Source organism: Phocoena sinus, chromosome 1 (assembly GCF_008692025.1).
Source record: "Phocoena sinus isolate mPhoSin1 chromosome 1, mPhoSin1.pri, whole genome shotgun sequence".
NCBI classification, from domain to species: Eukaryota; Metazoa; Chordata; class Mammalia; order Artiodactyla; family Phocoenidae; genus Phocoena; species Phocoena sinus.
The window spans coordinates 64,168,993-64,241,081 of record NC_045763.1 but is presented as its reverse complement, the minus strand read 5'-3'; positions in this window follow the sequence as shown (position 1 = coordinate 64,241,081).

The window sequence follows — 72,089 nt, the reverse complement described above, 5'->3', positions numbered from 1 at the left end:
TAGTGGGATTGCTGGGTCGTATGGTAATTCTATTTGTAGTTTTTTAAGGAACCTCCACACTGTTCTCCATAGTGGCTGAACCAATTCACATTCCCACCAGCAGTGCAAGAGTGTCCCCTTTTCTCCACACCCTCTCCAGCATTTATTGTTTCTAGATTTTTTGATGATGGCCATTCTGACTGGTGTGAGATGATATCTCATTGTAGTTTTGATTTACATTTCTCTAATGATTAATGATGTTGAGCATTCTTTCATGTGTTTGTTGGCATTCTGTATGTCTTCTTTGGAGAAATGTCTATTTAGGTCTTCTGCCCATTTTTGGATGGGGTTGTTTGTTTTTTTGTTATTGAGCTGCATGAGCTGCTTGTAAATTTTGGAGATTAATCCTTTGTCAGTTGCTTCATTTGCAAATGTTTTCTCCCATTCTGAGGGTTGTCTTTTGGTCTTGATTATGGTTTCCTTTGCTCTGCAAAAGCTTTGAAGTTTCATTAGGTCCCATTTGTTTATTTTGTTTTTATTTCCATTACTCTAGGAGGTGGGTTAGAAAGGATCTTGCTGTGGTTTATGTCATAGAGTGTTCTTCCTATGTTTTCCTCTAAGAGTTTGATAGTTTCTGGCCTTACGTTTAGGTCTTTAATCCATTTTGAGCTTATTTTTGTGTATGGTGTTAGGGAGTGATCTAATCTCATACTTTTACATGTACCTGTCCAGTTTTCCCAGCACCATTTATTGAAGAGGCTGTCCTTTCTCCACTGTACATTCCTGCCTCCTTTATCAAAGATAAGGTGTCCATATGTGCGTGGGTTTATCTCTGGGCTTTCTGTCCTGTTCCACTGATCTATCTTTCTGTTTTTGTGCCAGTACCATGCTGTCTTGATTACTGTTGCTTTGTAGTATAGTCTGAAGTCAGGGAGCCTGATTCCTCCAGCTCCTTTTTTTCGTTCTCAAGATTGCTTTGGCTATTCGGGGTCTTTTGTGTTTCCATACAAATTGCGAAATTTTTTGTTCTAGTTCTGTGAAAAATGCCAGTGGTAGTTTGATAGGGATTGCATTGAATCTGTAGATTGCTTTGGGTAGTAGAGTCATTTTCACAATGTTGATTCTTCCCATTCAAGAACATGGTATATCTCTCCATCTATTTGTATCATCTTTAATTTCTTTCATCAGTGTCTTATAATTTTCTGCATACAGGTCTTTCGTCTCCTTAGGTAGGTTTATTCCTAGATATTTTATTCTTTTTGTTGCAATGGTAAATGGGAGTGTTTTCTTGATTTCACTTTCAGATTTTTCATCATTAGTATATAGGAATGCCAGAGATTTCTGTGCATTAATTTTGTATCCTGCTACTTTACCAAATTCATTGATTAGCTCTAGTAGTTTTCTGGTAGCAACTTAAGGATTCTCTATGTATAGTATCATGTCATCTGCAAACAGTGACAGCTTTACTTCTTCTTTTCCGATTTGGATTCCTTTTATTTCCTTTTCTTCTCTGATTGCTGTGGCTAAAACTTCCAAAACTATGTTGAATAAAAGTGGTGAGAGTGGGCAACCTTGTCTTGTTCCTGATCTTAGTGGAAATGGTTTCAGTTTTTCATCATTGAGGATGATGTTTGCTGTGGGCTTGTCATATATGGCCTTTATTATTTTGAGGAAAGTTCCCTCTATGCCTACTTTCTGGAGGGCTTTTATCATAAATGGGCGTTGAATTTTGTCGAAAGCTTTCTCTGCATCTATTGAGATGATCATATGGTTTTTCTCCTTCAATTTGTTAATATGGTTTATCACATTGATAGATTTGCGTATATTGAAGAATCCTTGGATTCCTGGAATAAACCCCACTTGATCATGGTGTATAATCCTTTTAATGTGCTGTTGGATTCTGTTTGCTAGTATTTTGTTGAGGATTTTTGCATCTATGTTCATCAGTGATATTGGCCTGTAGTTTTCTTTCTTTGTGACATCCTTGTCTGGTTTTGGTATCAAGGTGATGGTGGCCTCGTAGAAGGAATTTGGGAGTGTTCCTCCCTCTGCTATATTTTGGAAGAGTTTGAGAAGGATAGGTGTTAGCTCTTCTCTAAACGTTTGATAGAATTCACCTGTGAAGCCATCTGGTCCTGGGCTTTTGTTTGTTGGAAGATTTTTAATCACAGTTTCAATTTCAGTGCTTGTGATTGGTCTGTTCATATTTTCTATTTCTTCCTGATTCAGTCTTGGCAGGTTGTGCATTTCTAAGAATTTGTCCATTTCTTCCAGATTGTCCATTTTATTGGCGTAGAGTTGCTTGTAGTAATCTCTCATGATTTTTTTTATTTCTGCAGTGTCAGTTGTTACTTCTCCTGTTTCATTTCTAATTCTATTGATTTGAGTCTTCTCCCTTTTTTTCTTGATGAGTCTGGCTAGTGGTTTATCTATTTTGTTTATCTTCTCAAAGAACCAGCTTTTAGTTTTATTGTTCTTTGCTATCATTTCCTTCATTTCTTTTTCATTTATTTCTGATCTGATTTTTATGATTTCTTTCCTTCTGCTAGCTTTGGGGTTTTTTTGTTCTTCTTTCTCTAATTGCTTGAGGTGCAAGATTAGGTTGTTTATTCGAGATGTTTCCTGCTTCTTAAGGTGGGCTTGTATTGCTATAAACTTCTCCCTTAGAACTGCTTTTGCTGCATCCCATAGGTTTTGGGTCGTTGTGTCTCCATTGTCATTTGTTTCTAGGTATTTTTTTATTTCCTCTTTGATTTCTTCAGTCATCACTTAATTATTAAGTAGTGTATTGTTTAGCCTCCATGTGTTTGTATTTTTTACAGATCTTTTCCTGTAATTGATATCTAGTCTCATGGCGTTGTGGTCAGAAAAGATACTTGATACAATTTCAGTTTTCTTAAATTTACCAAGGCTTGATTTGTGACCCAAGATATGATCTATCCTGGAGAATGTTCCATGAGCACTTGAAAAAAATGTGTATTTTGTTGTTTTTGGATGGAGTGTCCTATAAATATCAATTAAGTCCATCTTGTTTAATGTATCAATTAAAGCTTGTGTTTCCTTATTTATTTTCATTTTGGATGATCTGTCCATGGGTGAAAGTGGGGTGTTAAAGTCCCCTACTATGAATGTGTTACTGTCGATCTCCCCTTTTATGGCTGTTAGTATTTGCCTTATGTATTGAGGTGCTCCTATGTTGGGTGCATAAATATTTACAATTGTTATATCTTCTGCTTGGATCGATCCCTTGATCATTATGTAGTGTCCTTCTTTGTCCCTTTTAATAGTCCTTATTTTAAAGTCTATTTTGTCTGATATGAGAATTGCTACTCCGGCTTTCTTTTGGTTTCCATTTGCATGGAATATCTTTTTCCATCCCCTTACTTTCAGTCTCTATGTGTCTCTAGGTCTGAAGTGGGTCTCTTATAGACAGCATATACAAGGGTCTTGTTTTTGTATCCATTCAGCCAATCTGTGTCTTTTGGTGGGAGCATTTAGTCCATTTACATTTAAGGTAATTATCGATATGTATGTTCCTATTCCCATTTTCTATATTGATTTGGGTTCCTTATTATAGGTCGTTTCCTTCTCTTGTGTTTCTTGTCTAGAGACGTTCCTATAGCATTTGTTGTAAAGCTGGTTTGGTGGTGCTGAACTCTCTCAGCTTTTGCTTGTCTGTAAAGGTTTTAATTTCTCCATCAAATCTGAATGAGATCCTTGCTGGGTAGAGTAATCTTGGTTGCAGGTTTTTCTCCTTCATCACTTTCAGTATGTCCTGCCACTCCCTTCTGGCTTGTAGGGTTTCTGCTGAGAGATCAGCTGTTAACCTTATGGGGATTCCCTGTGTGTTATTTTTCCCTTGCTGCTTTTAATATGTTTTCTTTGTATTTAATTTTTGACAGTTTGATTAATATGTGTCTTGGCGTATTTCTCCTTGTATTTATCCTATATGGGACTCTCTTTGCTTCCTGGACTTGATTAACTATTTCCTTTCCCATATTAGGGAAGTTTTCAACTATAATCTCTTCAAATATTTTCTCAGTCCCTTTCTTTTTTTCTTCTTCTTCTGGAACCCCTATAATTCGAATGTTGGTGCATTTAATGTTGTCCCAGAGGTCTCTGAGACTGTCCTCAGTTCTTTTCATTCTTTTTTCTTTATTCTGCTCTGCAGTAGTTCTTTCCACTACTTAATCTTCCAGGTCACTTATCCGTTCTTCTGCCTCAGTTATTCTGCTATTGATCCTATCTAGAGTATTTTTAATTTCATTTATTGCGTTGTTCATCATTGCTTGTTTCATCTTTATTTCTTCTAGGTCCTTTTTAACTGTTTCTTGCATTTTGTCCATTCTACTTCCACGATTTCGGATCATCCTTACTATCATTATTCTGAATTCTTTTTCAGGTAGATTGCCTATTTCCTCTTCATTTGTTAGGTCTGGTGGGTTTTTATCTTGCTCCTTCATCTGCTGTGTGTTTTTCTGTCTTCTCATTTTGCTTATCTTACTGTGTTTGGGGTCTCCTTTTTGCAGGCTGCACGTTCGTAGTTCCCGTTGTTTTTGATGTCTGTCTCCAGTGGCTAAGGTTGTTTCAGTGGGTTGTGTAGGCTTCCTGGTGGAGGGGACTAGTGCCTGTGTTGTGCTGGATGCGGCTGGATCTTGTCTCTCTAGTGGGCAGGTTCATGTCTGGTGGTGTGTTTTGGGGTGTCTGTGGCCTTATTATGAATTTAGGCAGCCTCTCTGCTAATGGGTGGGGTTGTGTTCCTGTTTTGCTAGTTGTTTGGCATAGGGTGTCCAGCACTGTGGCTTGCTGGTCGTTGAGTGAAGCTGGGTGCTGGTGTTAAGATGGAGGTCTCTGGGAGATTTCCACCGTTTAATATTATGTGGAGCTGGGAGGTCTCTTGTTGACCAGTGTCCTGAAGTTGGCTCTCCTACCTCAGAGGCAGAGTCCTGACTCCTGGGCTGGAGCACCAAGAGCCTTTCGTCCACATGGCTCAGAATAAAAGGGAGAAAAAGAAGAGAGAATTAGTAGAAGTATGAGTAAAGAAAGAAGGAAAGGAGGAAAGGAAGGAAGGAAGAAAGAAGCAAAGAAGGAAAGAAAGGAGGGAGGGAGGGAGGGAGGAAGGAAGGAAGGAAGGAGGGAAAGAAGGAAGGAAGACAGAAAGAAAGAAGATACAGTAAAAATAAAATAAAGTATAATATAGTTATTGAATTAAAAATATTTAGAAAAAAAAAAGGGACGGATAGAACCTTAGGACAAATGTTGGAAGCAAAGCTATACAGAGAAAATCTTACACAGAAGCATACACATACACGTTCACAAAAAGAGGTAAAGGGGGAAAAATCATAAATCTTGCTCTCAGAGACCACCTCCCCAATTTGGGGTGATTTGTTGTCTAAAGGAGGGAAGGAAGGAAGGAAAGAAAGAAAGAAAGAAAGAAGGTAAAGTATAATAAAGTTATTACAATTAAAATTAATTATTAAGAAAAAAATTTTTAAAAAAAACCATGGACGGATAGAGCCCTGGGACAAATGGTGGAAGCAAGAGTATACAGACAAGATCTCACACAGAAGCATACACATACACATTCACAAAAAGAGGAAAAGGGAAAAAAATCACAGACCTCGCTCCTAAATTCCACCTCTTCAATTTGGGATCATTCCTTGTCTATTCAGGTATTCCACAGATGCAGGGTATATCATGTTGATTGTGGAGCTTTAATCCGCTGCTTCTGTGGCTGCTGGGAGAGATTTCCCTTTCTCTTCTTTGTTCTCACAGCTCACAGGAGCTCAGCTTTGGATTTGGCCCTGCCTCTGCGTGTAGGTCGCTGGAGGGTGTCTGTTTTTTGCTCAGACAGGACGGGGTTAAAGGAGCCGCTGATTCGGGGGCTCCGGCTCACTGAGGCCGGGGGTTGGGGGATGGGGGAAGGAGGGGCACTGCGTGCGGGGCGGGCCTGCGGCGGCAGAGGCAGCGTGACGTTGCGGCAGAGGCCGGTGTGACGTTGCGCCAGCCTGAGGCCCGCCGTGCGTACTCCCGGGGAAGTTGTCCCTGGATCCCGGGAACCTGGCAGTGGCGGGCTGCACAGGCTCCGCGGAAGAGGGGTGTGGAGAGTGACCTGTGCTCGCACACAGGCCCCTTGGTGGCGGCAGCAGCAGCCTTAGCGTCTCCCGCCCGTCTCTGGGGTCCGCGGTTTTAGCCGCGGCTCGCGCCCGTCTCTGGGGTTCGCGCTTTTAGCCGCGGCTCGCGCCCATCTCTGGAGCTCCTTTAAGCAGCGCTCTTAAACCCCTTTCCTCGCGCACCAGGAAACAAAGAGGGAAGAAAAAGTCTCTTGCCTCTTCGGCAGGTGCAGGCTTTTCCCCGAACTCCCTCCCGGATAGTCGTGGTGCACTAACCCCTTCAGGCTATTTTCAAGCCGCCAATCCCAGTCCTCTCCCTGCGCTCCGTCCAAAACCGAAACCCGAGCCTCAGCTCGCAGCCCCGCCCGCCCCGGCGGGTGAGCAGACAAGCCTCTCGGGTTGGTGAGTGCCGGTTGGCACCGATCGTCTGTGCAGGAATCTCCCCGCTTTGCCCTCCGCACCCGTCGCTGTGCACTACTCCGTGGTCCCGAAGCTCCCCCCTCCGCCTCCCACAGTCTCCGCCCGCGGAGGGGCTTCCTAGTGTGTGGAAACTTTTCCTCCTTCACAGCTCCCTCCCACTGGTGCAGGTGCCGTCCTTATTCTTTTGTCTCTGTTTTTCCTTTTGCCCTACCCAGGTACGTGGGGAGTTTCTTGCCTTTTGGGAGGTCTGAGGTCTTCTGCCAGCCTTCAGTAGGTGTTCTGTAGGAGTTGTTCCACGTGTAGATGTATTTCTGGTGTATCCGTGGGGAGGAAGGCGATCTCCGCGTCTTACTCTTCCGCCATCTTCAAGGTCCCCCTACCTGATTCTTGAAAACCTGAAATTTCTTATCTTCCCTAGCTGTGCACAGGGCCACAGGTCAGGGTAAACACCATATTAAAGTTAGATGCACACACTGATTTTATTTCCAGATGAAAAAGTATGACACAGTTTGAAGCACTTTGAAGTAAATAATGGTTTACTAGAGCACTTAGTAAAGAGACTAAGATCCCTGAGTTAGTTCTCTAACACTTTCGAAAAGTCTATTAAAGATCAAGAAATAAAAAAATGTCTTGGCTTACATTTAGCCCCAAGTGAGTCATACTACCTACTTCTTTTAAAATCAGAAAATTGATTTTATCGTGGCTGAACAGTCCTTTATTGTAGTCTTTCAAATCATCTATTTTAAAGATCATCTATTGGCATGATTCTTTGCTTATTCTGGAAACTTGGATATAAAAAAATTGTTTCTGACCATACTTTTCCACTTTTTCTGAACTTATGCCAAAGTTATATGAGTTCAAAAAATTTTAGTATATAAAGTGAGTTTGTATATATTTTCTTTTAAATAAAAATTGTATGTGTTTCAGATGTACAGCATGACCATTTAATATACATACACATAGTGAAATGATTATGTAGTCAAGCTAATTAACATATTATCTTCTTAAATAGTTACCATTTTTTGTGTGTGATAAGAGCACCTGAAGTCTACTCTCTAGCATATTTCCAATATTCTATATAATATTATTAACCATAGTCATCATGCTGTACATTAGATTTCTAGCCTTATTTTCTCTACAGAACTGCAACTTTATACCTATTAACTAATATCTCCCCGCTTCCCCCACCATCTCAGACTCTGGTAACTATTATTCTAATCTGTTTCTATAAGCTCAAGATTTTTAGATTCGACATATCAGTAGGATAATGCAGTATTTGTATTTCTGTGCCTTTTTTTTCACTTAGCATAATGTTTTCATATTGTTGGTTAGCATCCTTTCATTCCAACTTGAAGAACTCCTTTTAGTATTTCTTCTAAGGCAGGTATAGTGGTGATGAACTACGACAGCTTGCTTTTCTGGGAAATTTTAAAAATCTCCTTCCTTTCTAAATAACAGCCTTGCCAAGTGTACTTTTCTTGAAGATCAGGATTTTTTTCTCTCAGAACTGTAAATATATTATCCTAATCTCTCCTGACTATGAGGTTTCTGCTGACAAGTCCAATATGTGCTTATGGGGATCCCTTTATATCTGAAGAGTTGTTTTTCTTTTTCTGCTTTCAGAATTCTCTGTTTTTGAATTTTGAAAATTTATTAAAATGTGTCCCATTTAAGATCTCTTTATATTTCTTGTATTTGAAATTCTTTAGGCTACTTGGATCTGGATGTTTAGTTCTTTCTCCAGATTAGGGAAGTTTTCTCTAATTATTTCTTTAAGTATGGTTTCTGCTCCTTTTTCTTTCTCTGCTTCTTCTAGGACTATATAATGCATATATTGTTTTGTTTAGTGGTATCCCATAAGTCCTGTAGACTTTCTTCACTCTAGTTCACTCTTATTTCTTTGTGTCTTCTGACTGGGTAATATCAAATGCCCTATTCAAGCTCACTGATCCTTTCTTCTGCTTTACTGAGTATGCTGTTGAAGTTCTCAATGGAAGTTTCTAGTTCAGTCATTGTGTTCTTCAGCTCTTTAGAATTCTAGAATTCTATAGAATCAGTTCTGTTTGATTCTTTTTATGCTGTTTATATCTCTGTTGAAATTCTCATGATGTTCATGTATTGTTTTACTGATTTTGTTTAGTTGTCTGTCTTCTCTTGCAGTTCGCTATTCTTCAAGATAATTATTTTGAATTTTTTATCAGGCAATTAATAAATCTCTGTTGTTTTATGATTGGTTTTTGGTGCTTAATTCTGTATCCATGATGGTATTATGTTTCCCTGATTATTCATAATTCTTAGGGCCTTGTATTTGTGTCTACAAATTTGAAGAAGTAGGCACCTCTTTAAGTCTTTACTAACTGGGTTTAGCAGCTAAAACCTTTCACCAATCATTTTGAGCAGAGATTCTGGAAGGGTCATTTTGTTGGGTCTGTGGGCAGACTCATCTGGTGCCTGGGTCAGCAGGTGGGCAGGCCTGGTGTCTGAGTTCATGGGAATGGGCCTGAAGCGTGGGTCCACATGGACAGATATGATACTTGGGTCCAAAATACAGGCTTGTAAGCTGAGTCCACAGTGACAGTCCTGGGACATATGTTCATGTGATAGGCCCTGGATCCTGGGTCTGTGGGTGCCTACCTGGCACCAAGGACCACCAGTGTAAATTATGACTGGCTCCACTCTATCAAGCCTGGAGACTGGATCTGCAGGGGCCAACCTGGTTCTGGGAAGGGCCTTGAGTCTGAGTCTATGTAAATTGCCCTGGCACTTGGGTGGGCCTTTTGCCTTGGTCCATCGTGATGAGCTGCGTTCTGAGTGCACAGGTGCTGACCTGCTACTGAGGTTCACTGAGGCAGGTTTAGTGCTGGAGTTCATAGTGAAGTCTGGTGCTCACTTCATTCTCCTTCCCCATGGAGAGGGTATCTTTCTTGGAATTGGACTACCCAGATTTGAGGAAGGGGTGAGATTGTCCATCATACCCTCTTCCATGCATCTTTTCTTATTTCTGTGCTCTACTCAGTTGCTATAATCTCTCACCTGGAATCCTTAGCTCTTGTAAAGGTATTTTTTTGGTGTGGATAATTGTTCAAATTGATGTTTCTTTGAAACCTCTTATTCCACCACTTTACTGATATTCTCCTCTGATATGAGGCTTTAATGGAGCTAATATACCATGTTTAGGATAGAAAGAAATTACTTAGGGCTTTCCTGGTGGCGCAGTGGTTGAGAGTCCGCCTGCCGATGCAGGGGACACGGGTTCGTGCCCCAATCCGGGAATATCCCACGTGCTGCGGAGTGGCTGAACCCGTGAGCCATGGCCGCTGAGCCTGCGCATCTGGAGCCTGTGCTCTGCAACAGGAGAGGCCACAGCAGTGAGAGGCCCGCATACCGCAAAAAAAAAAAAAAAAAAAAGAAATTACTTAAATATATGCCTAGCTTCTAAGTATGGTCAGACTTTATATGTTCTTTCTGATTTAGGAGTGATGTCAAAATCAAGTTCAGCTTAAATGAGATAGAAATGTGAAGGTATAGGTTTCTGAAGATTAAAAAAAAAATGCAGTTCTCTTAGCCTTTGTTAACAGCTATATTTTCCAGTTGTCTAGGTTACCCTTCCAGACATCTCATCTACATGTCCTATATAAAACCTCAAAATTCATATGTTCACAAGTGAAATCATCATTGTCTCCCCAGATTCACATGGAAATTTATTATTTTATCATATCTCAATCTCTTTTTTTTTCTAAAATTTTTATTGGAGTACAGTTGATTTAAAATATTGTGGTAGTTTCAGGTGTACAGCAAAGTGAATCAGTTATACCTATACACATATCCACTCTTTTTTAGATTTTTTTTCCCTTACAGGTCATTACAGAGTATTGAGAAACATTCCCTGTGCTATACAATAAGTCCTTATTAATTATCTATTTTATATATAGTAGTGTGTATATGTCAAGCCCAATCTCCCAATTTATCCCTTTCCCCCCTACCAAATTTCTCAAGCTATAAATTCACATATCTCTTTCTTTTCTCAAACCTGATAGCTTTCAAATCATGTTAATTCTAATTTTAAAAATGTTTTCCCAAACTAGTCACTGTTGTACACCTTTATTGCAGCTGCCTTAATAGATGATAGTAAATAGGTGCAAAAAATATCTGGTACAATGGCTAGTGGAAACTTGCCATCCACATCATGAAAATTTATTAATCTATCCTATATTCTTTCTCATTAAGAAAATTGTTCCCCAGATATCTACTTCTAATTACTGAGATTCTGAACAGGATGACGGAGGAGCAGTAATTAACTCTATTTACCCTGCTCAAATTCTGGATGAATTGAGAAATGGGCAGACTCAGAAAATGGAAATCAATTTATAACTTTATTAATAATGTAGGTAGGAGAAACTGGCTTAGATGTGTGGGAACAATGAATTTCCTAGTACTAAATCTCAGAAGCAGACACATTACCACATTAGAAATCTGTTAAGTTATCCTCCCCATTGCAGCCAGCCCAATACAATTTAAGTGGAGAGCACTAAACTAGCATGCTTATTTCCTGCAAGAAGCTGCCTCTGAAGAAAAAGAAGGAAGAGAAAGTAGGTTGAGTTACAGGCCCTGTTTCTCTCCCAAGGTATTTAGATTACCTTATTCCACTCCCTGGGCAGTAATAAGGCATAATATAAAGAAGTCAATATTATTTAGAAGAGTAGGGAGGAAGTGTTCCACTAACATCCCTAGAGATAACTCAAAAGATCAAATTTATTTCCCATCCCTAATCCAGACTACCTGGAGTTAGCCAAGCTATGAAGTTAAGTTCACAATCCTCCATACTGTCACATTTACCCAAGACTTCTAACCCCAAATGCAAACAGTTAGAGTCCAATTACAAAGTTAGAAAGAAGCATCCACACAAGACGATCCTAATTTCTGACATCAACTGCAAGTTTGAGGATTTCTCAAAACCATCCTCAGGTTTAATAATTCAATAAAAAGGCTCACAGATCTTACTGAAACCTATTATACTCGTGGTTATAATTTTTACTGAAGAGGATACAGAAAACTAGTCAGAGGAAGAGACATACTGGGTGGAATCTGGGAACATTCCATGAAAGACTTCTGTTGTCCTCAGGATGGGTTGCCCTACCAACATCAATGTATGATAATATACACAGAGTGTTGCCAATTCTGGGAGTTTACCCAAGCTTTAGTGATCACAGTTTTCATTGAAACTTTATTGTGTAGACATGATTGATGGATCCATTGCCCATGTTGAACTTAAAAATATGCTTGTTTTATTAAATATTTTTTTATTGTGGTAAAATCATATAATATAAAAGGTACTATTTTAACCATACTTAACTGTACAGTTCAGTGTCACTAAGTACATTGACATTGTTATGCAACTCTCACCATCATCCATCTCCTGAATTTTTCACCTTCCTAAACTGAAACTCTGTCTCCTTTAAACGGTAACTCCCCATTCCCCCTTCCCAGCCTCCCACCCCTGGCCCCTGGCATCTACCAATGTACTTTCTGACTCTATGAATTTGACTATTCTAGGTAACACATATAAGTGGAATTTAAATTGGACTCAGTCTCTACATTGACTGATGTTGCATCATCCAAAGCCCCTACCCTATATTATATGGTTGGGGTTTACGATATAGCCAGCCCCTACCTAAGACTATAAGGTGTGTGGCTGCTCTCACCCTGAATCATTTCTTTAGAGTAAACTAACAAAAGATGTCCGAGGGGTCTACAACGAAAAACAAATATACTCATATCACACAGAAAATTTCAAGGATTTAGAGATTACCATCCAGGAGCTGGGGTCAAAGTCCAGACTTCTCTTTGGACAAGGCCCTAATCATATACACAAGCCCTATCATATCACTTCTGAACTGCATTGGTGGTGTTCTAATTGACTTCACAGACACCCACCCAGTGTTTCTCACTTTAAGACCATTAAACTATCAGGAGTAATCTCCCTTCAAAAAAGGAAAAAGAAAAAGAGAAAGAAAAGGATGGTGGAAGGAAACTAGACCTACTCATGTCATTTATGTTTTTTTCTCTTTAAAAAAACTTTTTTTTTTTTTTTTTTTGCTGATTTTCATTTCCTTTGTGCTATATAAAGCCCTCTAAAATCTAAGTTACTGTTCCATTTTCTGACATTCACCTAAGGCCTCACAGTGCACTCCTGCGGGATGACATAAAATTCTTCACTGATGGCCACTGTTCTCTGAATATTCTACTATTTTTTATGAATTAATCTGTTGGTGTTGCTTATTTCTATAATTTCCTTCAACCCTTCTTTGTCTTAACTGTTGAATCTCCAATATATGGACTGTATATAGTAATGGTAGTGTATGAGGGTAGACCAATTGTTATAATAAATAGCCCCAAAACTCAGTGGTTAAACATAATACAAAAGATATATTTCACACCAGTGGGTATTTGGCCAGCTGCCTTCCACACAGTAATTCAGGGACCCAGGCTCCTTTTAGTTCAACAATGTGATTTTCTAAGGTATACTTTCAGAGTCTTCCACTGGATCCGCTATATTCAATTAAGTGTTGAAAGAATAAAGATCTTTAGAGAGGTTTCTAAAGGCTACTAGTGGTAATGGTATATGTCATTTCTGTTTCCACTAGTGAGAAGTAATCACATGGTCTCATCTAGATGCAAAGGCCCAGGAAATGCAGCCTAGCAGGAAAATTCAATGGAGAAACTACAGAAAAATTGGTAAACACCTAGAGAATTTCTGCCAAAACAGTTTAAATGTTGCCACCTCAATGTTTCCTTCAAAATGTCTGTCAGACAGAAATATTTATTCTGTTCTTGATAATGGCACAGTTTTTGTTCCTGTAGTGCCATATTGATTGCAATTTATTTATTTGCATATCTACTTCCTTCAGGGAACTATGAGCTCTTAGAGAGAAGTGGCTATGTTTCATTTATCTTTTTATCTCCAGAAATTATTATAAATATCTGACATATAGTAGGTATATGATAAATACTTGTGAGTGGTATAATTAATGAATGTCATTCAAATATATTGCATTTAATTATAGGAAATTTATCTGGCTACTATAAGAATCATTAAGTAGAATTTGAAACAAGTTTTGTGACTTAGAACTTTAGAAATGGGGGGGGGGCTGCACTATCAAAGGAGGAGAAAGAAAGGGAGAAAAAGAAATGGTAATGAAATATTAAAGGAAGTAAAATTGAATTTTAAAAAATCATTTTATTTCTCTTACAATGTATATAAGTACTACTGCACCACAGGGGTTGACTTTGGTTAATAGAAGGAAGGAAGATCACCTGTGATTATAGAAAGCTGAAAAATTTGTACTCTGATGAAGACAGGGAAGAATCTAAATTTTAAAACCAACCAACAATAATCTTGAATGTAGTGTTTAGCCAGAAGTCCTTTATTGGTGGTCACTGGGCAGAAATACACTTTTTTATCCAAGAGTTACTACTAACAAACATTTAAAATACTGAAATATGGCCAAATAGTGTTTCTATGTATAATCTAGAGATCTACTCATTGCCATATTATTTTTATCACAGCATGTAACTATTAATGTAAATGTGCATCCATGTAAGGAATGTACTTGTAAAGTAGTTCAATTAAAAAAAAAAAACTTGGATACACAAGGTTAGGGCAATTAACTGAAAAATAAAGAAAGAAAGAAAGAAACCAAAATGGTGACCTGGGTTTTTGGGTAACCTGATTATCCCTGTAGATAATTGGAATGAAGATTATGAGTGTAATTTTAGATGGATATATACATAGCATTCTAAGTAAAAATAATCTTGTATTAATTTCCTAGGGCTGCCATAACAAAGTACTACAAGCTGAGTGGCTTAAAACAAACAAACAAACAAACTGAAATTTATTCTGTCACAATTCTGAAGGCTAGAAGACTGAAATCATGGTGTTGGAGCTGCTATCCTCTTTCCAAAGGCCTCTAGGGGAGGACCCATCCTTGCCTCTTCTAGTTTCTAAACTGTTCCCATCTATTCTTGGTGTTCCTTAGCTTGTAGAAGTATCACTCCAATCTCTGCCTCTGTTGTAACATGGCATCTATATGGATGTCTGTGTGTTTGTCCTAGTTCCCCTCTTCTTCACAAGTCATATGGGATTAAGGTTCATCCTAATGTCCTCATCTTAACTTGATTAAATCTGTGGAGACCCTGTTTACAAATAAGATTATATTTACGGTACTTCGTGTTAAGACTTCAATATATCTTTTGGGGGAAGACACAATTTAACCCATAACTAATCTATAGGGGAAACCAAATCCAGGTGCTTAGTTTATCTCTTTTTTGCTTTCTATGCTTTCCAGTTCTAGATTTTATAGTTGTTTACTGTGATTTATACGGATAAGAAAATAACATTTTACATTTCTTCAACTTCTTGAAAGGCACTAGCAACCCATCCTGGAAGATGTCAGCAGTTTTACTTCTTCTCTTTGTGCCTAATGAGACCAGCTGGTGTTCACACACTAAGTTCCCAAACAAAGCTATGATTCCAAAAAGTGCTAGTAATTTCCATAGTCCCATTGGCTACTGAGCTTCTTGAAGTTAGTCTCTCAGGCTCAATTTTAGCAGAGTCATTGGCAAGTTGAGATTTCTCTTCTATCTCTAGCCTACTAGGCATATTTAGTAGACAAAATTTTGACCTGAAATGTAAAAACTGCCAGATATTCCTCCAGCAAAGATGGGTTTATTTAGGATCAGCAGAGAATTGCTATTCCACCTCTACAGCAATGGCAAGCCACATGCAAGTCCCCACACAAGGGAAAGAGAATGCTTTTGTAGAGAGGAAAAGGGAGTTGGGAGGACTAGAGTAAAAAACGAGTCCATGGTTTCTGAAATAAAAATAGGGTTGCGGTTGTTACGGTTGACTAAAATATAAAGTGATTTGTCCATAAGAAATTTGGAATCCAATTTCGGCAATAACCATCTAGCCCAAGAAAACCTCACAGTTGACACTTAGTGTGGGGTTTTGGGAAACTTAGGATAACAAAGTTTATCTGGATCTAGGTGTAGTGCTTATTCCAATATCAGATGCCCTAAATATTGAATTTAGGTTTGGCAAACTGCAATTTTTCTTGAGTGACCTTATGGCCCTTTAAGGCTAAAAGCTTTAGCAAATTGATGTGGTCTTCCTGTGAGGAGGTTTGAGAAGAGCAAAGAAGAAAATCACCCATATATTGCAACAAAGTAGAACCTCTAGGGAAATTTATATCATCCAGATCAGCCTTCAGTATTTGCAAGAAATAAGGACTCTCAGTAAAACCCTGAAGCATTACTGTCAAGGTAAATTGCTTTTCTTCCCAAGTGAAGGTAAAAAGGTATTGGCTAGATTCATCAGCTGAATACTAAAGAATGCACTGCATAAGTCTACTACAGTAAAGAATTTGTCAATACTTCCAATGGGAGTGAATTTCATGATGTATTAGGGTTAGGAAAAACAGGGTGTTGAGGGATAGCAATGTTGTTTATTGCTCAGAAATCCTGGAAAAACCTCTACCCTTAGCCCTTAGATTTTCTTACCAGTAACATGGGTGTGTTGCAGAGGCCAGTACAAGGGATAATAAGGCACTGAGCCTGTAATCTTCTATTATTGGCTCTATGCTTTGAAGGTCTTCTCTACTTACAAGGTACTGATTAATTCTGGGAAGAGGTTTTGAGAGGTCTGTTTGAATTTTGATTCAACGGATCTCTAACATCCATTGAAGATTTTGCCCATAAGGAAAGTGGTAGCTGATTCAACAGGGACAAATTGATCTGTGTTTCTAGAATCTACTCAAGTACTGTCAGAGATGGCTCAAATAAAAGATGTCAAAGACTCATTTAATTTACCTGGTAGTTTACTTTGATGACTGCTGTCAATGTCTATAATTATGTCCCCATATTAGGAGAAAGAAATACCAGCATGATACTTCTCTAAGAAGTCTTGGCCCAATAAATGGATGGGAGGAGAAGTTAAGGAGAAAAGTGTGTGTATCTCACATAGGGCCTAAACAAAGGAGAAAAGGTTCAGAGAAAGAAACATCTTGTGGTTCATTAGAGATCCCCACTATTTGAACTGTTTTAATACTCCGTCCTAGGGAGGAATTGTTTTATAATAGTGGGTTGAGAACCGAGAGTGTGGCTCTGGTATCAGTTAGGACTGGAAAAGATTAATCCTCAATCTGGAGAAATATTTCCTCAAGCTGATTAAGAGGGAGGATTGGGAAGACCCCCCCCCCTCCGAAAGATCCTCAGAACTCTGTCTTTGAGAATTGGGAGGATGCTGGAAAGGCTGCTTAGAGGTCTGAAGGTAACCAGAGTGCTTAAATTTGTAATAGTCTCTTCTCCTGTGCCCCAAATCTTTGTAACAACAGCAGAAACTAGGAGGGTTTTGGTTTCATTTAGGAGCCTTCATTTAATGGAGTTATCAAGAATTTTGGCAGTATTCCTTTAAGTTAACTCATCTAGAGTGTGTGAGAGCTGGTTTGCCAATGTAACTAAATCTGGAGTGGGCATAGTTTCCCATTCCATCCTGGTCCTTTTTACTAGAAGGGAAAGGTTCTGGTTCAACCCATTAGTAAACAGAATTAAAAGTTACCTGAGTGGAATCAACATCTGAAGGAAGACCAAAATTTCCTTTAAAAACATTCTGAAGTGGATTGTAAAAATCATGAAGAGGTTCAGCAGACTTTTGTGTGCAAGCCTGAATTTTGTTCCAATCAACAGTCTTTGGAAAACCAAGAAGATTTGCTCAATGAAATTGCCTAGTGATTGCTGGAGCCTGACCATATAACAAGTTAGCAGGCTAGTCTCCCAGTTGTAATTTTGGAGATTTTTTAGGATTTTCCCATTTAGTGCTTTTTGTTCATTGCTGGACCTGGCCTTCACTGACAAGCATATGAATTTAGCTGATAAAAGTCAGAGAAACCAAGTTGATAAGTTTGAGTGACTAAATTCCTCAGCAAAATTCTGAGGATGATTGGTTACTTTGGGGAAATATTTAGCTGAAAAAATAAAAACAAAAAACTACCTGGCCCCCTGGCCCCCACTTCACCTTTAATCCAGGGAATATAAGAATTAAAAGTTTAGCCTCTGGATCCTCAGAAGCCTTAATTTTAAAGAGACAGGTTCTGACAAGAATAGAGAGTGGGGAGAGTTTCAGAGGAAAGGAGAAGTTTGGCAAGAGAATTAGCATGGGAGAAATCAAGATATAGAGGTAGATGGTATAGAAAGGAAGGAGAAAGATTACACCAGAGGTGGAGTCTGATATTGAGGATCCAAGGGAGAGACAAGATGGCATCAGGGGTGGAGTCTGAGACAAAGAAGTCAGGAAGACTAGATTGAGGCTTCAGGAGCCATTTTATCTCTCTTTCTTTCTTTGCCTCAGTTAACCTTAAAATCTTATTTGGCAGAGAGGCAATTTTAGACTCCTAATAATGTTGGGAAGCCTCAAAATACCAATCAAAATAAGCATTCCATTCAGTTCTAGAACTTTTTGAGCTATTATAGTCCAATTCAGTTTTATGGAAAGTAAGCCTGGAGATTTCAAAAGTTACTTGTAATGGTCATGGGTATTCTAAATTACTTTTGGTCAAGATGGTCTATTTAAGTTAGAAATGCACATGCAGAAGGACTGAAGTTCTTAAACATAAAATAGGTGAGTGTCCCTGTTAGGTATGGGTTCCCTCAAGACACTTAGATAACAGATCTCATTTCTCAGAGGTTTTTCCTCTAGAGTAAAGAAACAACTTTCAAACAGCTCAAAGAGCTTATAGAACAAACAGTTCAACACTAATTATTAGAGAAATGTAAATCAAAACTACAATGAGGTATCACCTCACACTGGTAAGAATGGCCATCATCAAAAAATCTATAAACAGTAAATGCTGGAGAGGGTGTGGAGAAAAGGGAACCCTCTTACACTGTTGGTGGGAATGTAAATTGATACTGCCACTATGGAGAACAGTATGGAGGTTCCTTCAGAAGCTAAAAATAGAACTAGCATATGACCCAGCAATCTTACTGCTGGGCATATACCCAGAGAAAACCATAATTCAAAAAGAGTCATGTACAAAATGTTCATTGCAGCACTATTTACAATAGCCAGGTCATGGGAGCAACCTAAATGCCCATCGACAGACGAATGGATAAAGAAGATGTGGTACATATATACAATGGAATATTACTCAGCCATAAAAAGAAATGAAATTGGGTCATTTGTAGCGACGTGGATGGATCTAGAGACTGTCACACAAAGTAAGTCAGAAAGAGAAAAACAAATATTGTTTATTAATGCATATATGTGGAACCTAAAAAATGGTACAGATGAACAGGTTTGCAAGGTAGAAACAGAGACACAGATACAGAGAACAAATGTCTGGACACCAAGGGTAGAAAGTGGCAGGAGGTGGTCATGGTGGGTTGAATCGGGAGATTGGGATTGACATATATACATTAATATGTATAAAATAGATAACTAATAAGAACCTGCTGTATAAAAATAAAAAATTCAGACTGAAGAGCCAAAAGAGTACTGACATACAGAACAAGGTCTTAACCAGAGAGATAAAATCTTTGAATAGATCTTGAATAAAGTCTGGGGAGCTTCAAATACAAGGAGGATTTGAGCTCAGATCCAGGAGAAAGTTGTACCTTCCAACTTCAGTCTTGGTGAATGACAATGGAGTCAATTGCGGGTATGGGACTCATTTGCTCATCAGCCCTGGAGCCATCTTAGGTTTTCTGTGGTCCCTGTATGTGCCACCAAAGTGGTAGTCTGAAATAAATAGACTACCAGATATTTCTCTAGCAAAGATGGGTTTATTCAGGTTCAGCAGGGAACTGCAATTCATGGCCTGAAACCAAAGGGAGCCATGTGTAAGTCCCTGCACAGCAATGAAAGGAAAACATTTTTTTTTTTTTTTTTTTTTTTTTTTGCAGTACGCGGGCCTCTCACTGTTGTGGCCTCTCCCGTTGCGGAGCACAGGCTCCGGACGCGCAGGCTCAGTGGCCATGGCTCACGGGCCCAGCCGCTCCGCGGCATGTGGGATCTACCCAGACCCGGGCACCAACCCGGCAGGCGCACTCTCAACCACTGCACCACTGGGGAAGCCCAGGATAACACTTTTTCAAAAGAGTAAAAGGAAGTTGGGAGGGCTATCTTAAGCAAAGAGTATACGGCTTTTCATTGGCTGAGTCCGCACGGGAAAGAAAAGGAGTCTTATTTCTTGTTGGGCTCTGCTGTTATCACAGGGCATGAGAGCTTCCCCTGCTGGTCTCCCAACTCTATTTAATTTGTTTCTATTACTTTTTTTACAGAATCCACTGGACATAGAGTTGAAGAAGGTAAACCATAGCTCATAAACCTAACTATACCCAAATACAGCAGATATAACACAATCAAAGTCACCTCCCAAATACATTGGTATTAAAATCAAACATCAGAGTGGAATTTTCCCTGCAAACTTTCTGTTTCAAAGACAAGTTAAATGTGAATTTTGTCTTTTTTCTGCTGAAATGTTGAGGAAGACATTTAAAGCTTTCTCTTGACCCTTTGTTTCCTGCAGTAAAAAGAATCAAATAGTTCAGTAAAAAATTTTAACAACAAAAAGAGGAAAGAAGAAAGCTGTATATTGCCAGGAAATTAAACAATACTATACCTGGAAGGGATTACACTAGGATAGCTAATTAAACATTTGAAAACTTGGATGTATGAACCTACAATATTTGCTTCAAGCTTGGTTGCTTTTCTGGCTGTCTTTAATGTAATTCACCAGAATTAAGGTAATATGAAGTTAATACATTAAACACACATGCATGAACACACACCATGGTTCCACAAAGATAACAACATAGGCTGTATTGAATTTGGAGAACAAGTGTTGAAGAGGTGTAGATTTTAAACTCTTGCAGACAAGAGGTGTTTTTTTTTTTTTTTTTTAAATACACAGACTCCGAGAAAATATAATTTCTATGTAAGATATGTTCCCCGATGACAATCTATTCAACAAAATTTTTTAGCACTTACTACATGCAAAACTCCATGTTAAGTGCTCTCAGGGACAGAAGTGTGGCATTAGAGGGGAAAAATTATAATGTTTGAAAATGTGATGAAGACATTAAAGGTAAATAAAATTAGCTATGTAAATTGTGAAACATTAGTTTCATCACTCCATAGCTTCAGTGAAAGTATAAAAATTCTACCATTTCACAAGATAGAAAATAAACAAAAAGAAATACACTTATCTTGTCCAAATAATCTATCCTACTAAGTCTACTATCTGTTCTATTGTCAATATATACAGTATTATCATCATACTATACTGTTATGAAGAATCTAAAGGCAAATTAGACATAGACTGATCTTTAGCTCCCACGCAAGTTTGGGAGTTCACAGAAACCTTTAGTTTCAACCTTATGTTTTTGTTTGTTCTTGTTTTGATTTGTTTGTTTTTGTAAATTTCAACAAAGGAGTTTCCACCTTCTAAAAGCATTAGTGTTAAATCTGGAATAATATTCCATCTGAACATTTATGTTAAGAAGTTAATTATTGAAAATGAAGACTGAAAGGTATATATGTTAGTTATAAATACTTTTCTGGAACATCAAACTAAAATTCTGTAAATGTTTCAAAATCCCACTGAACTACAATACATTTGCTTCTGTAGCCCTTTTCCTCATCTTCCTATCCTAAATAATCAAGAAATTCTTGATCTTGATAACCCCTTGATCTTCTATAGAATTCAGGACTTAGCTACTCCTTTTAGTAATATGCTCTATTGCCTTTCTCCTCTGCCCCTCCATTTGAGGTGCCAAAGATGGGGAAAATATCCCTCCATTTTGTTATGCAAAGATTGCATGAAAATAAGAATGTTTATTTGCTTTGGTGTTAACAGTTAAAAGTTTTTTTTTTTTTTTTTTTTTTTTTTAGATACTGGCATTGCTTTCTTATATATCTATTTTGGATATAGTTTTAACAGCTTGATCAAATATGGCTCATTGCAACTTTGATCTGTGTTCTTTCATCTTAGATTTATATATGCTTTAATAGGGTGATGGTGCCAGTTGCTTCATGCCTCACTACTTCTATGCAGGAAAAATGAAAGCAGTAGTTGTTATAGAGTAACAAAGATCAGGAAAAATGTTTGTCATATTTCCAAGAAGGAATAGAATAGCTCTGTTCTTGAGTCCCCACACCAGTTTTAGAAAATTCAGTATATTTAACAATACATGGCATAAAAAGATGAAAAAAGATAAAGCAGGACCAGCAATAGTCAGTAACAAAATATTCAGGATCATAGGACATGAGGAAAGGGCAGTATGAAGAAGACCTATATGCTCAACTAAGAGAGATAACAGTGAGAAAATATGTTTGAGGAAGTTCACACAGTATCTCATGGACGATAAACCAGGTTGGAGATGGGGGGAGAAGAGAATTGAAATTCACACAAATTCTTCACAACTGAAATATATGGATAAGGTTGGAATTAAACATCTGAAAATGAACATTAAAATTTATTTTTGTTTGAAATTAAAGAGAATTGCTCAGGAGTAATGTGATAAACACGTACACTGGAAGCTTTTGTTTGTTTAGTGGCAATACTCAAAAGTTTTCCCATAGGCTACAAGATAGAAGGAGGGCATGCTTAATGTCATTATGTTTATTCTAAATACAATCTTACTAAAGCTACTTAGAAAAACATCATGCATTTGCACGGATTGAATTAATGGCTCACTTTCTTGTTCATCATTCTTGTGGAAGAAAAGAACTGAAGATTACATTATGGCAGAAAAACATGAGCTCAGGATACACTTCCCAGGAGAGCTGTGTACAAGACCAAATAGAAGAGGGGGTTTGAACAGGAGTGCAGGTTTTAATTACAAGATCACAAGTGGCTATAAATTGCTTTCTTCAGAATGAGACATTTAGTGTATACATTTGAAGGGTAACATATCAAGTAAAAGAATATTAGAAAAATGTAAATTAATCTTAATGCTCTCTAGTGGGAGAGAACATTTTAAACAGGACAGGAAACCCGAAAACCACAAAAAGACTGACAGATTTGACTAAACACATGTTAAAATGCCTGAATGACAAATACACCCAAACAAAATAAAAAGACAAACAATTGATTGAGAAAATATAGTTGATTGATATGATAAATGAACACTTTGTGGTTTTTGTTTTTTTTTAACATCTTTTTTTTTTTTTTTTGCGGTATATGGGCCTCTCACTGTTGTGGCCTCTCCCGTTGTGGAGCACAGGCTCCGGACGCGCAGGCTCAGTGGCCATGGCTCACGGGCCCAGCCGCTCCGCGGCACGTGGGATCTTCCCGGATCGGGATACGAACCCGTGTCCCCTGCATCGGCAGGCGGACTCCCAACCACTGCGCCACCAGGGAAGCCCATTTTTTAACATCTTTATTGGGGTATAATTGCTTTACAATGGTGTGTTAGTTTCTGCTTTATAACAAAGTGAATCAGTTATACGTATACATATGTTCGCATATCTCTTCCCTCTTGCATCTCCCTCCCTCCCACCCTCCCTATCCCATCCCTCCAGGCGGTCACAAAGCAACGAGCTGATCTCCCTGTGCTATGCGGCTGCTTCCCACTAGCTATCTACCTTATGTTTGTTAGTGTATATATGTACATGCCTCGCTCTTGCTTTGTCACAGCTCACCCTTCCCCCTCCCCATATCCTCAAGTCCGTTCTCTAGTGGGTTTGTGTCTTTATAGGTGTCTTACCCCTAGGTTCTTCATGACATTTTTTTTTCTTAAATTCCATATATATGTGTTAGCATACGGTATTTGTCTTTCTCTTTCTGACTTAATTCACTTTGTATGACAGACTCTAGGTCTATCCACCTCATTACAAATAGCTCAATGGCATTTCTTTTTATGGCTGAGTAATATTCCACTGTATATATGTGCCACATCTTCTTTATCCATTCATCCAATGATGAGCACTTAGGTTGTTTCCATCTCCAGGCTATTGTAAATAGAGCTGCAATGAACATTATGGTACATGACTCTTTTTTTTTTTTTTTTTTTTTTTTTTTTTAATTTATTTATTCATTTATTTATTTTTGGCTGTGTTGGGTCTTCGTTTCTGTGCAAGGGCTTTCTCTAGTTGTGGCAAGCGGGAGCCACTCTTCATCGCGGTGCGCGGGCCTCTCACTGTCGCGGCCTCTCTTGCTGCGGAGCACAGGCTCCAGACGCGCAGAGCTCAGTATTTGTAGCTCACGGGCCCAGCTGCTCCGTGGCACGTGGGATCTTCCCAGACCAGGGCTTGAACCCGTGTCCCCTGCATTGGTAGGCAGACTCTCAACCACTGCGCCACCAGGGAAGCCCCATGACTCTTTTTGAATTATGGTTTTCTCAGGGTATATGCCAAGTAGTGGGATTGATGGGTCATATGGTAGTTCTATTTGTAGTTTTTTAAGGAACCTCCATACTGTTCTCCATAGTGGCTGTACCAATTCACATTGACACCAGAAGTTCAAGAGTGTTCCCTTTTCTCCACACCCTCTCCAGCATTTATTGTTTCTAGACTTTTTGATGATGGCCATTCTGACTGGTGTGAGATGATATCTCATTGTAGTTTTGATTTGCATTTCTCTAATGATTAATGATGTTGAACATTCTTTCATGTGTTTGTTGGCAGTCTGTATATCTTCTTTGGAGAAATATCTATTTAGATCTTCTCCCCATTTTTGGATTGGGTTGTTTGTTTTTTTCTTATTGAGCTGCTTGTAAATTTTGGAAATTAATCCTTTGTCAGTTGCTTCATTTGCAAATATTTTCTCCCATTCTGAGGGATGTCTTTTGGTCTTGTTTATGGTTTCCTATGCTGTGCAAAAGCTTTGAAGTTTCATTAGGTCCCGTTTGTTTATTTTTGTTTTTATTTCCATTTCTCTAGGAGGTGGGTCAAAAAGGATCTTGCTGTGATTTATGTCATAGAGTGTTCTGCCTATGTTTTCCTCTAAGAGTTTTATAGTATCTGGCCTTACATGTAGGTCTTTAATCAATTTTGAGCCTATTTTTGTGTATGGTGTTAGGGAGTGATCTAATCTCATACTTTTACATGTACCTGTCCAGTTTTCCCAGCACCACTTATTGAAGAGGCTATCCTTTCTCCACTGTATATTCCTGCCTCCTTTATCAAAGACAAGGTGACCATATGTGCATGGGTTTATCTCTGGGCTTTCTATCCTGTTCCATTTATCTATCTTTCTGTTTTGGTGCCAGTACCATACTGTCTTGATTACTATACCTTTGTAGTATAGTCTGAAGTCAGGCAGCCTGATTCCTCCAGCTCCATGTTTTGTTCTCAAGATTGCTTTTGTTATTCAGGATCTTTTTTGTTTCCATACAAATTGTGAAAAATTTTTTTCTAGTTCTGAGAAAAATGCCAGTGGTAGTTTGATAGGGATTGCATTGAATCTGTAGGTTGCTTTGGGTAGTGGAGTCATTTTCACAATGTTGATTCTTCCAATCCAAGAACACGGTATATCTCTCCATCTATTTGTATCATCTTTAATTACTTTCATCAGTGGCTTATAATTTTCTGCATACAGGTCTTTTGTTTCCTTAGGTAGGTTTATTCCTATATATTGTATTCTTTTTGTTGCAATGGTAAATGGGAGTGTTTTCTTGATTTCACTTTCAGATTTTTCATCATTAGTGTATAGGAATGCCAGAGATTTCTGTGCATTACTTTTGTATCCTGCAACTTTACTAAATTCATTGATTAGCTCTAGTCGTTTTCTGGTAGCATCTTTAAGATTCTCTATGTATAGTATCATGTCATCTGCAAACAGTGACAGCTTTGCTTCTTCTTTTCCAATTTTGATTCCTTTTATTTCCTTTTCTTCTCTGATTGCTGTGGCTAAAACTTCCAAAACTATGCTGAATAAGTATGTTGAGAGTGGGCAACCTTGTCTTGTTCCTGATCTTAGTGGAAATGGTTTCAGTTTTTCACCATTGAGGATGATGTTGGTTGTGGCTTTTTCATATATGGCCTTTATTATGTTGAGGAAAGTTCTCTCTATGCCTACTTTCTTCAGGGTTTTTATCATAAATTGGTGTTGAATTTTGTCAAAAGCTTTCTCTGCATCTATTGAGATGATCATATGGATTTTCTCCTTCAATTTTTTAATATGGTTCATCACATTGATTGATTTGTGTATATTGAAGAATCATTGCATTCCTGGAATAAACCCTACTTGATCATGGTGTATGATCCCTTTAATGTGCTGTTGGATTCTGCTTCCTAGTATTTTGTTGAGGATCTTTGCATGTATGTTCATCAGTGATATTGCCCTGAGTTTTCTTTTTTTGTAACATTCTTCTCTGGTTTTGATATCAGGGTGATGGTGGCCTTGTAGAATGGGTTTGGGAGTGTTTCTCCCTCTGCTATATTTTGGAAGAGTTTGAGAAGGATAGGTGTTAATTCTTCTCTAAATGCTTGATAGAATTCACCTGTGAAGCCATCTAGTCCTGAGCTTTTATTTGTTGGAAGATTTTTAATCAGAGTTTCAATTTCAGTGCTTGTGATCGGTCTGTTCATAGTTTCTGTTTCTTCCTGATTCAGTCTTGGCAGGTTGTGCATTTCTAAGAATTTGTGCATTTCTTCCAGGCTGTCCAGTTTATTGGCATAGTGTTGCTTGTAGTAATCTCTCATGATCTTTTGTATTTCTGCACTGTCAGTTGTTACTTCTCCTTTTTCATTTCTAATTCTATTGATTTGAATCTTCTCTCTTTTTTACTTGATGAGGCTGGCTAATGGTTTATCTATTTTGTTTATCTTCTCAAAGAATCAGCTTTTAGTTTTATTGATCTTTGCTATAGTTTCCTTCATTTCTTTTTTATTTATTTCTGAACTGATTTTTATGATTTCTTTCCTTCTGCTAACTTTGGGGCTTTTTTGTTCTTCTTTCTCTAATTGCTTTAGGTGCAAGGTTAGGTTATTTATTCAAGATGTTTCCTGTTTCTTAAGGTAGGATTGTATTGCTATAAACTTCCCTCTTAGAACTGCTTTTGTTGCATCCCATAGGTTTTGGGTCATCATGCCTCCATTGTCATTTGTTTCTAGGTATTTTTAAATTTCCTATTTGATTTCTTCAGTGATCACTTCGTTATTAAGTAGTGTATTGTTTAGCCTCCATGTGTTTGTATTTTTTACAGATCTTTCCCTGTAACTGATATCTAGTCTCATGTAATTGATATCTAGTCTCATAGTGTTATGGTCGGAAAAGCTACTTGATACAATTTCAATTCTCTTAAATTTACCAAGGCTTGATTTGTAACCCAAGATATGATCTATCCTGGAGAATGTTTCATGAGCACTTGAGAAACATGTGTATTCTGTTGTTTTAGAATGGAGTGTCCTATAAATATCAATTAAGTCCATCTTGTTTAATGTATCATTTAAAGCTTGTGTTTCCTTATTTATTTTCATTTTGGATGATCTGTCCATTGGTGAAAGTGGGCTGTTAAAGTCCCCTACTATGAATGTGTTACTGTTGATTTCCCCTTTTATGGCTGTTAGTATTTGCCTTATGTATTGAGGTGCTCCTATGTTGGGTGCATAAATATTTACAATTGTTATATCTTCTTCTTGGATCGATCCCTTGATCATTATGTAGTGTCCTTCCTTGTCTCTTCTAATAGTCTTTATTTTAAATTCTATTTTCTCTGGTATGAGAATTGCTACTCCATCTTTCTTTCGGTTTCTATTTGCATGGAATATCTTTTTCCAACCCCTTACTTTCAGTCTCTATGTGTCTCTAGGTCTGAAGTGGGTCTCACGTAGACAGCATATATATGGGTCTTGTTTTTGTATCCATTCAGCCAATCTGTGTCTTTTGGTGGGTGCATTTAGTCCATTTACATTTAAGGTAATTATCGATATCTATGTTCCTATTCCCATTTTCTTAATTGTTTTGGGTTCGTTATTGTAGGTGTTTTCCTTCTCTTGTGTTTATTGCCTAGAGTAGTTCCTTTAGCAGTTGTTGTAAAGCTGGTTTTGTGGTGCTGAACTCTCTCAGCTTTTGCTTGTCTGTAAAGGTTTTAATTTCTCCATCAAATCTGAATGAGATCCTTGCTGGGTAGAGTAATCTTGGTTGCAGGTTTTTCTCCTTCATCACTTTAAATATGTCCTGCCAGTCTCTTCTGGCTTGCAGAGTTTCTGCTGAAAGATCAGCTGTTAACCTTATGGGGATTCCCTTGTGTGTTATTTGTTGTTTTTCCCTTGCTGCTTTTAATATGCTTTTTTTGTATTTAATTTTTGACAGTTTGATTAATATGTATCTTAGTGTATTTCTCCTTGGGTTTATCCTATATGGGGCTCTCTGTGCTTCTTGGACTTGATTAACTATTTCCTTTCCCATATTAGGGAAGTTTTCCACTACAATCTCTTCAAATATTTTCTCAGTCCCTTTCTTTTTCTCTTATTCTTCTGGAACTCCTATAATTTGAATGTTGGTGCATTTAATGTTGTCCCAGAGGTCTCTGAGACTGTCCTCAGTTCTTTTCATTCTTTTTTCTTTATTCTGCTCTGCAGTAGTTATTTCCATTATTTTATCTTCCAGGTCACTTATCCGTTCTTCTGCTTGAGTTATTCTGCTCTTGATCCCATCTAGAGTATTTTTCATTTCATTTATTGTGTTGTTCATCATTGTTTTTTTCATCTTTAGTTCTTCTATGTCTTTGTTACATGTTTCTTGCATTTTTGCCTATTCTATTTCCATGATTTTGGATCATCATTACTATCATTATTCTGAATTCCTTTTCAGGTAGACTGCCTATTTCCTCTTCATTTGTTAGGTCTGGTGGGTTTTTATCTTGCTCCTTCATCTGCTGTGTGTTTTTCTGTCTTCTCATTTTGCTTATCTTACTGTGTTTGGGGTCTCCTTTTTGCAGGCTGCAGGTTCATATTTCCCGTTGTTTTTGGTGTCTGTCCCCAGTGGCTAAGGTTGGTCCAGTGGGTTGTGTAGTCTTCCTGGTGGAGGGGACTAGTGCCTGTGTTCTGGTGGACGAGGCTGGATCTTGTCTCTCTGGTGGGCAAGTCCACGTCTGGTGGTGCGTTTTGGGGTCTCTGTGGACTTATTATGAATTTAGGCATCCTCTCTGCTAATGGGTGGGGTTGTGTTTCTGTTTTGCTAGTTGTTTGGCATAGGGTGTCCAGCACTGTAGCTTGCTGGTTGTTGAGTGAAGCTGGGTGCTGGCATTGAGATGGAGATCTCTGGGAGATTTTCGCTGTTTGATATTATGTGGAGCTGGGAGGTCTCTTGTGGACCAGTGTCCTGAAGTTGGCTCTCCCACCTCAGAGGCACAGCACTAACTCCTGGCTGCAGAACCAAGAGCCCTTTGTCCACACAGCTCAGAATAAAAGGGAGAAAAAGTAGAGAGAAAGAATTAGTAGAAGTATGAAGAAAGAAAGAAAGAAAGAAAGAAAGAAGGAAAGAAAGAAAGAAGATAAAGTAAAATAAAATAAAGTAAGCTATAATAAAGTTATTAAATTAAAAAAATAATTATTAAGAAAATTTTTAAAAAAAAACGGATGGATAGAACATTAAGGCAAATGGTGGAAGCAAAGTTATACAGACAAAATCTCATACAGAAGCATACACATACACACTCACAAAAAGAGGAAAAGGGGAAAAAAATCATAAATCTTGCTCTCAAAGTCCACCTCCTCAATTTAGGATGATTCATTGTCTATTCATGTATTCCACAGATGCAGGGTACTTCAAGTTGAGTGTGGAGCTTTAATCCACTGCTTCTGAGGCTGCTGGAAGAGATTTCCCTTTCTCTTCTTTGTTCTCAGCTCCCAGGGCCTCAGCTTTGGATTTGGCCCCACCTTTGGGTGTAGGTTGCCAGATGGCCTCTGTTTTTCACTCAGACAGGACGGAATTAAAGGAGCCGCTGTTTTGGGGGCTCTGGCTCACTCAGGCCGGGGGGAGGGAGAGACATGGGGTGCGGGGCGAGCCTGCGGTGGCAGAGGCTGGCGTGATGTTGCACCACCCTGAGGCTCACCGTGCGTTCTCATGGGGAAATTGTTCCTGGATCCTGGGAGCCTGGCAGTGGCGGGCTGCACAGGCTCCCCGGAAGGGAGATGTGGATAATGACCCGTGCTCGCACACAGGCTTCTTTGTGGCGGCAGCAGCAGCCTTAGCATCTTCTGCCTGTCTCTGGGGTCCGCGCTTTTAGCTGCAGCTCGTGCCTGTCTCTGCAGCTCCTTTAAGCAGCGCTCTTAATCCTCCCCCGCCCCCACCCCGCTCCCCCGCCGTGCACCAGGAAACAAAGAGGGAAGAAAAAGTCTCTTGCCTCTTCGGCAGCTCCAGACCTCTTTTCCCGGACTCCCTCCCGGCTAGCCTTGGTGCACTAACCCCTTCAGGCTGTGTTCACGCCACCAACCCCAGTCCTCTCCCTGAGCTCCAACCAAAGCCCGAGTCTCAGCTCGCAGCCCCACCCGCCCCGGCGGGTGAGCAGACAAGCCTCTCAGACTGGTGAGTGCCGGTCGGCACCGATCCTCTGTGCGGGAATCTCCCCGCTTTGCCCTCTGCACCCCTGTTGCTGCGCTCTCCTCTGTGGCTCCGAAGCTCCCTCCCTCTGCCACCCGCAGTCTCCACCCGCGAAGGGGCTTCCTAGTGTGTGGAAACGTTTCCTCCTTCACAGCTCCCTCCCACTGGTGCAGGTCCCGTCCCTATTTTTTGTTTCTGTTTTTTCTTTTTTTTCTTTGCCCTACCCAGGTACGTGGGGAGTTCCTTGCCTTTTGGGAGGTCTGAGGTCTTCTGCCAGCATTCAGTAGGTGTTCTGTAGGAGTTGTTCCACGTTAGATGTATTTCTGGTGTATCTGTGGGGAGGAAGGTGATCTCTGCGCCTTACTCTTCCGCCATCTTCCCCTTGTCCTCCGACACTTTGTGTTTTTAACATTTGATAGCCTTTTGTAAATTGATTTTTAAAAAGATAAAACCAAGAGGAAACAATATCAAATAACTAGGCTATTCACAAAGAGGAAGTTCAATTGGCCAGCAACCAAATGTAAAGAAGCCTCTGTTTAATTATGTGACAGGAAAGTACAATAAAAACAAGGAAATAGAGTCCTTACTCATCAAATTTGAAATTAAAAAAAAAAAAAGATCAAAGTCATCTATTCTGTCAACAATGTATAGAACTGGGCTATCTCATAGGTCACTCTGGGAAGGTGAGTTGCTACAAGCGTGCTAGAAAATAATGTGGTATTAGAATCTTTATGACATATACAAAGTATCTCTATATAAGGACACTCAAACAGGAAATTTTTCATTACAATAATTGTTTATAATGGGGAAAAACTATAAAAACCTGAATATCAGTTTGCTGCAAATAATATATTGATTTTGGTATAAGAGGAAAATTTAATATGTATAAAGATTAAAGATAGAGGATCAGGACAGGGGAACAAAGGTTGGTACCCAAGCCAGCTAAGGCACATGGTGGCATTGTGCTCAACCGAGGAATGTATTATGTGAGATATAAAAACTTTGTCTAGGACTAATTTAAAGAAGAAAATGAGACACAGTAAACTAAAATGGAAATTGGGGGATTTCGAGTTTAGGATACTAGGTTTCAAAATCTAGCTCATCTCTCTGATCCTCCTTTTTCTCATCTGAACAATGGAGCTAAAATACTTAAATCACAGGGTTGTTGTGAAAATGAAAACAGATAATTTTAAATCACTCAGTGTAGCTCCTGTTAGAGTATAAGTACTCGATTTAGGGAAAGAATGCTGTAGGTATCTAAAGATTCCCCCAGTACCAGCTTCACTAGGGCTCATCTCCATATTGAGACCAGAGATTGGCACAGCATAAGGAGAAAGTCTGACTCATTGCTCATGCCAAACATGTAGATGAAGAAAAGTGTTATTTTGAGTTTAGTTGCTTTGAAATATTATTGTTGTTTTTCAGACACTTCCTGAGCACATAAATATTCATGAGTGCAAATCAAATATTGTAGTTATCATCCAAATTAAAAGATGTAACACCCCTTAAGAGGAAAAGATGCTTTAAAAAAGTACTTTTAAAGTTTAGTACCTCTAGTGTAAAGTATAAAGCTTCAAAAGGGTATTGAAATTTATGGAGCTTAATTTTTTTTCAACAGAGATCAAAGAACTTAAGACTGGTTCTAAATGTCCCTATTTCCTACAAAGGAATAATAAAAGTTGCTTCTGTCATCATTTTAGGAAAGCCTTTTTGCAAATACCCATTCCCACCCCGAAAACCACAACCATTAAAAAACCTGTAGTTGAAATTTATGCAAAGAGTGTATGAGACAAAATCACAAAAGAAATACTGACTCACACACATATTCTTGCTTTATATAGGAAGGGAGGTAAGTCCGTGCAACTTCCGTGAGTTCTTCTCCATGATTTTCTTATGAAAGTTAATGGATATATAGAGTTGAGTGATGGTTGGTACATGGCAAATGTAGGAATATTCTTTATCCATTTTAACTGTTCTTTGGCCCTTTTTAAACAAAATCCAGGTAAATATCTATAATACCTTTTACGTGCAGATTTAGAATGGTTTTTATAGTAGAGTTTCATTTTACAGCTTAAATATGATACTCTACAAGTTTATAAAGGTGCATTACATTTGAGGGAGCAATCCCTAAAGTCAATCCTAAAGCATGAGTTAACCATATAAGAGTTAAACTATAAAGATATTCATCATAGCCTTTTTTGTATATGTGAAAGTAAGGAATCAACATGTGTTCTGTAATAGATTAGCTTAATAAATCATCAGAAACCTATTAAACATAATGCTATTGTCATAAAAATGTTGTAAACTAAATTTATTACTTTGAGATGATAGTTACAGTAACTTGATAAGTGAAAAAAGGTTCCTTAATGTATGAAATAAGTCATATATGTTTTAAACACATGCATATACAGACCCAAGCAAAAACACACTGGATAATTATCTACAAGAATCTAAGTAAAAATATTGTTCACAGTAATTATCTTGGGGGATATTTTATATTTTAACAAATATTTTGCTTATCAACATGCTCTCATTGTTTCTAAAATCAATAAATATTTCTTTTTAGTCACACAAAATAAGATCATAAAAGTTATAGCTGCTAACATTTATCGATTGCTTACTATGTGCCAGGACATATTCAAAGCATGTGCTGTATGTCTTTTCATTAATATTTTCAACAACCTTGTTACATTAGTACTAGTTTTTTAAAGATTACTTTATAGGTGAAATAACTTGGGTATAGAGCATGGCCATAGCAGAGGTAAGAGTGTTTACCCAGGCAGCCTGACTTCAGAGATAATTCAGAAATTTAGCTTAATTAAATACATAATGTACACCACTTTAATGATCATGTGAAGTGTGTGTGTGTGTGTGTGTGTGTATGTGTGTGTGTGTGTGTGTGTATGGTAGCTTCTTGTTTAGCTACTCCAAGACTGGTTTAGATGTTCCCTCCCATTTTCTATGTTCCTATGGTATACACAGCAAACCTTTGTCATTGTAATCAACATTCTTTATGCTGTTGATTTACTTATATGTTTTGCCTTTAGACTTTATAAGTTACTTAATATGAGATCGTATTTTTATATCCCCAGCATACAGGAAAATGCTCATCAAATGGAAGATCCTAAATAAATATTTGTTGAATGAATGAATGAGTGAATGAATATAATTCAAACCTGTCCCTAAGATGTATAAAATTACATTATTCGACATGATTCACACATCTCTGTGAGTATGGTATTTCAAAATAATTAATGGCAAGCCTTTCAAATGAGAGGAGAAGAAAGCATGTCTTTGCTTCTCTGTATTCTATCCCCACTCAAGACAATTGTAAAATAAAATCAGCAGGCACACACATATTAATTTTAAGAGAGGAAGTCTTTCAAGATGAAGCACAAAAATACAAGTCTGTCTGAGAGGAAAATTCAGGGGGATGAAGAAAGAAATATATCTCTTATATTTTTACCAAAGAGAAATGACTCCATTCAAAACTTTATTTTAATTTTAAAGAAGGGGAAATATATATGAAGTGGGAATGAATTGTGCCAATTCAATGAACACTTTCATGGCAAAGTCTTTGGTAGATTTCAATCAGGTGATGCTTCAATCATGATGAAGTTTCTGTTTTCATTGTTTTGTTATTGTAGTTCCACTTCATAATGTAATTAACAAGTAAGGAAAGATACAAGGTCAAGGTAATTAGAAAATTGAAAATTTAGACAATGTTTTGATCATGGATCTATAATAATAGCACCTCTCACTCCCAATTTGACTTTCTCTAACAAATCTCAGTTAAGAAGTTGCGAGCACAGAAAAGCAAACGTTTTCATTCATCTAGGATAAGAAGTACAAGACAATTGTTTAAATTTTTTATTGAAGTTATATAAACTAATGTGAATAAAGATGAAGAATCATATAATGATCAAATTTCAGATGACAATCAAATTTCTCTTTAAACAGTGGGGAGATTTACCATTGGTGGTAATGTTTTGATTCCAGTTTGAATGAACATATAGATGTAATGAATAACTGTTCATCTGCTTTATAACAGGGAAAGAAGTTGAAAATTAACCATCTTTAGTTTTGTCATTTTAATTCTTAAAACAGCATAATGTGACATGCATAGATGGGTTTATTCAGGATCAGCATAGAAAGATAAAAGGTTGCATTCACAAAATGTAAATTCTAATATAGGGATTAAGAAATGTCAAATAGATTTTGACCATCAAGGCAAATAAGTGTAGAGAACCTTCAATGTTGGCTGGTATATCAGTTTAGTACAAGTTACTTTTAGGTATTCTTAAAGCTCTTTGTGTCCTCTTCTTCAAAAATTGGTTCATAACTATACTTTTCTTTTAATTATGATGTGTGTGATGCCTTTGTTTAGTAGACTCTTTTGCTGAATGTCAAACTGACCTGTCTACCAAATTTGTATCCAGAAATTTCAGGGACTGTTCTTGGATCCCTTTCAGTATCAATCAAGTGATGACTCATCCCACCCAGACTGTAGTTCCTCTGCTTAGAAACCACAGCATGGGAATCCATGGCATTCATTGGTGGCCTTCATGTTCCCTACAAGGTGTAGAGACAACTTAATTCTGGTATGTAAGGGAAATATGATCACTCTCTTTGTTTTAATGCTAGCAGCTTGAAGCAGTCATTTCATATGCTCTGAAGCAAAAGCTATCTGAACTCTTATGTTAAATAAGGATCATAAAAATAGTACTAGTAAATGTCACAAAGAGGGCCATTTTGTTAAATTTCATGGGTTTGCTTTAATCAATTCTACAGTGTAATAAGATTTATTAGTGGGCTGTGAGCGCCACTAAAACTGGACAATTCAGGAGAGGTCCATGATGAGTCATTTCAGAAGCTTATTGTATGCTCTCATTCACCCTTGGAAGGAGATCAAGGAACATGCCATTTGAGATGCATGACTTGTTGCCCTAAAAGAAAAGCTTTATGGCAGGAGTAAGATGGAAAATGGAAGTGTTTAGGCAGTGTCCCAAAGATCTATCTAGCAAAGGCCAACATCAAGGTTTTACATTTCCCAGCCCACTGTAAGACTTTAATGTCTAAAGGAACTACAGGTCTGTATAGCCTGTAAGTGAAAGCAAAAAGTTGGATATGTAGGCATACCCACACATTCAATATGAGAACAAAACAAACTAACAAGCTCTGCCAATGGTGTCCAAGTATGTCATTTTCTCATGAAAAGAAATGTACATTGGTATTCCTTGATCGACTGGAACATCAGTGTTAGTTTTCCAACTTCAGCTGGAATTTTTGAACATAGTGTGCATCAGTTATACCCTTAAAGTTTTGGCCACAAATGCAAACCAAAAGGCAGACACATATTTGTATTTAATCTACATAATGGGCTGTTGGATGTTCATTATTTTAGCCATGCCTGGACATTGAGATTCCTTCCATTCACCTTGGATACTAAAGTTTTCTAAAATAAAAAGGTTTAAGAAAAGTGTTTGCATAACTCAAAACTTAATCATATTAGGGAGTCTAGCTAAATTTCCATGCTATAAATAACATCTAAGTGGGATAAATCAAGTAGTTTAATATCTTGGGCCTCTTTTGTATCCAATACCCAATGTTTTCTTCCCCAATTATGACTGTTCCAGTATGAAAATAAAATAGATGAAACCAAAACATTTTTGTTGTTAGCTGAAAGATGTCCGTGATTTTTAAAGAGCATTTAAGTCTTAAATAAAACATCAAAATTTCTCTGAATTTAGCTATGAAAATGCTTTATATATACTATAATCTCAGTTATCTTTAGTAGTATTTCAGGCCATAATCTTTACAATTTATGTTTAGAGAATTGCCTTATTTACAGTGACTATTCAGGAGAAGAAGCGGGAGATTTATAATATAGATAGTATTTTTTTCCTTTTTTGAATTTCTAAACATGTGATTTTCTATACAACATGGCTTGCTGAGTCTGAGTATTGAGGGATTTAGTTTTATTGATAGAAGAAGAGAGAATAGAGTCTGCTATGTGGATAATTTATTTGATTTTACCATGCTGCATGTTTCTGTAAGAAAAACTTTAAAGAAAATTAAACTCAGTAAAAAAGCACATAAAATGTTTTTGCAACAAAGCAAGTAAGGAAGTTTGCCTCTCCAAAGTGATGGGTAATGTTCTAGGACAAAAAGAGTTAAATAGCCTTCTGTTTGGAAATTCTGTGCTATCTCTTGAGGCTTAATAAGAAACGGATGTTTGGGATTAATATGAAGATTCGGAGTCCTCTGTTACTTATGAATTACTAAGAATTTAGTACAAATTTTAAAGTTAGAATCAATTCAAATAAATTGCTCTATGAATAATTTTTCTGTAGTCTGTCCCTGAAATTAAGCAAAAATATTTTAAACTAAAGCATAACAATTAAAACTCAGAGATTACCTTCTATTACTTATGAAGATACAACCAGGGTAGAAGGTATATATTAACTAACTTTAATTAAGTGTATTCACCAAAAATTAAAAATAAATGGTTTCAGAAAGTTCTTTTAATGTCTCCATACTATTCTCCAAACTGTATTAAGCACATATAGTTTATGTCTATTTACAATTAATCAGAAATAATATTAATATTCATGGAGAAAAGAACAGAATCAAGACAGAGCGTGGCATGTGTGAGCAATTACATGAAGGTTTTTATTGCTGAAATTTAAACGGTGAAGAATGAAGGGGTAATACAGATGAAGCTGATGACAAACACAGAGACCAGGAAATGAAACTTTGACCTGTTATGCTAAAGAATTTATACATCATCTCATAGGAAACATAATTCCAATAAAGAAATTTAATCCTAAAATAGATATGGTCAAATTAGCATGGATTGTTTTAATACATTTTTACAGAATGGATTTGAGGAAAACAAGAGCTAGACTATAGCTAAGGAGACTAGTTATGAGACTATTACAGTGATATAGAATTGTAATGAGTACAGCCTGAACTAAGACAATAGTAATAAGAATAAAAGGGAGACTAAATTAAAAATATACATAAAAAGTAAAATTGGAAGGATGTGATAATGGGATAAGGGAAGCAGAAGATTCCAAATTTCTATTTTGGTGGAGAAGAGAATTCTGGAAATATCAGTTGAGAAAATGAGGGTAAATTAAAAATGATACTTAAGCAAATAAGATATATTAAAATACTTTATAAATAAATATTTTCATAAATTTTTCATTTATTTTTTTCAAAAAATCTTGGTTGGTGAGGTTGAGTATCAACATCTCACCTCTCCTTGAGGATTGCTTTGGCTCAAGACAGAAGGCTCACCAAAGGTCAGGCCTCTTTCCAGCAGAGCCTGCATTTAATGCTTAATCAACTCTAATGTATGAAAGTCCAGAGTATTCACCCCAACTTGGGAACTCTGAAAAGGCTATTCCATTTCCAAAACTACCTATGGGTCAGAAGATGCATTTATGTTCTTGCATTGAAGCCCAATTTCACCCTGTGTCCAATCCTGTCATAGATATGAATATACCTCATATTATCAATGAACCACTGGAAACTCCTTCCTTCTGATACTTTGTTATATAGAAAAATTAAGTTTTATAAAGGTAAAGCCACTGTCTTTAGGTTCTTTTCCACTTGTAGCCAAAATTATACTACATTACATTGTGGTGAGAATGTATATGTATGTTGATACTGAAGGTCTAGTATGGGAATTGTTTTCCCTCTGTGTTTTGAATGTAGTGTTTAATGAAACACCTTGATAAGGGCCTCAGAGACTTAATCTTAGTATTTGTTGATTGTTATCATGGTGTATCACTAATATATTTTTTAAAATCTTGGTAATAGTTTTTTTTTTCTTCCATATTTGTATGCTGTGACTTATTTCAGTCTTCTGTGATAGTTAAATTTATGTGTCAATTGGCCAGACCGTGAGATGCCCAGGTATTTCTAACTATATAAACATTACACCTGTGGATCTGTGAGGGCATTTCCAGAAGAGATTAGCATATGAATTGGTGGACTGAGCAAAGCAGTTGCCCTCCAAAATGTGGGTGGGCATTATCTTATTCTGTTGAGGACTACAATATAACAAAAATGCAGAGGAAAGTTGAATTTGTTCTCTGCCTGACTGTTGAGCTGGAACATCAATCTTCATCTGCCCTTGGCATTCCTGGTTCTCAGGCCTTCAAACTCGGCTGGAATTTATAACATTGACTCTTCAGCTCTCAGACCTTCTAACTATACTACTGACTTTCCTGGGACTCCAGCTTGCAGATGACAGATTGGACTACTCAGATTCCATAATCATGTAAGCCAGTTCCTTACAATGAATCTCATCATATATAGAGAGATTTATTATATACAATGTATATTATAATTGTAATATATTTAATTATATGTAAATTAATGTATTATATATAAATCTATAAATATACAAATATATATCTATATATGTCATATTTAGTTCTCTCTATATATGTATATATAATTTATATATAAATATCTATCTCTTCATATATATATATATTCTATTGATTCTGTTTCTCTGGAGAACAATGAATAATAAGCTTTTTTAAAAATCCATAAATATTATGTTTATTATATCTACATATATTTTACATCTTTATTGGAGTATAATTGCTTTATAGTGGTGTGTTAGTTTCTGCTTCATAAAAAAGTAAATCAGTTATACATATATATATGTTCCCATATCTCTTCCCTCATGCATCTCCGTCCTTCCCACCCTCCCTATCCCACCCCTCTACGTGGTCACAAAGCACCGAGTTGATCTCCCTGTGCTATGCGGCTGCTTCCCACTAGCTATCTACCTTACGTTTGGTAGTGTATATATGTCAATGCCACTCTCTCGCTTTGTCACAGCTTACCCTTCCCCCTCCCCATATCCTCAAGTCCATTCTCTAGTAGGTCTGTATCTTTATTCCTGTCTTACCCCTAGGTTCTTCATGACATTTTTTTTTCCTTAAATTCCATATATAGGTGTTAGAATACGGTATTTGTCTTTCTCTTTCTGACTTACTTCACTCTGTATGACAGACTCCAGGTCTATCCACCTCATTACAAGTAGCTCAATTTCATTTCTTTTTATGGTTGAGTAATATTCAACTGTATATATGTGCCACATCTTCTTTATCCATTCATCTGATGATGGACACTTAGGTTGTTTCCACCTCTGGGCTAGAGTAAATGGAGCTGCAATTAACATTTTGGTACATGACTCTTTTTGAATTATGATTTTCTCAGGGTATATGCCCAGTAGTGGGATTGCTGGGTCATATGGTAGTTCTATTTGTAGTTTTTAAGGAACCTCCATACTGTTCTCCATAGTGACTGTAGCAATTCACATTCCCACAAGCAGTGCAAGAGTGTTCCCTTTTCTCCACACCCTCTCCAGCATTTATTTTTTCTAGATTTTTTGATGATGGCCATTCTGACTGGTGAGAGATGATATCTCATTGTAGTTTTGATTTGCATTTCTCTAATGATTAATGATGTTCTGAGTTCTTTCATGTGTTTGTTGGCAGTCTGTATATGTTCTTTGGAGAAATGTCTGTTTAGGTTTTCTGCCCATTTTTGGATGGGGTTGTTTGTTTTTTTCTTATTGAGCTGCATGAGCTGCTTATAAATTTTGGAGATTAATCCTTTGTCAGTTGCTTCATTTGCAAATAGTTTCTCCCATTCTGAGGGTTGTCTTTTGGTCTTGGTTATGGTTTCCTTTGCTGTGCAAAAGCTTTGAAGTTTCATTAGGTTCCATTTGTTTATTTTTGTTTTTATTTCCATTCCTCTAGGAGGTAGATCAAAAAGGATCTTGCAGTGATTTCTGTCATAGAGTGTTCTGCCTATGTTTTCCTCTAAGAGTTTGATAGTTTCTGGCCTTACATTTAGGTCATTAATCCATTTTGAGTTTATTTTTTGTATGGTGTTAGGAAGTGATCTAATCTCATACTTTTACATGTACCTGTCCAGTTTTCCCAGCACCACTTATTGAAGAGGCTGTCTTTTCTCCACTGCATATTCTTGCATCCTTTATCAAAGATAAGGTGACCATATGTGCGTGGGATTATCTTTGGGCTTTCTATCCTGTTCCATTGATCTATCTTTCTGTTTTTGTGCCAATACCATACTGTCTTGATTACTGTAGCTTTGTAGTGTACTCTGAAGTCAGGCAGCCTGATTCCTCCAGCTCCGTTTTTCGTTCTCAAGATTGTTTTGGCTACTTGGAGTCTTTTGTGTTTCCATACAAATTGTGAAATTTTTTGTTCCAGTTCTGTGAAAAATGCCAGTGGGAATTTGATAGGGATTGCATTTAATCTGTAGATTGCTTTGGGTAATAGAGTCATTTTCACAATGCTGATTCTTCCAATCTAAGAACATGTTATCTCTCTCCATCTATTTGAATCATATTTAATTTCTTTCATCATTGTCTTATAATTTTCTGCATACAGGTCTTTTGTTTCCTTAGGTAGGTTTATTCCTAGATATTTTATTCTTATTGTTGCAATGGCAAATGGGAGTGTTTTCTTGATTTCACTTTCAGATTTTTCATCATTAGTATATAGGAATGCCAGAGATTTCTGTGCATTAATTTTTATCCTGCTACTTTATCAAATTCACTGATTAGTTCTAGTAGTTTTCTGGTAGCAACTTAAGGATTCTCTATGTATAGTATCATGTCATCTGCAAACAGTGACAGCTTTACTTCTTCTTTTCTGATTTAGATTCCTTTTATTTCCTTTTCTTCTCTGATTGCTGTGGCTAAAACTTCCAAAACTATATTGAATAAGAGTAGTGAGAGTGGGCAACCTTGCCTTGTTCCTAATCTTAGTGGAAATGGTTTCAGTTTTTCACCACTGAGGACGATGTTGGCTGTGGCTTTGTCATATATGACCTTTATTATGTTGAGGAAATTTCCCCCATGCCTACTTTCTGCAGGGTTTTTATCATAAATGGTGTTGAATTTTGTCGAAAGCTTCCTCTGCATCTATTGAGATGATAATATGGTTTTTCTCCTTCAATTTGTTAATATGGTGTATCATATTGATTTGCGTATATTGAAGAATCCTTGCATTCCTGGAATAATCCCCACTTGATCATGGTGTATGATCCTGTTAATGTGCTTTTGGATTCTGTTTGCTAGTATTTTGTTGATGTCTTTTGCATCTATGTTCATCAGTGATATTGGTTTGTAGTTTTCTTTCTTTGTGACATCCTTGTCTGGTTTTGGTATCAAGGTGATGGTGGCCTCGTAGAATGAGTTTGGGAGTGGTCCTCCCTCTGCAATATTTTGGAAGAGTTTGAGAAAGGTAGGTGTTAGCTCTTCTCTAAATGTTTGATAGAATTCGCCTGTGAAGCCATCTGGTTCTGGGCTTTTGTTTTTTGGAATATTTTTAATCAGAGTTTCAATTTCAGTGCTTCTGATTGGTCTGTTCATATTTTCTATTTCTTCCTGATTCAGTCTTGGCTGGTTGTGCATTTCTAAGAATTTGTCCATTTCTTCCAGGTGGTCCATTTTATTGGCATAGTGTTGCTTGTAGTAATCTCTCATGATCTTTTGTATTTCTGCACTGTCAGTTGTTACTTCTCCTTTTTCATTTCTAATTTTATTGATTTCAGTCTTCTCCTTTTTTTCTTGATGTGTCTGGCTAGTGGCTTATAAACTTTGTTTATCTTCTCAAAGAACCAGCTTTTAGTTTTATTGATCTTTGCTATCGTTTTCTTTATTTCTTTATCATTTATTTGTGATCTGATTTTTATGATTTCTTTCCTTCTGCTAACTTTGGGTTATTTTGTTCTTCTTTCTCTAATTGCTTTTGGTGCAAGGTTAGGTTGTTAATTTGAGATGTTTCCTGTTTCTTAAGTTAGGATTGTGTTGTTATAAACTTCCCTCTTAGAACTGTTTTTGTTGCATCCCATAGGTTTTGGGTTGTCGTGTCTCCATTGTCATTTATTTCTAGGTATTTTCTTTTAAATTTCCTCTTTGATTTCTTCACTTATCACTTCATTATCTAGTAATGTATTGTTTAGCCTGCTTGTGTTTGTATTTTTTATAGATCTTTTCCTGTAATTGATATCTAGTCTCATAGCATTGTGGTCAGAAAATTGTATACTTGATACAATTTCAATTTTCTTAAATTTACCAAGGCTTGATTTGTGACCCAAGATATGATCTATCCTGGAGAATGTTCCATGAGCACTTGAGAAAAATGTTTATTCTGTTGTTTTTTTGATGGAATGCCCTATAAATACTGATTAAGTCCATCTTGTTTAATGTATCATTTAAAGGTTGTATTTTCTTATTTATTTTCATTTTGGATGATCTGTCCATTGGGGAAAGTGGGCTGTTAAAGTCCCCTACTATGAATGTGTGACTATCAATTTCCCCTTTAATGGCTGTTAGTATTAACCTTATGTATTGAGGTGCTCCTATGTTAGGTGTATAAATAGCTACAATTGTGATATCTTCTTCTTGGATTGATCTCTTGATCATATGTAGTGTCCCTCTTTGTCTCTTCTAATAGTCTTTACTTTAAATTCTATTTTGTCTGATATGAGAATTGCTACTCCATCTTTCTTTCAGTTTCCATTTGCATGGAATATCTTTTTCCATCCCCTTACTTTCAGTCTCTATGTGTCTCTAGGTCTGAAGTGGGTCTCACGTAGATAGCATATATATGGGTCTTGTTTTTGTATCCATTCAGCCAATCTGTGTCTTTTGGTGGGAGCATTTAATCCATTTACATTTAAGATAATTATCGATATGTATGTTCCTATTCCCATTTTCTTAATTGTTTTGGGTTCGTTGTTGTAGGTGTTTTCCTTCTCTTGTGTTTATTGCCTAGAGTAGTTCCTTTAGCAGTTGTTGTAAAGCTGGTTTTGTGGTGCTGAACTCTCTCAGCTTTTGCTTGTCTGTAAAGGTTTTAATTTCTCCATCAAATCTGAATGAGATCCTTGCTGGGTAGAGTAATCTTGGTTGCAGGTTTTTCTCCTTCATCACTTTAAATATGTCTTGCCTGTCTCTTCTGGCTTGCAGAGTTTCTGCTGAAAGATCAGCTGTTAACCTTATGGAGATTCCCTAGTGTGTTATTTGTTGTTTTTCGCTTGCTGCTTTTAATATGTTTTCTTTGTATTTAATTTTTGACAGCTTGATTAATATGTGTCTTGGTGTATTTCTCCTTGGATTTATCCTGTATGGGACTCTCTGTGCTTCCTGGACTTGATTAACTATTTCCTTTCCCATATTAGGGAGGTTTTCATCTATAATCTCTTCAAATATTTTCTCAGTCCCTTTCTTTTTCTCTTCTTCTTCTGGAACCCCTATAATTTGAATGTTGGTGCATTTAATGTTGTCCCAGACGTCTCTGAGACTATCCTCAGTTCTTTTCATTCCTTTTTCTTTATTCTGCTCTGTAGTAATTATTTCCTCTATTTTATCTTCCAGGTCACTTATCCATTCTTCTGCTTCAGTTATTCTGCTATTGATCCCATCTAGAGTATTTTCAATTTCATTTGTTGTGTTGTTCATCGTTGCTTGTTTTAACTTTAGTTCTTCTAGGTCCTTGTTAAATGTTTCTTGCATTTTGTCTATTCTATTTCCAAGATTTTGGATCATCTTTCCTATCATTATTCTGAATTCTTTTTCAGGTAGACTGCCTATTTCCTCTTCATTTGTTAGGTCTGATGGGTTTTTATCTTACTCCATCATCTGTGGTTTGTTTATCTGTCTTCTCATTTTGCTTATCTTACTGTGTTTGGGGTCTCCTTTTTGCAGGCTGCAGGTTCGTAGTTCCCGTTGTTTTTGGTGTCTGTCTCCAGTGGCTAAGGTTGGTTCAGTGGGTTGTGTAGTCTTCCTGGTGGAGGGGACTAGTGCCTGTGTTCTGGTGGATGAGGCTGTATCTTGCCTTTCTGGTGGGTAAGCCCATGCCTGTTGGTGTGTTTTGGGGTATCTGTGGACCTGTTTTGATTTTAGGCATCCTTTCTGCTAATAGGTGGCGTTGTGTTCCTGTCTTGCTAGCTGTTTGGCATAGGTTGTCTAGCACTGTAGCTTGCTGTTCGTTGAGTGAAGCTGGCTGCTGGTGTTGAGATCGAGATCTCTGAGAGATTTTCACCTTTTGATATTATGTGGAACTTGGAGGTCTCTTGTGGACCAGTGTCCTGAAGTTGGCAGTCCCACCTCAGAGGTGCAGCACTGACTCCTGGCTGCAGCACCAAGAGCCTTTTATCCACTCTGCTCAGAATAAAAAGTAGAAAGATTAGAAAGAAAGAATTAGTAGAAGTGGAAAGAAAGAAAGAAAGAAAGAAAGAAAGAAAGAAAGAAAGAAAGAAAGAAAGAAAGAAAGAAAAAGAAAGGAGGGAGGGAGAGAAGGAAAGAGGGAGGGAGGGAAGAAGGAAGGAAGGAGAGAAGGAATGATAAAAAGAAAGAAATCAGATAAAGTAAAATAAAATAAAGTAAGATAAAATAAAATAGGTTATTAAAATGAAAAATAATTATTGAGAAAAAAATAGAAAAAATAAAAAAGGACGGATAGAACCCTAGGACAAATGGTGTAAGCAAAGCTAGACAGACATAATCTCATACAGAAGCATACACATACACACTCACAAAAAGAGGAAAAGGGGAAAAAAATTCATAAATCTTGCTCTCAAAGTCCACCTCCTCAATTTGGGATGATTCATTGTCTAAAGGAGGGAAGGAAGGAAGGAAAGAAAGAAAGAAAGAAAGAAAGAAAGAAAGAAAGAAAGAAAGAAAGAAAGAAAGAAAGAAAGAAAGAAAGAAAGAAAGAAAGAAAGAAAGAAAGAAAGAAAAAAGAAAGAAAGAAAGAAAAAAAGGAAGGAAGAAAGAAAGAAAGGAAGGAAGAAAAAGAAGATAAAGTAAAATAAAATAAAATAAAATAATTAACATAAAAAATAATTATTAAGAAAAAAACCCAAAAACAAACAACCAACCAAAAAAAAAATGGACGGATAGAACCCTAGGACAAATGGTGGAAACAAAGCTCTACAGACAAAGTCTCACACAGAAGAATATACATACACACTCACAAAGAGAGAAAAAGGGGAAAAAATAATAAATCTTTCTCTCAAAGTCCACCTCCTCAATTTGGGATGATTCGTGTCTATTCATGTATTCCACAGATGCAGGGTACATCACACTGATTGTGGAGCTTTAATCCTCTGCTTCTGAGGCTTCTGGGAGATTTCCCTTTCTCTTCTTTGTTCTCACAGGTCCCAGGGGCTCAGCTTTGGATTTGGCCCTGCCTCTGCATGTAGGTCGCTGGAGGGCGTCTGTTCTTCACTCAGACAGGATGGGGTTAAAGGAGCAGCTGCTTCGGGGACTCTGGCTCACTCAGGCCGGGGGGAGGGAGTGGCACAGAGTACAGGGCGAGCCTGCGGCGGCAGAGGCCAGCAGGACGTTGCACCAGCCTGAGGTGCGCCGTGCTTTCTCCGGGTCTCTCCTGGACCCCGGGACCCTGGCAGTGGCGGGCTGCACAGGATCCCCGGAAGGGGGTGTGTGGATAGAGACCTGTGCTCGCACACAGGCTTCTTGGTGGCGGCCGCAACAGCCTTAGAGTCTTATGCCCATCTCTGGGTTCTGCACTTTTAGCCGTGACTGGGGCCTGTCTCTGGAGCTCCTTTAAACAGCACTCTTAATCCCCTGTCCTCGTGCACCAGGAAACAAAGAGGGAAGAAAATGTCTCTTGCCTCTTCGGCAGGTCCAGACTTTTCCCTGGACTCCCTCCTGGCTAGCTGTGGTGCACCAACCCCCTGCAGGCTGTGTTCACGCGCCAACCTCAGTCCTCACCCTGGGCTCCGACCGAAGCCCGAGCCTCAGCTCGCAGCCTCGCCTGCCCCGGCGGGTGAGCAGGCAAGCCTCTCGGGCTGGTGAGTGCCAGTTGGCACAGATCCTCTGTGCAGGAATGTCTCCACTTTGCCCTCTGCACCCCTGTAGCTTAGCTCTCCCCCGCGGTTCCAAAGCTTCCCCCCTCTGCCACCCACAGTATCTGCCCGTGAAGGGGCTTCCTAGTGTGTGGAAATCTTTCCTCCTTCACAGCTCCCTCCCACTGGTGCAGGTCCAATCCCTATTCTTTTGTCTCTGTTTTTTTCTTTTTTCTTTTGCCCTACCCAGGTACATGGGGTAGTTTCTTGGCTTTTGGGAGGTCTGAGGTCTTCTGCCAGCGTTAAGTAGGTGTTCTGTAGGAGTTGTTCCACGTGTAGATGTATTTCTGGTGTATCTGTGGGGAGGAAGGTGATCTCCGCCTCTTACTCTTCTGCCATCTTCCCGGAACTCCCCTGTTTATTATATTCTTAATTATTCCTTCAATGGTTTTATACAGCTGATGATACTCTTTCTGTTTTTTTCTTTTCAGTGCTGTCATGGATTTATAATATTTTAAGTATATTGTTCTGCTATTTAAGATGACACGTACAAAGAATGAAGAGAAAGCTCATGATTTCGGGACTATTGTAAATATATAGAGGTCAAGGCTGCAGGGTTTTGATTTATAGTCACAAAAATATAACAAAGCAACAGAATAGAAAGCTCATAACTAGACATACACATAATATGGTTAATTTATTTGCAATAAAAGTGGTCATGTAATTTGATGAGGAAAGTCTTTTCATGATATTATGGAAAAATTGCACATAAACTGACAAAAGAAAATAATTAATCTCAACCCTTACCTTAAATAATATACAGTACAATAATTAACTGAAAAGGGATTATAGTTTTGAATGGAAGAGCTAAAACTACACAATGTCCAGACTAAGCCTTAAGTTAAATGTTTGGGAACTTAGGTTAAACAATAATTTATCAGTTAAGACACAAAAGCATATACTGCATTAGAAAAAAATATATAGGTTGGATGGACTTGGTCAAAATTGAAACCTTCTGCTCTTTGAGATATATTGCTAACAAATAAGGTAAGTCATACACTTTAGTTTACAGAATGCTTTTCTGATAAAGACCTTGGTTCCAGATTATATGAAGAATTATTAAAAGACAATAAGAAGTCAAGTCACTCAGTAACAATAAGCAAAAATAATTGAACAAAAACTTCTCCAAATAAGATATAGAGCTAACGAATAACAATGTGAAAAGATGCTTAATACCATTAATCATTAAGGAAATGCAAATTAACGAAACAATGCGATATCACTAACTCCTTTTTAGAATGATTTAAAATTTAAAAGACTGACGATACCAAATGCTGTTGAGGATGTGCAATAATTGAAACTCCCATCCATTTCTAGTAGCAATGCAAAATGGCATAGCAACTTTAGAAAACAGTATGGAAGTTTCTTATGAAATTAAATGTATCACTTACCATTCAATCCAGCATGCCCACTTCTGGTTTTTATTCAAAAAATGAAAACATATGCCTACAAAAAGACCTCTGTACTAATGCTCACAGCAGCTTTATACATTATAGCCAAAACTGGAAGCAATTCAAATGAATATCAATTGGATACTTGAGAAACAAAATATTACATATCTATATATCTCAAAAACATTATGTTAAGGCTACACATTGTATAATTCTATTTATATGCCTCTATAGAATAGGCAAAAATAAAAAAAATAAATAAAAACTATTGGCAGAAAATGAATGGTTACTAGGGACTGTGGAGATAGAGAAGGGACTGACTGTACAAAGAGTCACAAGGTAACTTTTGGGGGTGATAAAAATATTTTATATTTTAATGTAATATGAACTTACAACTGGATACATTTTTCAAACCTTATTAAACTGTATATTTTAGGATCACACTCACCATGCGATAAATTCATATATATGATAGTTTAAAATAAATTGCATAATTTTCATAAGTTATCAGTTGCTTTTAAAGCATATCTATTTAATAAGTAAGATTAAATTCTTTTTTTCTTCAAAAAGTCTTTTGTTAGAAGAAAATTACATTGTAATTAGTCGATCTTAAATAATAACTGTTTATACAATGATTCTACTTTCTGCTTTTAGAATGTATTTCTATTGAACAATTCCAAAGTGTGGGAAGCTAAGAACAATGCATATACACATTTACTTTGGTAACACCTATGAAGTTTGGTCTTGTATCAGTTTTGATATGCTCATGAGGTATGTCTTGTTGTAGGCTTATGTATTCCTAAAAACTCAGGCAAAGTAGAGAAGCCTCTGCATCCAGCAAAGGGATCAAATGCACTTCAATTCCCCTGTTACTCCTGACAGAATTTTCAGAGTGCAAGTCTGAAACTTCATGTCTTCATTTCCTAATTAAGTGGAAATCACCTATTATGGGATCCCTGTAATGAAGGGAAACACCTCCACAGATACTTATATTTCCATATGGATTATTTTTATACAACCCAGTTTCTAGATCACTGGAAAGGACTAGTTCTACAAAAAATATTATATTGCAAACACAATGAAGTTTAATCAAATAGAAGGAATTTTTATTTATGGAATTATATTCCTGTTCCATCTATTAAAGTTAATTTATAAAATAATGTAAAAACTGGGGATACTGGTTTAAAAGAATTTATCAAATAAAGAATATTTACAAAATATTTTCTTCAGAGTGTTTCAATGTGCATATACATTATCTCATATTTGATAATGCAGAGCAAACAATATCATGTTAAAATTAAGGCTGGGATTAAAAAGGAACACCCTTGGGAAGTTAAGGAGGCTGTAGAATATGATAAAACCATATTTTTAAAGACTTTTCATTTTACCAAATATTAGTTTGGAATCCTCATCAGTTTGCTCAGAGGAAAAAAATTACTCCATAGCTCTGAGATTAAAAAGAGATCTGCTGAAGAGGAAATAATATATTTATTCTCTACATTCATTTTTTGATACAGAAGACACATTACATTATGCTTATATTAGACTTAAATAAATTTCATTATAAAAACAAGATTGGAAGAGAGCTTTGTAATTTAAAATCATACATTACTTAAATGAATTTTTACAATAAAACACTTTTTGGGTGACAATGTTTCTATGCTTCTAGATAATTAAATATCAAAGTGCATAGAAATAGATTTTAGTCTGGTTTTGTAAGTTTAAATCAGGAGAATTTAGAATTCAATCCCCAAAACATCTGTAATCTATTCTGCTATCTACAATGCTTGTCACTGATTACCTCTATTTATAGTAGGTGTGCAAATGTTTGCTAAACATGAAAATGAGAGTGGAAAGTGTGCAGCTTGATAGTAGTGAGTGCTCTAATTTCACCATAACTAGTAGGGTAAAGCTGTATAAAATCAAAGCGCATCAGAAAAATATTAAAAGAAATATTCATATTGTAGTCACTTTTCATCCGGTATATAAACAATTATTTATTTAAATGTAGTAGTTTTACTGCAATTATTATTATTTTTTGCCAACCACTACACTAATTCATCATTTCATAAAGCAAAACTCTGAACAGTCAAACCAATATGGATATTTCCCTTCCTGTACATGACTGCTTATTACTCTTTGAATACATAATTACTTTGATGTAAATTTAGTAAAACTTTTCATTTTTCTTGTAGCCCTTCAGACTAAAATGAATATCTCCTGCTAGATTCAACTCTAATTTAATACCAAGGTAGAATTATTTCCATTTTAACAGTGCTACCCTCAATCCTATGAGCCAACTAATTTCCTAAGTAATTCCATGAAATAATTTTTTATTGACTATTAGATAATATTAATACAGATGGATAATTAAGAGATACTTTAAAATGGTTTTGTAGCACTCTAAACTATTGAGATGCTATTTGGAAAGATTGCATGGTAAAATATATTGCCCTCCTGACTATTCACTGGAAGCTCCAGAACATTATGCTTAATTTTGTTCGATCCGGGACTTCTAAAAGTCAAAAAAATAATTACTGAAATGTATAGAACACACTGAGAAAACTTGTTTGTTTTTTTTTTCAAGTTTTTTTAAAAAATTAGATTGGAGTATAGTTAATTTACAATGTGATAGTTTCAGGTGTATAGCAAATTGATTCAGTTATACATTACACATACTTTTTTAGATTTTTTTTTTTCTCATATAGGTTATCACAGAATACTGGGTTGAGTCCCCTGTGCTATACAGTAGGTCCTTGTTGGTTATCTATCTTATGTATAGTAGTGTGTGTATGTTCATTACAAGATCCTGATTTATCCCTCCCCCCCACGTTTCTCCTTTGATAACCACAGGTTTTTTTTGTTTGTTTGTTTTTATTTTTATTTATTTTGGCTGCGTCGGGTCTTTGTTGCTCTGTGCGAGCCTTCTCTAGTTGCGGCAAGTGGGGGCTTCTCTTCATTGCAGTGCACTGGCTTCTCATTGCCATGGCTTTTCTTGTTGCAGAGCATGGGCTCTAGGTGCGCGGGCTTCAGTAGTTGTGGCACACAGGCTCAGTAGGTGTGGCTTGTGGGCTCTAGAGCACAGGCTCAGTAGTTGTGGCGCAGGCGCTTAGTTGCTCCGTGGCATGTGGGATCTTCCCGGACCAGGGCTCAAATCCGTGTCTCCTGCATTGGCAGGCAAATTCTTAACCTGTGTCTCCTGAATTGGCAGGTGAATTATTAACCTCTGTGCCACCAGGGAAGCCCACAAGTTTGTTTTTTGATATCTGTAAGTCTGTTTCTGTTTTGTAAATAAGTTCACTTGTATCATTTTTAAAATTAGATTCCCCATATGAGTGATATCATATGATATTTGTCTTTCTCTGTCTGACTTTCTTCACTTAGTATGATAATCTCTAGGTCCATCCATGTTGTTGCAAATGACATTATTCATTCCTTTTTATGTCTGAGTAATATTCCATTGTGTATATGTACCACATCTTCTTTATCTATTCTTCTGTCAATGGACATTTAGATTGCTTTCATGTCTTGGTTATTGTAAATAGTGCTGCAATGAACATTGGGGTGCATATATCTTTTTGAATTATGGTTTTCTCCAGATATATGCCCAGAAGTGGAATTTCTGGATCATATGGTAGTTCTATTTTTAGTTTTTTAAGGAACCTCCATACTGTTCTCCATAGTGGTTGTACCAATTTATATTTTCACCAACAGTGTAGAAGGGTTCCCTTTGCTCTACACCCTCTCCAGCACTTATTGTTTGTGAACTTTTTGATGATTGTCATTCTGACCAGTGTGAGGTGATACCTTATTGTAGTTTTGATTTGCATTTCTCTGATAATTAGTGATGTTGAGCATATTTTCATGTGCTTTTTAGCCATCTGCATGTGCTGAGAAAACTTGTTTTGAAGGATAACTTATTATGTCTAGAAAATTTATAAATAAATCTAATGCATAGGACAAATACACATCTTTTTTTATTTCCTGTACATAATACATTTGATAATAGTAGTGATGGGATAAACAATATAATTTATATTTATTTGTATAGTGATATTAAATTTCTATTTTTGAAAATGGTTTGACATAAAATCAAATTAGATTAACTATTTGTGTTTATTTCAAAGTTACACACGCATGCATTTTAAGCAACCATTTAAATGATTCTAGCTAAAATTAAATAAGTCTACTATAGCCTATCTCTCCTGCTGATTAGAACAGAAAACTCTGAACAAAATACAAAAAGCAATTACCCAACAGAGAAGATTCTGTTGGAGAAGAACATTGTGTTGTAGGAAGCATTGGAATCTGTATCGCCACCTAGACAACAATCACACTGGCAGAATCTGAAAAAGGCCTATTGGCAGATCTATGACAAAAATACTTTAAAGCAACTGTCTTAATGATGTTTAAAGAACTAAAAGAAGATGTGAAAGAAGTTAGAGAATGATTAATAAGCAAAATGGAAATATCAACAGAGACAGAAAATATTAAAAAAAAAAATTCTGGACCTGAAAAATAAAATTTCTGAAATGAAAATTTTACTGGAGGGATTTGGAGACAGATTTATCCATGCAGAAGAAATAATCAGTGAATCTGAAGATAGGACAATAATTATTCATTATAAAGAACATAAAGAAAAAAGACTGAAAAATGTAATCAGAGCCTAAGGAACTCATGGGACACAATCAAACAGATCCAGATATTCACTGTGGGGTTCCAGAAAGTAAAGAGAGAGAGAAAAATTAATGGCTGTAAACTTCCCAGATTTAATCAAAGACATAAATTAAAACACCAAAGAAGTTCAACAAACTCCAAATAGGATTAACCCCAAAAGGCAAACACCTAGACATTTTAATCAGCCTTTAGAAACTGAAAGAATCTTGCAATCAGCCAGAGAGAATTGACTTGTTACATGCAAGGAATCCTCAAAAGATTATTAGCAGATTTTTCATCAAAAAAAGTGGAGGCTAGAGAGCAGTGGACCAGTATATTCAAAGAGCTAAAAAAAAAAAAAAAAAAAAAGTTAACCCAGAATTCTATATCTACCAAAAATGTTCTTTAAGAGTGAGGGAGAATATATGATTATTCCGTTAAATAAAAGTTGAAGGTTTCTTACCATCAGACCTGACCTATAAAAATGTTTGTGAGAGTCGTTCAGGATGATATAAAATGACTCTAGACAATAACTTGAAGTCATGTGAATAAATAAAGAATTTGATAATTTAAAAAACATGGACAGTACTTTAAGTTCATAAAATACATAAAGCTAGTAATATTGTAATAATGTTTTTTAACTCCACTATGTTTTGCGTGTGATTTCAGAGACTAATACAATTTTAAAAAAATTATCTAAATGCGAATAATCCATATTTTGCTTTCTGCATAATTTAAGAGATTAACATTTAAAAGAATTATAAGTTTATGTTTTGGGACACACAATGTATAAAGACATAATATTGTGACATCAAAAACCAAAAGGAGTGTGGGCAGAGCTGTAAAGGAGTAAAGGTTTTGTATGTTATTGAAGTTAAGATAGTAATAATTCAAATTAATGTGTTATAAATTTAAGATGTTAGATATAGCCTCCATGGAAACCCCCAAATAGCTGTAGAATATATACAGAAGGAAATAAAGGAATTTAAACATTTTCCTACAAAAAAATTAAGTAAACTCAAAAAAGTCAATAATGCAGGAAATGGGGAACAAAATGTATAAGGCATACAAAAACTAAATAGCAAAATGACAAAAGTAAGTCTCTCCATACTGGTGATCACTTTAAATGTTAAAGGATTAAACTCTCCAATGAAAGACAGAGAATGTCAAAATGGATGAAAACCTGATCCAATTTTATGCTATCTACAAGAGACTCTAGATCCAAATACAAATATATTGAAAATAAAGAGATGGTAAATGATATTCTATGCAATAGTTCCATGCAAAAGAGAACAGCAGTGGCTATACTAGTATCAGGAAAAAAAATAGGTTTTAAATCAAAATTAAAAGAGACAAAGACAATAGATATTAATAAAAGGTTTAATACAGCCAGAAGATTTAATAATTATAAATATTTATGCATCTAATAACACACCATCAAAATATATAAAGCAAAAAAAAAATATGACAGAACTTAAAGAACAAGTAGAAAATTCAATAAAAATGGTTGAAAATTTCAATACGCCACTCTCAATAACGTATGCAAAAACCATACAGAAGATAAGTAAGGAAACAGAGGAGTTAAACAATATAAAAAACCAACTAGATCTAACAAACATATAGAGAACACTCTACCCAATAACAAAAGCATACAAATTCTTCTCAAGAGAACATGAGACATTTTTTAGGATAGACATATGTCAGGCTACAAATTAGAATCTCAATAGACCTCAAAAAGATATTGAACAAAGTAACTTCCAAACTACAATTGGAGAAAGCTAGAAATCAATAGTAGCAATAAAACCGGAAAATTCACAAATTGTTAGAAATTAAGCAACACACTATTAAACAATCAATGGATGAAAGAAAAAGTCACAAGGGAAATTAGAAGATACAAGGAGATTAGTGAAAATGAAAACACAGCATACCAAAACATAGGAAGCACGGTGAACAAGTATAAGGGGAAATTTTAGAGTTATAAATGCTTACATTAAAAAAGAAAAAAGATATCAAATCAACAACCTAACTTTATAATTTAAGGAAGTAGCAAAAAAGGTATAAACTAAATCCAGGTCTTCCCTGGTGGCACAGTGGTTGAGAGTCCACCTGCCGATGCAGGGGACACGGGTTCATGTCCCGGTCTGGGAAGAACCCACATGCCGTGGAGCGGTTGGGTCCATAAGCCATGGCCACTGAGCCTGTGCGTCCGGAGCCTGTGCTCCACAACGAGAGAGGCCACAACAGTGAGAGGCCTGAATACCGCAAAAAAAAAAAAAAAAAAGCATAAACTAAATCCTAAAGTAGCAGAAGGAAGGAATAATAAAAATTAGACCAGAAATAAATGAAATAGAGAATAAAAAACAGTAGAAAATCAATAAAACTAATACTTGATTCTTTGAAAAGCAACATATTTACAAATATTTAGTTAGTAAGAAAAAGGGAAAAAGAGAAAATTCAAATTACTAAAATTAGATTGAAGTGGGCTGTTAATACTGATTATGTAGAAATAAAAATGATTATGAGTGTACTATGATTAATTGTACACAAACATTGGACAACCTACACAAAAGAGAGAAATTTGTAAGAACACCAACCCACAAAAATTAAATCATGAAGAAATTGAAAATCTGAACAGACCTATAACAAGTAAGAAGATTGGATCAATAATCAAAAATCTCCCAAAAAGAAAAACCCTGGACCTGATGGTTTTATTGGTGAATTCTACCAAACATATAAAGAAGAACTACCATGAATCCCTCTCAAACTTTTCCAAAATATTGAAGAGGAGGAAACACTTTCAAACTTATTTTGTGAGGCCAGTATTATTCTGATAAAAATCCAGACCAAAACACTGAAAAAAAACGAATACTATAGGCCAATATCCCTGATAAGCATTGATACAAAATTCCTTAATAAAATACCAAAAAAACAAATTCAGCAGCATATTAAAGGAATTAAATAACAAGACCAAATACAAACTATTCCTGGAAAGCAACAGTTGTTCAACATGCAAAAATCAATCAGTAATACACTACATTTACCAAGTGAAAGGAAAAAACACATAATCATATTATTTGATGGAAAAAAGCATTTGACAAAATTCAACACATTTTTATGATAAAAACACTTAAAATAGGAATAGAAGGAAGCTACCTCAGCATAATGAAAGCCATATATGAAATATCCACAGTGAACTATACTCAATGGTGGAAAACTGAAATGTTTTCCTTTACGATCAGGAAAAAGGTAGGGATGCCTACTTTCATCACTTTTATTCAACACAGTACTGGAAGTTCCAACCAGAGAAATTAGGCAAGACAAATAAATAAAAGTCATCCAAATTAGAAGGGAAGTAAAATTGTCTCTGTTTAAAATTTATACAATTTTATATGTATAATCTCTAAAGAGTGCACACACACAAAAATGGTTAGAACAAATAAATTAGGCTAATAAATTTTGTCAAATACTTTTTCTCCATCAAATGAGATGATCATGGTTTCTCTCCCTTTATTTGGTTAGAACTAATAGAAGTTAGAACTAGTAAAGTAGAAGGATACAAAGTCAAAAGACAAAAGCAGTTGCATTTCTGTACACTAAAAATAGACAATCTGAAAAGGAAATTAAGAAAACTATCCCATTTATAATGACATCCAAAAGAATAAATACTTAGGAAGAATAAATACTTAGGTGTAAGTCTTGTGCCATGATACAAAACATTGCTTAAAGAAATTAAAGGAGACATAAATAAATAAAACATCACATGTTCATGTATAGGAAGACTTAATGCTGTTAACATGCCAATACTATGCGAAGTGATCCACAGATTCAATGTAATCTATCAAAATTCCAGTGATTTTTTGTAGAAATAGAAGGTCCTATTCAAAAATTTATATGGACTCTCAAGGCATGTTGACTAGCCAAAACAATCTTAGAAAACAAAGCGGGAGGACTCACATTTCATACTTTCAAAACCTGTTACAAAATTAATCAAGAGTGTGGTACTGGTATAAAGATAGATATATAGACCATTAGAATAGAAAAATGAGAAATAAAATGATTTTCAACAAGGGTGCCAATACCATTTAATGGGGAAAGGACAATATTTTCAATAAATGCTGCTGGGAAAACACTATATCCACATGCAAAAGAATGAATTTGGACTCTTACCTAGCACCGTATATAAAAATTAACTCAAAATGGACAAAATACCTAAATATAAGAGCTAAAACAGCAAAACTCTTAGAAGAAAACATAGAGGAAAAGCTTCACAATATTATATTTGGCATTTGGCAATAATTTCTTGGATATATCACTAAAGGCACAGGTAACAAAAGAAAAAATGGACAAATCAGACATCATGAAAATTTTGTTTTTAATTTGTTCATCAAAAGTTACTACTAATTAATTTGTTCATCAAAAGTTACTATTGACAGTAAAAATACAGTCCACAGGATGAGAGAAAATATTTGCAAATTGTATATCTGGTAAGGATTAATATCTAGAATATATAACAAACTCAAATTAAACAACAAGAAAACAGCCCAGTTTTAAAAATGGGCAAAGGACTGGAATAGACATTTTTCCAAAGATGATAAGCAAACGGTCGATAAGGATCTGAAATGATACTCAACATCATTAATTCCTGGGAAAATGCAAATCAAAATTATGAGATACCACCTCACACTCACTGAGATGGCTAGCATAACAAAAAACAAAACAAAGACAAAACTAAAATAACAAGTGTTAGTAAAGATGGGAATCCTCCATGGGAACACACACTTCTTTACTTTTGTCTAGCTGTAGCCACATCCTTGTGGAACATTTGTGCATTGTTGGTGGGAATGTAAAGTTGTGCAGCTGCTATGGAAAATAATATGGCAGTTCCTTAAAAAAAATTATAGAATTATCATATGATCCATTAATTCCTCTTCTGGTTATACACCAAAACATATTGAAAGCATATTGAAAGCAGGTCTTGAAGAGATGTTTGTACACTCATCATCATAGTAACATTATTCAAAATAGCTGAAATGTGAAAACAACAAAATAGTCTATCAACAGATAAATGGATAAGTAGAATATGGTACATATGTGCAATGGAATATTATTGTGTCCTAAAAATGAAGGAAATTCTGATATATGCTACAACATGGATGAACACTGAGGATATTATTCTAGGTGAAATAATTTAGTCACAAAAATACACATACTTTATTATTTTGCTTATTTGAAGTACTTAGAGTAGTCAAAATCATAGAGACAGAAAGAGGAACTATGGTTGCCCTTGGCTGGGTATTGGGGGAAATAGAAAGTTATTAATTAATGGGTATAGAGTTTTAGTTTTACAAACTGAAAAATTCCAGAGATATATGGTGGTGATGGTTGCACAATATTTTTAATATATTTAATACCACTGAATTGTACACATAAAAATTAAGTTGGTAAGTTTTACATTATATGTACTTTATCACAATAAAAACATTTTAAAAAACACAATTACCTGAGGACTATTAAAAGTAATCAAAAACATATGAATCATGAAGGGTTGTCAAAACTTGGAGAAACAATTACCATAGAATCAAAATTCTTTCTATTGTCCCTACCCTTCTTTTTCTCTTGTGGCTTTGACCCAAGGCCAGGCCCCAGTCATGTTGCTTCTTGGTGAAGCAGTAATGTAAGTGGCTAACACTCTAATGTAGAACAAATTTTCTAGCCAGAGAGAGTGAAAAGACAGTCCCTTCAAGGCAAGGAATGTGGGGGAAACTCTAAGAGAGAGAGATGAAAAAGATCTTTTAATTCTGTATATAAATCTATACATCTTTTCTTGGTTTATATCAGAGCTATTTCTCATAAAAAATGATGAAGACCAGAAATTAAGGCTTAATAAAGTCTAGAATAAAGGGAAACTAAGAAAATTTTCTTCCATTGAGATTGTTCTAAAGAAACACTAAAGAAAGTACTTTAGTATGAAGGGAAAAAAAACAGAGGGTAATTTGGAAATCTGAGAGTGATGGAAGAGCAACAGAAACAGTAAGTCTCTGGGTACATATAAAATAATATTTTTAAATACTTTAAAATAAATATGACTCTGAATATTAAAGTTATAACATTATTTATTGGGGTTTTGAGGATATGTAATACAAATGATCACAACATCATAAAGTTCAATGAGGAAGGATAAGGGAACTACCTATATGATTGCAAGACTTCCGTATTTTATGTGAATTACAGTATTTAAGTAGGCTATGAAATGTTAGATATGCATATTGTAATCCCTAAAAATACCTCCAAAAATAATGAGTACTTGTAGTCAAAATCCAATGGGTAAATAAAATTCAGTACCTAAAAACATATTCATATAATCAAAAATAAGCCACAAATGCAGGACCAAAGGAAAAATAAAACAGAGTGGACAAACAGAAAAGGTAAAATAGTAGCACTATATCCAACCATATCAAAAATTAAACTAAATCTAAATGATCTAAAAAAATTGAAAGACAAAAATTGTCAGATTGTGTTTTAGAAAACATCACCCAACCACCTGATGTCTATAAGAAATTCACTTTAAATAAAAAGTTTAAATTAAATGATAGAAAGCTACACACACCAACACCAAGAGAAAGCTGGAGTAGTTGCATTAATATAAAATAATGTATATTTCAGTAAAAAGAATATAACCAAGAACAAAGATAATATAATAATTCTAAATGTGTGTACACCAAACAACAAAGCTCCAAAATACATGAAGCAAACACTGACAATACTGAAAGGTGAAGTAGATAAACCCACAAATATAGTTGGAGACTTCAACTGCCTCTCTCAGTAATAAACAAAACAAATGATTAGAAAATGAGTAAAGATATCCAAGACTTGAATAACACTTTCAACAAAATTTATCTAATTGACAATTAGAGAGACTACTTCACCCACCTATAAAAGAATACACATTCTTTTCTTTTGTAGGGCACATGAAACACACACACACACAAACCCTAGACAATAAAACAAATCTCAACAGATTGAACATAATTAAAATAATAAATAAAAAAAAGAATATTATCTGACCACAATGGAATTAAAATGGCATATAGAAAAAGCCATATTTGTTGGGATAAACAGTGAGTGGGAAGGAAGAAAACGGAGGCACTAGTTTCCTAGATTTCCTTCTCAATACATTTTTCTGCTGGTGTGAGAAAGAAATAGGGAACACTCAGTGTGATATTAAGAGAAGATACTTAGATTTCTTACTTATTTCTTACTTAGATTCCTTACTTATTTCCTTCCTTCTTTCCTTATTCATTTACTTATTTATTTACTCTGTGCTTACTTACTTTTAAAAATGAGAGATACTAGGCCCCTTCCTGTCTCCCAATCCAACTCTGTATACAGAGCATAATAATTATTCAAGCTGAGAAGGGATGACAAAAGTAAACAAACATATGACATTTTATGTGTAATTTCTTGGGAAGGCTTTTACCAGAATGTAGAGCATCTGGTTTAATCAAGCTTTGATTTTTTTAAGATTAGATGCATATAATTTTCTCAATTTTTAGGTGTACTGTTCTATGAATTTTGAAAAATGCACACAGTTATGCAAGCACCACCACAATCAAGATACAGAACAGTTTGATAAACCAAAAATGTTTGTTGTGCTCCGCTGCAGTCAGTTCTTCCCATCACTGCCCCTGGCAAACACTGATCTGTTTTACATATGGGGACAGATAGCTTTGTTTTTATTTATTTATTCATTTATTTATTTTTTAATTTATTCACTTTTTATTTTATATTGGAGCATAGATGATTAACAATGTTGTGATAGTTTCAGATGTAGAGCAAAATGACTCCGTTATACATATACATGTATCTATTCTTTTTTCAAGTTCTTTTTCCACTTAGGTTATTACAGAATATTGAACAGAGTGTCCTGTGCTAAACAGTAGGTCCTTGTTATCTATTTTAAATATAGTAGTGTGTACATGTCAACCCAAACTACCAATCAACACTTCCCCCCACGCTTCCTCCCTTGGTAACCATAAGTTCATTCTCTAAGTCATGAGTCTGTTTCTGTCTTGTAAATAAGTTCTTTGCATATATCTTTTTTGCTTTTTTAGATTCCACATATAAGAAATATCATATTTGTCTTTCTCTGTCTGACTTACTTCATTTAGTATGATAATCTCCAGATCCATCCATGTTTCTGCAAATGTCATTATTTCATTATTTTAATGGCTGAGTAATATTCCATCGTATATATGTACCATATCTTCTTTATCCATTCATCTGATCAGAGCAGGAATAAATAAAATAGAAATGAAGAAAACAATAGAAAATATCATGAAACTAAAAGACTTTTCTTTGAAAAATATAGACAAAATTGATAAATCTTTAGCCAGGCTCACCAAGAAGAAAAAGAGGGCTCAAAGCAATAAAATTAGAAATGAAAAAGGAGAAGTTACAGTGGACACCACAGAAATGCAAAGGATCATAAGAGACCATATGCTAATAAAATGGACAACCTGGAAGAAATGGAAAAATTCTTAGAAAGGTACAATCTCTCAAGACTGAACCAGGAAGAAATAGAAAATATGAACAGAATAATCACAAGTACTAAATTGAAACTGTTGTTAAAAACTCCCAACAAACAGAAGTCCAGGACCAGATGGCTTCACAGGCAGATTCTATCAAACATTTAGAGAGGAGTTAACATCTATCCTTCTGAAACTCTTCCAAAATATTGCAGAGGAAGAAACACTCTCAAACTCACTCTATGAGGCCATCATCACCCTGAAACCAAAACAAGACAAAGGTTTACAAAAATATAAAATAAAATAAAAGTACAGGCCAATATCACTGATGAACATAGACGCTAAAATCCTCAACAAAATACTAGCAATCCAAATCCAAAAATACATTAAAAGGATCATACACAATGATCAAGTGGGATTTACCCCAGGGATGCAAGAATTTTTCAATATCAGCAAATCAACCAGTGTGATACACCACATCAACTAATTGAAGAGTAAAAACCATACGATCATTTCAATAGATGCAGAAAAAACTTGTGACAAATTTCAACACCTATTTATGAAATCTCTCCAGAAAGTGGGCATAGAGGGAACCTACCTCAACATAATAAAGGCCATATACGACAAACCTACGGTTAACATCATACTCAACGGTGGTGAAAAGCTGAAAGCATTTCCTCTAAATCAGGAACAAGACAAAGGAGTCCACTCTCACCACTTTTATTCAACATAGTTTTGGAAGTCTTAGACACAGCAATCAGAGAAGAAAAAGAAATGAAATGATTTCAAATAGGAAAAGAAGAAGTAAAGCTGTCACTGTTTGCAGATGACATGATACTAAACATAGAAAATCCTACAGATACTACCAGAAAACTACTAGAGCTCATCAATGAATTTGGTAACGTTTCAGGATACAAAATTTATGCACAGAAATCTCTTGTATTCCTATATACTAACAATGAAAAATCAGAAAGAGAAATTAAAGAACAATCCCATTTACCATCACATCAAAAAGAATAAAATACCTAGGAATAAACATACCTAAAGAGAGAAATGACCTTTTTTTAAAACTAGACTTCACTATTCAAAGATAATCTCTTAAGAAGCCCCAATGAGGTCTTTTGTTGAATATTGTAATCAATAAATGTAAAGAATGAACACTCACTGCCTTCACACTATACGGTCAGCTTTGTAGAAATATATCTCTGTGCTTTATTCCATACTTTGGTTGAGTGCTCCTGGTTTGCAAACTGTCTTTCTGTGTGTGCACAATCAACTTTTACTAATTACTACTTAAGTGGATCATTGGCTTTACTTTTTTTTAACTTTTGACACTGTTAATGATTTTGACAATTTTGTGCATCTTCTCGTGTCATGGATCATTTATATATCCTCTTTTTGAAGTTTCCCCATTATATTACTTCGTACCTTATAAAATCTATTAGATGTATAACTCTGAATCTATTTCTAGACTGTCTCTTTCTTTCCATTTGTCTATATGCTCATTCTTGTGAAAACATCACCCTGTCTTGATTAGTGCAGCTTTATAGTAAGACTTTAATTTGGATAGAGTTCTTTTTCAAGATTGCTTTGGCTATTCTAGATGTGTTGAATTTCTATATGAATATTAGAATCAGTTTGTCAATTTCTAGCAAAAGGTGTACTGGATATTGATTGGCACTAAATTGAATTTATAGATTAATTTGAGCATAATAGCTCTCTTAATATTGAGTTTCCCAATCCATAATCATGTTATGGCTTTCCATTCATTTATATATTCTTAGATTATTGACTTTAAGCCTGTCTTCTTTTCTAAAATAAGCATTTAAATGTATAGATTTACTCTTAAGCATTATTTTCACTAAATTCCACAAATACTGATAGATTTTTAAATTACTGTTCCTATGAATCTTACACACATATGCACATAGACAAATATCAGTTTCTTTGTGATTTTTATTTGATACTTGAATTATTTAGAATTGGGTTGGTTACTTTCTAAGTATTTAGGACTTTTCTAGCTATGTTAATGGTATTTATTTCTACTTTAGTTCTATTGTGGTTGGAGAGCATATTCAGTAAAGTTTCAAACTGTTAAAGTATTTTGCAAATGGTTTCATGGCTTAAAATAAGATTTATATGAATGTTATATGTACATTGTCTTGTTAAGAGGTGTAGTGTTCTGTTAACTTCTATCAGATCTCATTGGATAACATTGTCATTTAAATCTGCATTTTGGCTTATTTGTCTATCACCTACTAAAATATATGTTAACATTTGCAACTATGAATGTGGATTTTTCTATTTATATTTGTATTTCTGAAAATTTTTCTTCCATGTATCTTGAATTTCAATTATAGTTGCTACACATTTAATAAGACTGTTGAATTTTCTTTATTAATATGTTCTTTCATCATTATAAAATGTCTCACAACTACTGGCAATACTCCTTTTCTTGAAGCCTATATTACACCAGCTTGCTTGTGCTTAGTGTTTGAATCTTTTAATATCCTTTGACTTTCCATCATTTATCTGCCTTTTATTTTTCCCTAGCTTGAAAGTATCTGCCTTTAAATGTTGAGTGTTTAATCCATTTACATTTATAGCATTTGTGGGGTGTTATGTTTGAGTTAGAATCTTTTTGTCCCCTCTGTTCTTTCCATTTTTCTGTCTTCATTTGTGTCATTCCAGTCTTTTTTTATGCCTATTTCTCTGTTCTGTAGGTTTATTATCCATAGCTCTTTTTGTCATCACTGATTTTTTTCATGGACATAACCAATTTATTTAGTAACTGTTCACTTTTCATATATTCACAAGGATGATATGTATCAAAAATCAGTCTGAAGGATAATTTTTTAATAATTATGAAATACAAACTTGCAGTGATATCATTGTTTTAATTTTAATTGTTGCCCTTGAGGTTACAGTATGCATTTTTAAATTATCATAGACTACTTAAAATTAAAATTGTGTCCATGTATGATTGTCATTATAATGTCCATTTCTTGGTATATGCTGAGATTTCTAGATCTGTGGGTTGGTTACTGTGTTCAAATTTCAGTTATGCCTGTATTTATAGGGTAAATTCCTTAGTTCATGCACATGGTCTTTTCTTATTACATGTGATCTTCTGGGGATTATAATGGAAAGTCTCTGGTGTTAGCAAACCTCACTAATTTGGTGGGACTTAAACTCCAACCTCTCTCTGTTATAATAGGCAGCTGCAGTTACCTGTGCTTGAATTTTTAGCCTTCTACCTGTGGTTTCCCTTTGATTTCTTGGATTCTTGCCTAAAATAAGCATAATTTAGTGGTCTGTGAAGAATTTTAGGGGATTTTCTATGCACATTTTGGAGATCTTACTCTGTGTTTCCTCTAATTCTGATATTTTTTCTCTCAATTTCCAGCCCCTGTTGGAGCCCCAAATTATATCTCTTGACTCCTAAAGAAATAAGTCTTTAGCTTTCTATTTGAGTTCTATCTGGTGGCCACGTGATTGAGGAGTGTTTTCAGGGGAAAACTATATAACTGTGGACTTACCCTCTCTATTGTCCTGCTTTCAAGGATTAAATCTCATCCAGGGTCTGCCTGCTTTTGTTCATTCTACAATGCCTTCAATTAATTGTTTTCCATATTTTTTCCAGAGATTTTAATGTTTATCAGCATGAGGGTTAATCTGATATAACCTACTTTGCCATTAGTGGATGCCAGAAATTTGTTTGTAGGTTTGTTTTGAAAACCTACATGGAAGCAATAGTCATTATACAATATTTTTGAAAATACACAAAGTGATAATGGAGAACATAAAAATAACTGTCATTACACTAATTAGAAATAAATACTGTTGGTATTTATGCATTTTCCATATTATTCTATGCACACAAATACCTACATTTATAGTTAAAATCTGAAATACTATAGGTATATTGTTATGCACTTAAAATCAAATTTTGTAAAGACATATTTTACTTAGCATAATATCATTTTTTTCATAAATAACTTCTTAAAACATAGTTTGAATACCTTTTTATTGCATCACAAAATTAGCCATAATTTATTTAACTATTCTAATAAGTCATTTATAAGTATCTCATAAATAACTCCATATGAATCTTTGCATACAAATCTTTGTGTGCAAATTTCTCATTATTTCTTTAGGTTAGAATCCTAGAAATAGAGTACTAAGATGAAGGGTATAAATATTTTGAAAATTCTTCATATTTTTCCCCAAAATATTTTTCCACCAGCACTGTGTGAGGACATCTCTTTTACAACACATTCACTCAGCAATTTTTGATACTTGACTTTGCAATTTACCTAATTGATAAGGTTTATGTGTTTTTTATGTGATATTGACCACTCATTATCTCACTTTATAATTATCTAGCCATATTCTTTACCCATTTTGTTGATTTGTATCAGTTCATTTTGTCATCTATATTACAATATAAACTTTCCAATATGGTTGTTCTTAATTCAATTTTGAGTATAAATATTTGACTCCACTGTAGTGGCCTCTCTTGTTTGCTTTGTTTTGGTTTGTTTGGAGGTAAAACTCACATAGCATACAATTAGCTATTTTGAAATGTACAATTCAGAAAACTTGCATTCACATTGTTGCACCATCACCACTTCTATCTAGTTTCAAAAATATTTTATCATCCCAAAAGAACCTCTGAAACCCTTTAGCTCTTTGAACATTTGTAAGACAGTTAATTTAAAATCTTTCTCTAGGAGTCCAGTGTCTGGGCTTCTTCAAGGATGTTTCCTGTCATTTATATTCTTCCTATGAAATAGTCACACTCTTCTGTTTCTTTGTATGCATTGTGATTTTTGTTGATAACTGGACATTTAAAATATGGTAATGTGTGAACTCTAGGTAGCAGAATTCTCACAGGCTCCCAGGGATTATTGTTTTTTCATGTTGAGTGCTCCAGTTGTCTATTTGTTTAGTAGCTTTTCCAAACTACTTTCATAAAGATTATATTCCTTGTCATCTGTAGACACAAAGTCTTTCTTCCTCTGTCACCATAATTAACAGTGACCTGAGAGAGGTTTCTCTGAGTATCTGAATACAATTTTTAAAAAAAGAAAGAAAGAAAAAAAAAAGAAGTTCTGTCTCCTTAAATTCCATTGAGAATTGCCACTTGGCAGACTGCTTCAGTCAAATAATGTCCAAAAAATATTCAGCCTCTGTGCCAGTCCCTCAGTGAACTATTGGTCAGATCAAAATACACGTCTCAGAATTTTTGGAGGATATTGTCCTTATTGCAAGCTGCAAGAAGAAACCAGGCTTTTTCCTTGGCTACCTGCTGTGAGGCTGAAGGATAATAGCTGCCATGCTAAACATCGAAATTCCCTTAAAGTTACCAGCCTCTTCTCCTGGATGTTGTAGGCTTACAAAGTTCCATAGTTCTTGCCAGCTCAATAGTTGTTTTGGTGGGGGGACTGATTCCTGGAGCTTCATACTCTCACATCTTCCATGATGTCACTTGGATACTAGGTTTTTGACTGTGGTCCAAAATAATGTTTATTTTTGCCACCGAATTTTCCAGTGAAAGCCTAGGCAAGCTTATCCCAAATTGCCTACTCAGAGCTGTCTCCTTGATATAACAATAATTCCTAAGTATATACTTTTTAAATTTATTAACACAATTTTCACAGAATTATCTCACTGGAAGCAGTATTACATTATAGAAAATTGAAGTTTGCAAAGTTTGGGAGCATTGCCCCAAGAATGAAATCTACATGCTTTGACATCTTGTTTATTCTTAGCTAACAAAGTTAGCTAATGTCAGGAGTGGGGTGTGAACTCAAAGGGCTGGAAAAATTGCTAGGAAGATCACAGGGAAAACTTAATCCGCATTTGATTCATTCAAGAAGAATGAAGAAGGATTGAAAAAGGACTGTGAAAGATTGGTATATTCTTTAAAAATTGATATATAACTTTTTAATATAAGCATTTTCACTTTGACGTTTTTAATGTGATAGTATTTAAATGTAACCAAATGAAAGAACATAAAACTACTCCTAAAATTTAACTTAGAAAATTATTCTTTTCATAAATACTACAACCACATTCTTTATTTCCTAAAGGTCTCTGTATGCAATATTAATACATATTCTTTTTATGCAAACTCATTTTGGCAGCAATGGTGCAAGCATATTTTCCATTTAGATTCCTTACTTATTAAAAATAATTCAAGAAAAGAGTTCAACTAGCATAATTTATTAGGCAGTACATAGACATTCATATGATGCTTATAGTTCAAACTTGATTTAACATTTTAAAATAATTTATAAAGGAAAAGGAAAAAATACATTCATACTGACACGTCTGGAAATTCAAAATATATGCTAGATATGAATAAATATCATACACTTTTCTCTATAATGATTTGCTCTGCATTGGAGACAGCACATTTTAAGAAATTTTCATTTGAATAAGAATGAAAATTTCTGAGCATTAAAACATGCTAAATTGATTTCAGTTAAAGGGTATTAATGCTATTTTAGCCCCCCATCCCTTCCATATCCATTGTCTAAGAATTGAAGTGTTTCAGTGCATTATCGTGACTTTTACTTCTAAGTGGAAGTATAATATATATGTGAGATTGATATGAGCTAAAAGGAATTGCTAGGCCAAAGCATTGTATAAGGCAATACTGTGAAATCAATAGCAAATGGGAAGAATAACATTGGCACTGAGATAGTAAAGTCATATAAAAAATGAATTATTTGGCTGTTTCATACCATACATAGAAGATTCGTCTCAGTTACCATGATAATCTAAGGAAAAGTTATTTGGAAAATTATCTCTCCTCTATTTTACTTTGGATTAATCTGAATAACACTAACATTGGAAAAATGAGATAACTTATTAGTTCATTAATCTATGCAATCTTTACTGAGAGCCTCTGTGAAGCTGGTATTCTGTGTTCGAGTTTCAAAAAAAAGATTCATATGTTTATTTTAAGGATCTCACAGTCTAGTGACAGAGCCAGACAAAGTAACAAATACTTAAAGAATGGTGTGATTGGGACTATGATACAGGAATACACAGAATGAGTTGGGGATATGGAAAGTCACTTAGCAGAAAGGTAAGATTCTCACCTGGGTATAAAAGGAAGTATTTTTGATGAAAACTTCCTCATTCATTTCATTCGATAACTCTCTTCAACTTTTACAGAACTCTGATGTTTTTGGTATTAAATAAAATTAAACTTAAATGACATTCTCACTGAGTAATCTCATATGCTTCCCTGGTATTAGTAATCATTTGTTCATTTAGGGTAGGTATGACTCAAACTTATATTGGAATAAATAATGTAACATGAATTTCTGTCTCATATAAAAGTTCAGATAGGTAGGCAGCCCTTAGGCTGTCTATAATAGTTCTGCCCCAGAGCTACTCTGTTCTCTTCAATGCATGGCCTTAATTGCTATGGTCACTTTACTGTCTGAGATGGCTGCTTCAGCCACAACTACTACATCTACATTTCAGAGGAGGAAGCACAAAAGGAGAAAGGGCAATGAGTACATCTCAGTATATTTTTTTAAGGTAGGTTTCCAGAAGCTGATGCAGGACACTTCACTTTACATAACATTTGCAACTACTTAATCATATACCAACAACTAGCTGCCTGGGGAATGTAGTCATTCTAAGTTATCATTATTTTCATGGAAAGGTGACAGATATGTTTAGGAAATATCTCCTAAATTTAACCCTACTATCCATGTACTAATGACTATCAAATATATATCTCCTCTTCTTTACTGAGATTTCAGTGTATTTGTCCAACCATTTACTGGATTATCAATTTCAACAAATACATATTTAACATATACTGTGTGTTAGACATTGTGCAAAGTACCATGGATTAAATGGTAAATATAATAGTCTTTATCACGATCCTCAAATAGCTTATATATTGGTTTAGGGAGTCAATTAACATGTATTTCTTTCACAGTTTAATTAGTGGTAAGGTAGGGAAAATTTAGGGTGCTATAGGAAAAAACAGGAGGGCACTTAACTCGGGTTTAGGAGTCCCGAAAAATGTGGGTTGGCTGAGATCTAAGCTAATTTATCATAATTAAGAATGATCAAATGAACTCTAAGTGGAAGGTGGTTTCCACAAATTTCCAGTGATATGAATATATTAAAGCAAGGCAAATTCAAAGAGCAGAAAGAGATTTCAGTATCACTACAACATTGTGGGAGTGTAGGATGCTGATGAAACAGAGATGATACTTTAAATGTCTTCAGTAGAGAGCTCATGATGAGCATTTTGCCAATTAAAGAAAGAATTTTGGATTTTTAGAGAAAGCAGCAAACCATTAAAGGGTTTAAGAGCAGTTCTGCTACCAAAGAGCAGATAGGAGATTATGAGACATAGATCTCCCCATAATAATTTTTAAAAATAATGAGATAGTCTAAAACTCATCTTTTTTAAAGTTGTAGAAGATCTATGGTTTCACAGAAGTCTAAATAAACCTAAATTTCTGGGAAGAATGAGTTTTTCCTAAGTAAGCAGAGACTGGTGCGGGGAATATATATTTAGAAATTCATTATAAGTGTGGGGAGGTGGAGTAGGGGAGGGATGGATTGGCAGTTTGGGGTTAGTAGATACAAACTATTACATATAGAACTGACAAACAACAAGATACAGCACAGGGAACTATATTCAATATTCTGGGATAAACTATAATGGAAAATAATATAAAAAAGAATGTATATATGTGTATAACTGAGTCCCTTTGTTGTTTGCCAGAAATTAACACAACATTGTAAATCAACTATACTTCAATAAAAAAATAAATTAAAAAAAAAAACAAAGCCTGAAAATTTTAGCAGGGATCTGAAGCTACACAAACAGACATAGCACAATTGGAAAAGGACCAAACAGAAATTTTAGTTAGAAAAATATAATAAATGAAGTTAAGGTGTCAATAGTTGGGTTTAATAGCAGATTAGACATAGCTGAGGAGAAAATTGGTGGATTATAGAAACAGAATGAACCTTGGAAAAATAAGAGGATGGAAAATACAGAAAAGACTGTAAATTAGGCTAAATTATGTTTAATTGGATTCCTAGGAGAGGAGAGAAAGGGGAAAAAGCAATCTGAAGAAATAATGTCAGAATTATCTATAACTGATGAAAACCATCAATTCACAGATTCAGGAAGCCCAATGCCCAAGCCCAACTTGTACTCTGCTCAAAGGCAAACGCAAAATGAAAATATTTTAAAGCAACAAAGGAATAAAGATGGTTTATCCTCAAAGAAGCAACAGACTGCTACTTACATCTCAACAGAAAACCTGGAAGCCAAAAAGTAGAATGCCATATTCCTTATGCTTAAAGAAGATAGCTGCCAATCTAGAATACAATGCCCTGTGAAAATATCTTTCAAAAATGAAAATAAAATAAAGACATTTTCAGACAAACAGAAACAGTCCCCCACCAGCAATCTCACATTAAGGGAAATTCCAAAGGATAATAATCTTCAATCATAATAAAGAGGAAAACAAAATAAAAGGAAGGAATGAAGAACAATAAAAGTGGTAAATGTGTATGTAAATAAATATTGACTATAAAACAAAAATGATAATGTTGCATGGTATTAAAATGGATACACAGGGAATTAAAATGTGTGACACATCAACACAAGAGTCAGAAAAACAGTGGTAAATGAAGTTGGAGTATACTAAGGTCTTTGCATTTTGCTGGTATAAGGTAAAGTATCAGTTAATGTTAGACATTGGTACGGCAAGGCTGAATGTTTTTGCTAAACTACTTAATAGAAAAACAATGTATAATTACCAAACTAATATAGGGGAAAAAATAAAGTAAAAATTACCTTTCAAACACAAGATAAGGGAATAAAATGTCAAGAAGTAAAAAGAAAAAAAAGTAACTAGGGAGATAATTATTTTTTAATATGTCTCCAGTGATTCTTTTTTTTTTTTTTTTTTAACCAAAAACAAGCTGAGGTATTTCTTTGATGAAAGAGTATAAGGTGGAGATAGTATACGATGAACTCAGCACCTGAAGATGAGTATAGCCTCCTGCTGAAGAGCAAGGCCAATTCTGTCTCTTGCTGACTGTGTGACCCTGGGCAAATCTCTTCAAACAGCTAATCCACAATTACATTTATAAAATGTAGATAATAAAATATAGGACTGGAGCTAGGGTTGACTTGTGTGCAAGTTTTAAGGGGGCACCTCCCCCTTAAATGCATTAATCTAGATACCTAACATTTTAATACAATATTTTTTAAAAATCAAAATTATTGCAAAATATGAATGATGGGGCTTCCCTGGTGGCGCAGTGGTTGAGAGTCCGCCTGCCAATGCAGGGGACACGGGTTCGTGCCCCAGTCCGGGAAGATCCCACATGCTGCGGAGCGGCTGGGCCTGTGAGCCATGGCCGCTGAGCCTGTGCGTCTGGAGCCTGTGCTCCGCAACAGGAGAGGCCACAACAGTAAGAGGCCCGCGTACCACACACACACACACAATATATATATATATATATATGAATGATGAACAAAATATGAAACTTCTACATAAACTTAAGATCTGAACCTATAATTACATGACTCAACTCAAGTACCTTACTTTAATCCTGGTCCTGATAAAATACCTACCTCACAAAGTTATTATAAGACTCAAAAAGTACACATAAAACAGTTAAGTAAGAGCTCAATAAAACAAGATTAAATCAATTATCTCATTTCAATTTCAATTGTACATTAATTACTTTCTTAAGAGAAGCACTAACACTTGACTCTAAATGTTTAATTCATTATCTTATTTCAGAAGTGGAAACATCACAATACAAAACTAACAATAAAATTGGTGATACTAAGTAGAATTTCTACTGCATGAAATGGAACTGAAATTTTACATGAGAATGCAAGTGCTCAATTATGATCTTGTTACATACCAATTCAGCATTCCACTGCTATTTACTTTTTGGCATAGCTGCTCTAACAGATTAATGGTGCTTTCTCGCTTTTATTGTTTATTAAGAACAACAAATTAGCATATGAATGCTAATATAGAAGTTGGTGAAAGGTATGGTAAAAGTGGAGAGAAGAAAGGGGCTTTTTAATCATTAAATAAAATATTATTTTGATTTCTTTCAACAATAATTTGATATAGTTTTCAAATTAAAATTAATAGCTGTATACAAAAGAATGGCCTGGAGATTAGCACTGGGGAAGAACTTCTCTTCCACATGCCAAACATAGAAAAGGTTCTAGAATTTCTTTAGGAACAAAGTTAATTTTTAGAGAAAATTTTCGACAAGACCTATGATTGCCTAAAATTGTCATACTAGCACACGTTTTCACAAGTAGATACAGAAATACTAATAATTCCATATTTGACAAAGCCTTTATTCAAAAACAAGTTATTGTTTAATTGAGGACAGGTAGATTGAAAAAATATCTATATAATACCCAATATTAGTAGCTCTTATACAGGAAAAGTTCATAAATGTTCATTAAGGAGACTGGTTGAAAATTGG